Source organism: Sceloporus occidentalis, unplaced genomic scaffold (assembly GCF_023333645.1).
Source record: "Sceloporus occidentalis isolate IW3139 unplaced genomic scaffold, rSceOcc1.0.p SCAF_82, whole genome shotgun sequence".
Taxonomy (NCBI): Eukaryota; Metazoa; Chordata; class Lepidosauria; order Squamata; family Phrynosomatidae; genus Sceloporus; species Sceloporus occidentalis.
The window spans coordinates 476431-548519 of NW_028317062.1; the positions used below are offsets into that span (position 1 = coordinate 476431).

The 72089-nt window shown below is 38.8% G+C and overlaps 1 protein-coding gene across 1 annotated transcript; it reads left to right on the top strand.

Moving 5' to 3' along the window:
- Positions 1 to 29194: 29194 nt before the first annotated feature.
- Positions 29195 to 38812, top strand: LOC149285211 (transcription activator GLI1.L-like). Its single transcript, XM_089495553.1, has 11 exons — positions 29195 to 29300; positions 29744 to 29842; positions 31070 to 31265; positions 32203 to 32356; positions 32829 to 32936; positions 33545 to 33685; positions 33802 to 33951; positions 34269 to 34433; positions 35076 to 35339; positions 35689 to 35971; positions 36405 to 38812. Exons 1-11 carry the CDS (start codon positions 29195 to 29197, stop codon positions 38810 to 38812), a joined length of 4074 nt encoding a protein of 1357 aa, XP_089351679.1.
- Positions 38813 to 72089: the final 33277 nt, after the last annotated feature.

The window sequence follows — 72089 nt, forward strand, 5'->3', positions numbered from 1 at the left end:
AGCATGTAGGCTTTAGGTAGGAACATGGAAGACAAATCATTATAAGAAAATTATCTTTTTTAGGATTAACACAATGCTTCTTAACACAATGTGAAGACTTCCAAAGAAAATAATACATCCTCAACACTAGTGAACCTTTCCCTGTGGTGATTCTTTTTTTTTCTTGTACAAAATCATGTAAATCATGTTTATCCTCATGTAGTTCTTAAATCTATACGGTTTATCTAACCATTCTGTTTTGTTTTTGTGAGCAGGAAACGCAGCCATTTTCTAGAAAATGTAAAAGAGCGAAAACACATGGGTTGCGTCATACACAATAAAAAAAAGTCTAAAATGTCTGCTGAAACATAAACATAATTGTTAAAGGTTATAGCAACAAAATATGTTTATTTTAAAATCAGGCAGGCGGGATGGGGGGGGAACGTGGTGGTGTTGTTTAGGGGTATGGCAGAGGATAGAATGTGAATGTTACATTGCAAGCCTCCACAGCGCAGAAACACTTAACATTTTGCTTTCTTTCAGTCTAAACACTGCCGTCCACATATGTCCTCTTGGGGCCTTTATGCTAACAGAGTAGTTTAACTCTTTGACTAGTGGGGATTGTTAAAATTACTATCTGATCATTGCTATTGGGTGGCGGTAGAACTATAGTGTCTCAGTATATGAGGACCAATAGTAGTAGAGATAAAGGTCTTAATCGTTGGACTACATAGTATAATGAGTCATGGGGGGTCACTGGACACTGCATTATTTTATATTTAATGAGTGTGTCTTTTTTTGTTACATTTTCCCTTGTTGCCTTTTAAATGCTTTATGACGAGTAGATCCCAGCACATTAAAAACCTAGTCGCAATGGTGTATTCTGGCCTGGCCTAGGCTTAGGGCAGGAGGTCCAGGGAGCTGCATTGCCTTTCTGCCGCATAACAGGGAACATGATCGCCATTTTTTTAAATATATCTTTTATATATCCCAGTGCACACCAGTACAGACGTCGGTGCTCCCTAGGGATAAGCCTAAGGTGCCGAAAGCAAGTATGGCACTATTTAGTAGTATTGTATGTTGCAATGTACCCAATAAATGTACATCATCATGTGTATTCATGTAAAGTACCATTATGTGCTTTTTACTGTTCAGTACATTCTGTTTTGTATAAATGACAGTCATGTTATTTGTTGTTATTATTAAAATTTTATTATTAAGTACTAACATATTCCACAATTTTCTCCGTATTTAAAACACACACACACACACACACACACACACACACACACACACGCAGATAAAACAGAGATTGATGACCCTGTCTGTGACCTTGTGACCTGGCCTTATGACACATAGATACAAAGTTCCTGGCAAGATTGATGGTCTTATGTGTTTCCTGCTCTTATATTATTATTTAACGGAAGTGTGCAGGTGATTGAGACGAAAGAAGGGGTGAAAGATACAGAGAAGAAATCAAAGTAGTTGAAGAAGGTAGTCTGGGTGAAGTAGTGGTCACATGTGAAAAAGAGTAGTGAAGTAACGCAAAGAGATGGGCAAATGTAGCAGTGGTAGCTGCCCCTAGTTATAGAGGTAAGTGGTTCCAGTATTTTAAATTTACTTTGAAATATGTTAGTGATTTATCAATATGCACAACTGTGTAATTCTTTTGATCATTCAGAAACAAAATCATTAATAGAATGTAAATATATGCCCGATATTTACAGTTCTTTTGGTTCTAGAGGACATTGGCTCTTGTCATTCCTCTCTTATTGTCCAATGCATATTGGCTCTTCAAAAGTATATGTCCGACCTGGGAAATGTTTACAAGAGTGAGAAAACACACAGAAACCCAGCCACCACCTGTGTTGATAGGTCTCACTGAAATAATCCACACATGCGTGAACAGGTGGTTCTTTAATGGATTACAAGGAACATAGACTGGGTGCACCTCACACCTCTCTGCCCTTTCATTTCATGGTGTTGGGACTTCAGAGTAAATAGTAGAAAGCTCCCAAGAGCTGGACAGCCATAGCTCCTACATTTTTAGACCTTTTCTAATATTTCATATTGTTTTTAATGGGCCTTAGATTACTTTGTGGCTTCCGCAAATTGCATACATGGTTTTAGATTTGGCTTCTTACTTTGTCCAGCTATGCCTGTGTGATAAGGGCATAGCAGTATACCTATTTTACATCTGATGTGTATATATCACAGACACCTCAAAGTGAGTAAACACTTATATTGGAAGGAAACGAGGAACAGCAAAGCAAACTCAGTAACAATGGAACCATAGTTGGTTTTCCATAGTTGGTTGTATTTAAAGTCAGTAGCACAAGTAGCCTGGGTTATCCCTGTGCGTGATTATTTTCAAAGTATCCCACTATCGCTTGATTCCACTTCACCACAACCATTTACATAAAAGTCAAAGAAAAGGGGAAAAAGGAGGAAATTCAAAACCTCAGGACGGAGCATAGGCACTGATCACCTTCTTTCTGCACTCTTGTGTGGCCCTGCAGACTCCATACACATTCACAGAAAATGCTGACATTATTTTCAATGGCTCGAAACACCATGTAAGAGTTGTTTTATTTTTTAGAATATTTAGCGACTAAAAAATAATGCATATTTTAAGTACTTGAAAAGTACTTGAAAAGTACTTCACTATGCATTCTTCGTTGATGGGATTCGACTGTCCCTTTAAAACTTTCACATATATATGAAAATGTTTTGGGTTTTTTTAATTCACAGAAAATGCTGACATTATTTTCAATGGCTCGAAACACCATGTAAGAGTTGTTTTATTTTTTAGAATTTTTGGCGACTAAAAAATAATGCATATTTTAAGTACTTGAAAAGTACTTCACTATGCATTCTTCGTTGATGGGATTCGACTGTCCCTTTAAAACTTTCACATATATATGAAAATGTTTTGGGGTTTCTTAACCATGATTAAAATCTCACTTTAGTGGTACACAAAACACGGGCTACAGAATATACACAAGGAGAGAAAGAGTCCACCAAATTAATCTCAGCTTACTGTATTGTAGTGAAGTTAAATCCCATACTTTATCATTGATTTTTTTGTTCTTTACTAAAAGACTACCTTCTGTCCCTTTTTATGAGCAATAGCAGGAAAGAAATGGATTGGGGCGTGGCCTTGTGAGATTAACCATTTCTCCCAGCCATTCAGAATGCTCTAAATCAGAGATCAAAGCGCTAATACTGGGAGCTCTTCCTTGTTACAAACAATCCCTCAGTAGCTGCTTCCTTTCACTGGCTGACCTAGGCTTAGCTGTATTACATTTACTCCCATCATGCGTTGAGCAACCTACGTACGGCCTTTCTTTTTCTTTTAAATCTGTTCTTATGCCTTTAATGAAAAAGGAAGGCTTATTATTCACCAATTCAAGAAAAAAAGAGAAATACTTGAAAGTGTTGATGGGGGTGTCATTTTGTTTTCTCCCTCTTTCGAAGTAGGGCTGTTTTTTTCCTTAATTATGTTTTCTTTATCTGAAAAACAGATTGAAACCACGGCACAAAATATTTTTTCTGGGGCAGAAAGGTTCCAAGGATTTTAGGGAATCAGGATCAAGGGGATATTTTTTGGATGAGGAATTAGCTGTTACAGATCTGTTGGGATCCTTCACAGAGGAATGAACAAGGAATAGACATTTAATGGTATAAATAATCTAGTCAACTGGACATTGGTTGTGTCACGCCATTTCTAAATAGCTTGAAGGACATATTCAATGACTCTATGAGTCACACTTCTACTGTTCTTAATGACTGTGTGGAATACCAAACCTGAAAAAAAATATTTTTTAATCCAATGAGAACCTCGAGGAACATTCACTTTTCTTCCCCATGTTGATTATCTAAACAGGTTGAAATCATCTAAACTGTCTTTTTTCTGCTAACAAAAAATTCACCAACTATTTTTTTTCGAGTGGTAAAAATTCCTTCTTGCCAAACGTATTTAATAAAAAACAGCATTTCACACAATTCTATTACATTTTATAATTGTTCATCACAAATTTTTTAATTCAATTTTAACTAAAAAATAAATTAAAACGTTTGTGAAGAACAATTCTAAAATGTGACAGAATTATTTTAGTTTATTAGTAAACTTCGTCTTCACAGGTTTATTATAAAGGAGACCTTCACTGCCACCATGGTAGCTGTATAATGTGGTGTTTTCCATGTGCACCAGTCATAAAACCTTCAATCCATGGTATTATTAAATTTAGAAAACGGCATGTAATAAATTGGGGTTTGTTTAATGCAGTCTTATTATTATTAATAGGTCTGTCACCTGGGCTTTCCTTCAAACATCAGATGACACTTTCTGTTTTCACAGTTATTGTATTATATTGCACTGTAATATGAGAAGGTTCAATAATAATGGTATTTTCACACTGTTTATATAATGTGATTATAAAGCACAAGCAGACATTTACATTCAGAGCTATAAAAGCACCACTGGCTAGCTCCATGACACCTATGCCTAAGTCATTCATTTTCCATATTCCAGTTTTACCTGAAACCCTTTATCTTATATATTGGAAGTCTGTCTTTTGCCCATTGCGCTTTTTTTACTAGGAAGATAATCCACTTACTTACAGATGAAGTGTTTTGGGGGTTTCTATGTTATGTTTCTGTTTTATATATAATAAAAGTAAATTATGACAAATGTCCTAGTGCCTTATAAGCACTATTCACCAGGAAATGGTGGAAAGTGGTGAAGCGTATGATAGAAGTGGTAAAAATGGTATAATATGTAGCTTACCATTCCTTCTCCGCTCTGCATCACAGTTCAACACCTACATTACTGAGAATATTTTGTACCCCCAAGACCTGGGGCTTTTTTGAAGCTTTACATTGTTTCCTTAACCATGATTCTCCTATTTAATTTTTCATGCGCCCATACAAGTTATACATTGTTTTTTCAAGGGCAGATGTACTTTTTTTTATACCCTTTATAGCTATATAGTCCAACATTTAGTATGAATAATACATTAAAATAATAAAAATATTTTCTTATGATAATTGTCCCCAAACCAGTTCAGTTAACCAAATATCACAAAGTATATGTAACCTTGTATTTGAAAAAATGCAACATGCATAGTGTTTTTTTAATGTTTTTTGGAAGTTATGGGGCACAAATGGAACATGCCATTACATTACTTTTTCCAAGCTTGAAATTTTAAAAGGAGCTGTAATTTTTGTTGCTTTTCCACTAAACGTTCCACGTTTTTTGAGATTGTTTGCACATATTACATGCAACTCTAGAGAAACCCACACAAATGTATCCAGCTGCATCTTCAGATTACAGAAATACCCCACATGCATAGGTTTTTTGTATATTTGTTTAAATCTACAGGAAAGATACATTTTCACAAGCATGCTCACCTTTTGATTTTTATCCTGCTTTTGTGGCCCATCACCCGCATCAATCCATTAAAAAAATTAAAAAAATAACATGTTTATGAAATTTGTAGGGTATTTATTTATTTTATTCAGTTTATTTGCAGGTGTGGGGGTGGCCGGCTATGCCATCATGTCTGATCCCTTGCATGACAACAGGCATCATAGTTTCTAACGTGTGCTAGCCAGCTGATCTAACTATAGATCAGCTGGCAACCTGTTGGCACACTTTTTTTTAACCTATTTTATTTCATATTCATGAAGGAAGTTTCGTGTGATCATGTTATGACAAGAGACTTCCGACATGGGTAAGGTGAATGACAGTTGCAGAGTATTCAATGTTATTTTTTTTTAGCTTTTCCGAGGCTGCTGATCAATTTCTGACCATCAGCAGCACTCGCAACAGATAAATGGAGTATTGCGTTCATTGTGAATGCTAGACATCTGTTCATAAAGGAAGTCTTGCGTTTCTGTGCTATCCAACCCACAGGCCAGGGCTCTTTCTTCCTGCATAACCTTGTGAAAACAGATGGACGGTTTGAGTGGAACCATTACCAAGTGTGTGTGTGCGTGTGCGTGTGCGATACCACTGCTGACTCACCCACCAGCCGTGAAGTGCTGATGCTGCATTTGAAATAGCCACCCTGACATTTACACAGGTTACTCATTTTAGCCTTGCTTACATCACATTTAAAATATGACCATGTGAATTACGTTCCATATTTGTCTTGGAAAAATCAAATCTTTAAATTTTAGCAGAGAAAGCTCCCTTTTTAAAACCTAGAATAATCTTTGGCATATTCTAACAAATATCTTGCAACTGTGTAGTGTAACACCCACTAGTATGTAATGTGGGAAACCCAGACTCAAAGCTTGTTGTCTGCTCTGTATAACCTTACATAAGCTTTCCTAATATTTGGAGTATATATACTCAAAAGTATGTGGGAATTAGTTTGTTAAGAGGAAAGGGAGTATTTTCATTAGGCTGCTAATGTGAGTTTTGGTTGTATTTTTTTTTCTACTATTCTACCGCATTCATAGTTACACATACCATTAGGGCAGAAGAACCATAGGAGTTAAGAATTATGGGTACCTCATAAAGAGAAAATGAAAAAACAGCTTCCATTCGTCTGCCACCTGAAATAACATAGCTAACCACCCTGAATGTATGGCACAGGAACAGGCAGAGCTGCTGGCTGGCCCACCTCTGCAAACAAATGAAACCACCCTTCATCTGCTTCCCGTAGAACTTATTTCAAATGCATATCACATGCGAGAGAACCTTCAAGTACAGTAGTTACTGATTTCAGTTCCCAAAGCCACAAATTTCCACCCAAGCTGTGTATGAAGGCTGATGTGTTTATGTGTGTCACTGGAGTCCAAAGTATTTCTTTTGGAGTGAGGCTTCTTTTTGGAATACCAGAGCTTGACAAAAATGTGACTAACTAAAATGCAAATAGCAAAAATGTAATAAAATTTAAGTTTTGTTGTTGGCTAAAAAGGTATGCATGAGGTTGGGTTCGTGATTTAGTGTTTTATATTTTACTTCTGTTCTGTTTGGGTACAAGGGGCCTTTCTGTGGGTTGGTTGTGACCGACTTGCCTACCTAGATATGGAAGTGTTTAGAACAAAGTGGGTGGTGAGTGATTAATTAGAATCTGAATTTAAGAATGGCTGGGCCATTTTATGGCAAAAATATCCCTGGAGAACACTGTTTTTTTTCTCAGGTTTACAATTACTTGCACATTCTATGTGTAGCCCATCCAGTGATGCCATGTTTTTTAAGATTTTGTACATACTATAGTTTTGTTCCTGTTGGCAGGCATCTGATATGAAATGAATAAGTATTCACTTAAACATAATTTTTGTTCTTGTTTCTTGAATTTTAAATTTTTTTCTTTTTTAAGAGACGTATTTGGATTTATCATTGTCTCCAAGTAATCGTGTTCTCATTGAGAAATTTGTATAGACTCCATATTACCCCTGTATGAATGAAGCTTGTATGAAGTGGCACTACATCTACAAGGAGCGTAAGGGTGACAAAGAGCAAATAACAATCACTGAAAACCCTTTGAAAATATACAATGTCAACCTTTCAAGGTCTTGCATAGGCGGTCTCTTTCTTAAGGTCGAATGGCAAAGAGGAACACGCATCTTGAGATGCTCTTTACAGACAAATAACAGGAATAAGTATCTAGAAAGCTTAAGTGGGTATACAGCTTTAGTTAACATTCCTACTCCAACTAGTTTCATTTTAGACCTCTCTATCTATTTTCCCAGTAAGAATGTGGAGTTGGATCTAGGCATATCAATAGTAAAAATTCTTTGTAGGAACCCAGAATTAAGTTTTACCCGAACGAAAAGAAGGGAGCTGGGAAACATGCAGAAGGAACCATGATCTTATGTTAGATACAATAAAAAGCAAACAAAAGTTGTTGTTTTTTAAGCTAATTTATTTATAATAAAATCAGGGCACAGAAAAGAAATAGATGGACACAAACCTATAGCAGGCAAGCATCACAAAGTCTTAGCAATAACAAAGAACTAACTAATGACCTTCTTGTGAAGAGAGCAAAAGTAGAAGACACAAGTGTCTCAAGATCCTCCTCTTTTAAGTTTTTTGGGCCTTACGAGGGTCCGTATGCACTTCCATCTGTTGTGGGCATGTTCAGCTTGGCTCGTGCGCAGCTTGAGGCTCCAAGTCTGGGGTCAGACTCGCTTGTGCTGTGCAACAGACTGCTCACTTGCTACTAAAGCAGATCCCGGGCCTTCAAAAACAAACTTTAGTGATCCCTAGGACTTTGTATACAGTTACTAAAAGAGACCACATGCAGTGAATGCATTATTGACTTCAAAACTCCAGATTCCATGTTATTCTAAACAGACATCAAAGTGTAGAGAAGCTATCTGAACCTGAAAAAAATAATGTCCCACAAAGTAACAGAGATTGTAAATGTATTCGCTTTCATATATATATATATATATGTATATATATATATATATATATATATATATACATATATATATATATATCACCCTAGGACTGTGCATGGTAGTTTAGTTTTCCTTTATTTTTCAACCGTGTCCTTTATATCCATGGTCTCATATGTTGGCCCTACAGTTAAAGTTTCCCTGTATTAAAGCTTCCATTCCAGCTTCTTAATGGTGTTCTAAATGTTGTTTGGATAAGCACTAGACAGATTGAGAAATCTACGGCAAAACCAAGGTGTTAGTCTTTTTCGAAAATTAAAATTACAGAGTGGCCAAATGGAGATGCCATATTGACTATATTTGCCCATGACACGTACACATTTCACTTGCATCTCACTCTGGTTGGTTTATGTAAAGTTCTGCCTAGCAGGATATTACAGTGTTATTATTATTATTTTTATTAATTGATGGATATGGTCTCTTTATATTCTGCAGTGCTGTACAATGGATTTAGAGAAATGAATGGTAATGGAGGGCTGCTTGAAATAATGGTGAGGTTTATATGTATCATGGAAAAAATGGCTGATTTGGCAGCCTTATTTCTGCCACTTTGTCTAGGTCTTGTAACTAAATTATTGGAATTGTTTGGCATGGGTATCCAAAACACATGTCCACAAAACATTAGATAAGAATTTCTGCTTGTGTTACAGCATTCCAAATTAGAACACTTTATTCAGCCAATAGGGAACAAGAAACATACGCATTTAAATGCCGTTAGGATTTACTCTGTCACAATTTCTTGTAATATACATAAACATTACCAAACCTGGTTTAACCCCTTCGAGACAAAGGCTGATTTTACTTTTTGTACCCTTTGTGACAATGGCCTTTTTAACATTTCTGCGCTGCTTGTGTTTAGCTGTAATTTTCTTCTTTCCCGTTTACTGAACCCACACACATTAGATATTGTTTTTTTCAGGACAAGAAGGGCTTTCTTTAGATGACATTGTTTTGATTGTATCATATTATTTACTATTAAAAAAATTATAAAATATGGTGAAAAATTTAGAAAAAAATGACTGTTTCTAACTTTTAGTTGAAAAATCTTTTACTCATCTATAAAAGGTAATGAAAAAACCTGCTAAATAGATTCTACTATTTGTCCTGAGTTTAGAAATACCCAATGTTTTTATGTTTTTTTGCTTTTTTCTACCCATTATGGGGCAATAAGTACAGGTAGCGTTTTGCTATTTCAAAGCCATTTTTTCCAAATCTGGTAATTCTTCCCCCCATGTGCCATTTCGGGTATCTTTGAACCCGGCCAATGCAATTTACCCCATCAAGTCATATATTTTTGAAAACTAGACAGCCCAGGGTATTCCAAATGCTAGTATTTTAACTCTTTCCATGCACCATATCTACCACCAGTCTTTGTCAAACTTTATGGTAGTCATTTTTTTGCATTTGTTTTGTCATACACATTTTACTTCAGGTATGAATTAAAATGTTCTAGTTTATGTCACTATCACAAAACACCCCAATATGTGTTCAGCAACATCTCCTGAGTACAGCGATACCTCACATGAATGATTTTGCCTGGCTGTTTTGGGGCAAAAGGGCCACATTTGGGGCATGCGCTTTTTTCAATGTTGAACTTTGGCATTTGGGATCCACTGCCCATGCCCTATTTGGTACATCTTTGAGCCAGGCCATTTCAGTGTGCCCAACAAAACCATATATTTTTCAAAACTAGACACCACAGGGTATTTTAAATGCTGGTATTTTAACTCTTTGCATGCACATATTTTACCACCAGCATTTTTTCAAAGTTTGCAGTAATATTTTTGTGTGTGTATTTTTCCCACACACACCTACTTTATGTATGAATTTACAGCTCCTGGTATATGCCGCTGTCACACGACACCCCATAATGTGTTCAGCAACATCTCCTGAGTGCAGTGATACCCCACATGCATGGGTGTGTCATTTTTTGGGGGAACTAAAAGGCCACATTTGGTACGTGTGCATTTTTCTAATTGGAAATTAGATGTGTGGCCATCCTTCCCCCCGTGTTAATTGGGACGTTGTTGAACCTGGCCCATTCAATTTACCCCATCAAATCATACATTTTTTAAAAGTAGACACCCCACGGGCATTTAATATGCCAGTATTTTAACTCTTTCCATGCGAGAATTGTTTTAAGCTAATATGCTAATTTTAGGACTTGCTCACAAAAATATATTTTTTATATATATATATATTTTTTTTTTATTTTTTTTTTTAAAAAATTAACATTTTTTTTCAACTTGGAGGTTCCCCTGATAGTGACATCAGTGGGAAATGATTTTTACATTTTACTGTTTTTTTACTATTTTTTTCTAATTATTATTAATTTTATTTTATTTTTTAATTTATTTTTACTAATCACACTGTGATTAGAAAGCTGGGCTCCATTGACTTGCATGGTGAATGCAGTACCTGTATTCAACCTGCAAGTGGAGCCAAAGTTCTCTAGATGGTCTGGACTATCTAGCGAACTTTTAAAATTTGTGGTTCCTGTTACAGGACGGCGGCCATCTTCCTTGATGGCGAAGATTGCCGGCAGCTGCGGCTGTGACCGCTCTCCGGAGCGGTCACAGCCCATCAAAAGGTTAGTGTTTGGTGTCGCTGGATGCCTCCTGATCGAGGCATTCCAGCGACACCATTTAAGTTTAGGAGGCGATCGTCGATCGCCTCCTAAACGCTTTTAAAACGGGCGTCCGCCGCCATACAAAGTATGGCGGATGGTGACGCCCCGTGGAGGGGCCAGAGATGGCCCCTTCGTGCCGATCGCGGCGTTGCTGAATGCCTCGAGGTCGAGGCATTCAGCAACGCTTTTTGGGTGCAGAAAGCGATAGTAGATCGCTTTCTGCACCCGTTTAAAGACGTGCCGGTCCTGGCACGTCAATTGTCGTAAAGCAGATGCTTTTCCGTGCCGTGCCAGGACCGGCAATTGTCATTAAGGGGTTAAGAAGAGCTATTTTGACTAGGAGAGCTATAAAAAGAGACACATTCCACTGTCGGCTGACTGGCATGGGCGGATGCAAAAGGTGGTGGATTGGTCACAAACGCCACACACCCATCACGAATGACATTTCTTAATAGCTTCATGTAATACTACATTTAGAGGAAAACCATCACGGAAAATACACTTCTAGTAAGGCGAGGAAAAGATACTGTACATATTTCAATTAGAGCTGTATTCTGATTGGCCTCTTTATGTTTTTAGCGAATGAAACGACACAAATTGAAATCATGGTTATTAAAGAGAAAATACAAAGAGCAGAATAACCCAAGGCAGATCCATGTCAGATATAAATTGCAGGTTTCCTGGATCAATAAAAAAGACATGTTTTATAATGTTTACATATGTCAACGGACTGTTTTTATAGGCTAAATAAAGAATTAAGCATTACAGTCTCTTTAAGCCCACCTACGATTTTCAAATTTTAGCTTTGTTACCAGACATTCTGGTATTTATATTAAATATTTAACATTATCAGCACGTAGATAGCTAAGTCTTAACTTTCAGCTGCTGTGGGCTACAACTCCCATTCTGCTCAGCAACATGTTGAAATGATAGCAGACCACCCTTGGGTGTTCACACATTGGATCATCATTATCCAATGTGCTGTAATTCAATATCTACAGAGGATAAAGGCAATTATTGCCATATGCTCTGTTTTATAAGCCATGTCAATGTTCATCTTCACAAATCAACTACAAATTCAGCCATAAAAGTGTCAGTAAATCTGAAAATGGTGGCTAAATAATCAGTTTGGGTCAGACACTGTGACCTGATTACTGAACCCTTACAAGAATGTGGCCTGGTATGGTCAAATGGCACAAGTGTTGACTGAGGACTAGAGCTGCACTCAATTACTTATTAGGCCGTTTAATTTGATTATTCCAGAGGTTATGTTAAGTATGGCAGCAGTGATTTCTTTTGTTTGGTTCTTTAGGAAACTCTAAATACTCATGTATCAATATAGGTTGGGAAGCACAAAACTTAAGATCAAAAAGTTGTTCTTTTTATGTGTAAAAAATGCATTAAATAATGGAGCCATTATTTTAATGCAGTGCTGAATTATTATTCGTAAATAATAAAAAGGGGAATGTGTAATATAAAAAAATCAAATCAGGCCAATTCACTAAGGCTCAAATAGCCAGTCACGTTATAGAAGTAACTTAAACCTGAAACAACTCAACAGTGCTAAATTAAGCCAACTCTAACAGCAACTTGTCTATACACACACATTTGAGGTGCTGTAGAATGCTATCAAAATGGACCATCAAGCTCATCTGATATTGATTTTAATGGAGTTTCTGCGTAAACCTGCAGAGTTACATAGTTACATAGGCTGAAAAAAGACATGCGTCCATCAAGTTCAGCCTTTCCTATATCTGTTAATTTGTTGCTGTTGATCCAAAAGAAGGCAAAAAAAAACCCCGGTTTCGCTCTTTCCAATTTTGCACTAACCAGGGAAAAAAATTCCTTCTTGACCCCAAAATGGCAGTCAGATTTCTCCTTGGATCAATAAGCTGTTTCCCCATAATTAAAGATTATATCCCCGAATATTATGTTTATCCAGGTATCCATCCAGTTGCAGTTTAAACGTCTGTACAGACTCAGATAAGGCAGAGAATTCCACATCCTTATTGTCCTTACTGTAAAAACTGTTTATTTTTTGACTTTGATCTCTTTTCCAACTTAACTGCAAATCTTCTCGAATCATTCTGTGAATAGGTGAGTTGCAATGGTTTTCATTGCCATTGGTAGCTGAGCTAACTTCAGTCTTGTCTCTTTGTACTGTGGTCAGCCTGACAGTAACTTTAATGAATGGTGACTTGCTCATTTTCAGCCAGCCCTGTTCAGTTCAGCAAGTGAACTTGATTGTCAACTCAGCACATTTGAAATAGACCCCACACATTAGGAGATATCTTATGGAGCCTTAAGCTACTGCATAAAACCCTAGTCCTTACAAGTGACTCTCTGGTACCAGATCCCTCTGTCTTTCCTCACCTGATCTTCCTCTATTCTACGAGTCCATAACATTTGGTAACATTCATGTCACTTATGGAAAACACACACTACTGGGCTGGGTTTTTTCACAGCCAGTAAGACACTAGTGTTAGTCCTGTATGTTTTGTTACAAATGACTATAAAAAATGTATTTAAAAAAATATTTTGTGGATAAAAAGAGTACATCTCTAGCACCCTGAACTTTCCCATGTAACCTAAAGAGCTCACATTTGAATGTGAGTCGCTTCTTGCTGTAAAAGAACACCCCCCCCCCCCAAAATCCTTATTATAATTCAGTCAATGCCTGGGCCTGTGCTAAAAAGACAGTCACCACAGTTTAGCTTTAAATCACACAGCTAATAAAACCGACCCTTAGCCTCATCCAATTACGAGAGAGAGAAGAGCTTGACCATTGTCTTTTAGAAGACTGTTTGGCATACTTATATGTCTGTGTAGAATGCTGGCAAGTGGGACAAAAAGGGGAGTATTGAAGACAAGCCCAGGAAAGATAGGGAGGAGAAAGTTGGAAGAAAAGGGTAAACAATTTACTCAATTACAAGACAAACCTTCTAAGTGGCCCTGCAAACTTCTTGGAGGATCTTGGAGTGCTTCGGGTTTAACTGTATGATTTTAAGGCTTTGCCCTCTGCTGTCCTGACTTCTTAAGCATCCTTTCAAAGACACCCACTCTGCTGATGAAAAGATTTGCTGAGAGACACAGGGTATTCTTAAGCAATGCAGCGCTCTGCAAACTTCCCAAAGGAATCCAATCCCCTTGAAATCCACATGTCAACATCCTGTGGAAGAAATTGTAAACTATCATAATATATGAGCTTATGTTTTAAATAAAATATAATATATGAGATACAATTTAGCAGAAGATATGTCCATACAAAACGTTCACCTTGGTCTAAACCTGGTGTCATAAAAGTTTATTCTGGAAGTCAATGAAGTCATTATTAAATGTTTGCCCCTTTTGATGGTATTTCTTATGGTAAATGCATAGGGCTCAAATGCATGCTGTATAGAAATCAAGCTGTGAAGACGCACATCTCCTCTTCTACACAGGGGAGCTGATCTATACTAGAGTTAAGAGTCTTATCACGATGGAAAACTGTTGCTACATTCTAGCAGAAGTGTAATTTAGCATCTCCTCTTTGACCTGTATAACTTGACATCACACTCATTGGATTTTCACTCCTGCTCCATGAGGTCATTATATGTAACAGGACATTAAGTTTCTTGTGGACAAGTTGTCCACTTTACTCCCCACACATCACCACTTTGTAGCGCCGCCTATATTGCATATATAAGTGTGCTTGACATCCACTGCTTTGTTATATAGTTTTTGAAATGCAGCAATATTCACCTTTAAAAAGACTATGCATATTGCACATCTAACTTAAAAAAAAGATCAGTATTATAAAGTATCCAGACTGCCACGAAGGCTTAGCCTATGTGTTTAGTCATAATGATCACAACATTTAAGGTATTGGAGTATGTACCTTGCGTGTGAGATTTTGAGGATTGCAGAGAAACCGGAGGAGTTTTAGTGGGAGAGATGAGATTTTTGCAAAAAAGTATTTGTAGCATTAAATGAGGTGGTTAGTTTTATAGATGGTGGTAGCAGGAGGATATAAAATGGTTATTTCATGTGAGCCCATGCATTGCTCTCATCGCTGATAAGATTGAATGATTTTTTTTTCCTGTAAAGAACTAACAGGTGCTATAAAATTAAAGCATTAATGTGTGTCCTTTTTCTTTGCAGTTATCCCTCAACTTTATGTATCATTAACAATTATTAAGAGCAATTTATTTATAGCGCATCAGCACATTCCACTGTGAATTGCATTGTGCAGATAACAATTTAAGCAGAAACTTTTATATTTTGTAGTTGAAAATGGCAAATCAAAAGCCTACTATTTGTTAAACATCAGTGAAGACGCTCTTCTTCTACATCATAAAGAATACACCTTGTTAATTCTCCTTACTTAGGGATTAGTTTCTCACTTTCACTTGAGTTCTAACCTTCCATTCATTGTGAAGATTGAGGATTGTAATCTGTACATGACTCTCCCCATGAGGTAAGCAGCTGAACGAAAAGTGCATTCAAGGGATATACAGGTTTTCAAATGTATTGAACGTAACAGAGGGTTCAAGGATTAACACGCTCCTACTCCAATCTGACCAGGATCTCATATAATATATGTCAATTTCAGATTTAATAATATATTTATATTATAATATACAGTGCACACAGTCATTACCAGACATGAGCAGTTTCAGATAATTAACCTCTCTATTATCAGATATGAGCAGTTTCAGAGAAATAACCCCTCTATTACCAGGCAATACACAAACAGTCAAACAAACAGACAAACACAGTCACATATACACGCAATCACAGAATTCTCATTCCGGCACAATGCTTTGTCCTGGATTAAGGCTGCCTGGGACTCCGGACTTGTGGTCACGCCAGTTTCTGGACCATTTGTATATGTGTATATATATATATATATGTAACCAAAGAAAAATGGGCACTCACGGGTCTTTGTAGCAAAGTGCATTAAACACTAGTTTATTTCAATCAGCACGGCCAACGTTTCGGACCACCTCCAGTCCTTTCTCAAACGTTACATGCGTCTGGCTATTTTTGGAGCACCCGGGCAAATAAAAGCCTGTGTATATTAACAATATTTCTGAGTGTGCAGCCGCTCCCTTTGGTTTGTATATATATATATATATATATATATATAGCTGATGTTCGTACACATTTTTTATGAGTGTTCAAGTGGTGTTTAGTTGGGCCCAGGCTTTGGGGAATTCATTATGTTGCAAAAAGCTGAAATAAAGGCTAAGCCAGTTTTCAGTGCTGTCAATGTATGAACTACAGTAAACTGGGTGATTGAGCTATTGTTTGAAAGAATAATTATTTTATAACAGAGTACCTCTTGCTACCAGATGTTTTGCTGGACCTGTGCCTAAAACAAAGACTTCTTGCAATATTCATTTGGGTTGTCTCCAGGTGGAGAAGTTACTAAAACTCCCATGCACCTTTTTTGTGTACCATTGATGTACGTCAATAATCTGCAATGTTAGGTAACAAGAGGACATTTTTATCCCTTATTCTTACTTAAACTTTTGGAACTTTGTAGTAAAAAGAAGGTAGTCCATCGTTAAGAATGGCTCTTTGCGCTACGCAACCTTGTCGATAAATTAGTCACAGTTGACAACAAGCTTTTTCTGTATGAAAAGGTATGGAATCTGGGATATGTAATGCAGGAATGGCAGTCATTGCCAACAGTATTTATAGCAGAACTGAGAAACAAAGAGTCCTGCAAGACTGGAGAATAAAGCAGTATATATTGCATGATACCAAGTAGTATTTCTTGTATACTTTCAAAGATACAAATGTAGCCCACCTAGACATGTGAAATAATAGCACATGGTGCCTTCTACTGTTTTTTTTTCTTTCTCATACCTATACATCTGTATACCTGTCAAAGTATAAAAAAGTGACAATCAATATATTTTTTTTTTTGCGAAATGTCCCATGGTCACTTCCAATTTAGTGGTTTATTAGTACTTCTCAATATTTACATTATCATCAATATGAACCCTTCAGTCTAAAAGTTATTCTGCATGTTATGTTTAAAGCTCTTTCTTCAAATTCTGATTCTAATTATTCATTTTTATTTTCCTTCTTGCCTTAAAGCGTCCCCACTTTTCCACCCTTTCTTCTCTGCAGTCTTATCCGTAATTTACAGAATCATAGTAGTACGGGACAGGCCCTGAAAAGGAGACATCATGCAGAAAATGCCTTGAAAATGCTTTTATTTTGGTTCGCTCTCTCTGTTTCTGTCTGCTTCTCTCTCCTTGCAAAGTTTGGCCTTTTTTTCCCTTTCCCCTTCTCCCTCTCCCACTACGTTTTATATTTCTTTTACGCTTTCTTTTTCCAGGCTTGCGGCAGGGGTGGGGGAGGGAGGGCAGCCAGTGAATCATTGAGGTCTTGCAATGCCACACACAGACTCACTCCCATCCCCCACTTCACAGGTTTTTCCAATTTGACTTTACATGCAGCTGCAGCCCGCTCTGGGCTTGGAGATTAATTGGAGACAAATGTAATCAGATGGAAGTCGCCTTCCCTAAAATTAATGTACAGGGTTATTTGTTTTGTTTTAGCAGAGAAGCACAGTTTTGGGTTCTTTTTATTTCTTCTAATAATTCTTTTACTCAGATTCACTAAAATACATTTGGGTCATGCCTGGAATAACGTGTTACATGTGCGATAATGTCTCTGAAAATGGTATAGCTGTAGATGTGGCACACAGAAATGATAATTCTGAATCAACAGGCATAAGCATAATGCTAAGTAACTATTTCAAGCATGAGAAGGCTAAATTAATTCTTGTGGAAGGTGTTGCTATTCTGCACATTCAGATAAAGGAAGGACCCAACTTTTGGGAAAACTTCTAGCTTTATCCAGATCCCGGTTATATAGTTACAACGTTTGGAAAAAGGCATGGTACACCATATAAAACCTTTCCATTTATGGTCCAGATGTTTAGGTAAATTTGTGGATCTGCAGAGCTCATTTTTTTATGTTTTTCCTGTTATTTTATATTAATTTTAATCTTAAACTGCTAGATCTTTGTGTACTTTGTGCAGTGTGGCATTTTGGTTACCTGCACTATGGAATATCATTGTGCCTCAAGGCATTTTGTTGGCTTTTTATAACTTGAACCTGTCTCTCACAAATTATGCACCTCATATATGCACCATTTTTAATAAAAAAAAAACTAACTGAAACAACAGTTTCTTATGTAATTCATCTTGTGGTTGAAATAGGGACCTCACATATTAATTTTAACAAACATTTTGAGTATTACACAAAATTTATGCCCCAAATTCCATAATTGTTTCACCTACTAAACACTCATTAATCCCCCTTACAGTTTGCATTTTCTTAAGCAGTTATTAAGTACGTTTAACCAAGTTTTCAGGTTTTTTTTACGGAGCAGCTTCTCTACTGTCCTGATTTTGTGTGCCAAGGGAATCAAGGGCCGATTGGGGGGGAATCCTTTGGTCTCCCCTGATTGACCCAGGAAGCTTTAAAATCAATGGTGGTCAATTCCTGTCCCTGACAACCCCCGGTCCCGAGCTCTGGCCCAACATGTGCTTATTTGGACACCTAAAATGTTGAGGGGGGGGTTTTGCAGTTAGGAAGGGGGTGTCAGTTGAATGTCGGGATACAGCATTGACAGTAAAGTGCAATCACCTGTCCTAAACCATGAAAGTGTGTTCCATTTGAAACATGAAATCCCTTTGTACAATACTGTGTTCTTCAGCACTAAGCCACAAGACTTATATAGTGGCAACAATTTACACAGCACATCAAATAATACATATAATCAAGGGGTATGTCAAAATTAAAATTGACAGACTGAGACAAACCGATACATTTTTGCAGACTTACACGCTAGAGAATATTAAATTTAATTTTAAGTGCGTTATTCAGCTACATAAATAGCTATCAATTGGTCACAGTTAAAATCAGTCACAAATGTACATTAAAAAACTCAACAAAACAAAACTTGTAACTTGTTGGAGGAGGGTAGAGATTTGTTACTGTACAATATCTGTTCCTTAACCCGGCTCTTTGCATTGCATCATTTATATGACATCTTCTCCAACAACTACAGAAGAACATCAGCTTTTCAGCCATCTGTCAAACAGCTGGACCAGAAATGTTTGACTGCATTTGAGTTGAACGGCTTTATTTAGAGGCATTTATATGCAGTGACAGGGAGGCTTAGCCACAATACGCGTGAGGAGAATTCATTGATTGATAGCATTATTGATACATTTCTTGGCATGTTTCGTAGAATGAAAATTCAAGAAAGTAAAACTATAAACATTGACACCAGGCAAGTGATGTATAAACTTCTGTGTTGCAAATACCTCCCAGGTATGACTAGGAGGGACAGTCTTTCTTTGGAAACCATATGTCTCTATCCCTCTTTCCTTTCCTGATGTCCCTTTTTTCTAAGGTGCTCAGAATGTTTTTTGGGTATGATTGTATGACGGTGTTATACAGCCGTAAAATTCATAATAACGGGTGGTTACCTGCAGATAATGTGTTTATAGATTACGCTGTATAAGTAAAATTACATCTGTTCTAACTTTAAATGTCGCAGTTTCACAAATTTCCATAAAAAAAATCCCAAATAAACCCCATCCCTGTGATTAAAGGCTCACGGCCAGGAACAGCGGCGATGCCCGCCGACAATTGGAACAGTGTCGCTACAGACGCCCTTTGTCCCACCATGTCGCTCTTTTGAGGGTACATTAAGCACGTGGTGGGAAACACTCGATGGTGGTTACAGAGAGGGAGCTCGTTCGGGAACCCTGGTTTTATTACCAATCTTTAGGACCGGGCTTTACCCAGCCGCGGCTATAGAACTCTGGCACGGCTACCGCACGGACTGTTCCCAGGGATGTTTCCGACGCTGTCACTCAGGGTCCCGACGTCGGATTATGTCGCTGTTTGGATCATAACATCTTCAGATCCTGGTACCCCGGGATTAACTCCGCTCCCTCGGGATCACCCCGAAATAGTGACTCTTTGTCGGGTAGGCATTGCTGGCCATAAAGCTGTATGGTATATCTGCTCTGTAAGAGTTTATCCCATTATATATGGACATTACTGATCTTACCAGAAAGAACAGCGCTCCAAAACATAATGACATCTTGGCTTATTATAATATTATAATCACTACGAACACTACAGGGGAACGTTAGGGCAGAGATTTATCAACGTGCCATGATGGTGTTTTTTAATTACACAGTAGACTTGTGAGTAACCACTGTGCAGGACATGCTTTTAGAATATATTTATTTGAACTATAATAGTATGGGTACAGTAACATAGAAACACAAAGTCTGATGACAGAAGAGAATGATTCGGACATCTAATATGCCCATTGTCTTCTGCTGTAAGAAACTCAAACCTTCTTTGCTCCTTGGTCTTGTTTTACATTCAGAATAACCTAATGCCTCATCATGCATAGTTACATGCGTGATCCCCTAGTTTTAGATTATCACCTTTCTCCTGATTTAGAGTTGTACTACTATAATTCGGTACACCCAGAGTACTCGTGAAGTATTATCCCTCTGATTTATGAACAACTTGAATACTGTTCTGAGGTTAACTCCACAAGACAATGCAATGCTCTTTGGAGCAGATTACAGCGTATAAACCCAATTGCAAGCGCAATCACAGTCTTGCTCTCTGAGTTACAAGGCAAAAGTATACTATCGCTGTTACAAATCTCTTTGGGGAATCTTGTACAGTTTTCTTAAGTACTTTTAGAGTAATTACTAGCCTTCAGTCACTGGCTTGGCCTCTCCCCAAAGCAAACCAACATTGTGCGATGTCATAACAGCCCTGCCACATGAAGCTGGGCCATAGCTGCCTTTATAATATCTGCTTCCAAACCATAATATGCTGTAGAACACCCACCTTGTAAGTAATAAAGTTAGTATAACCCATCCCTTTAGCTTTACCGCTGTCTTCCTACTATGTGTTCCCAGGAATGCTTCACTCTTCTATGTCTTTTACCCATCCTGCATTTTATTTCTATTTGCTTCTCTTTTTCTTTATAGCGAAGTTCTTGCGCCTCTTGCTTCCCTTCCTTTTCCTACCTTTCTCGTCCCACGCCCCCTACTGTGTCTCCCACCGTCTCCTTGCTGGGTGGCTGAGCAGGAATGCAGACGTAGGGTGTCAAGCTCCTCTCTCACTGCTCGGAGGCCTCTTCCTTTCCAGCCTCAATCCATTAAGCGGTTTTTAGGAATGTCATCTCAGCAAATTTGTTACTGTAACATTTCATGCTCCTACTCAATTCTTTTTGTGATGTTACTTAAGCATGTATTTTTTGAAATTATCTTGGTTTTAGCTAGTCTAATTATCTTTTGTGAATACCCAGTTCTGCTTGCATAGATACACAAACAATATATATACTACCCTCACAGTACCAAGGGATTATAATATTTACAATAGAGAAGCAGTTTCAGAAAAGCTGTACATAGCAGTAATATGTTACCTAACCTCTATGTTGAGACCTTTTCAGTGCCAAAAGGTTTTTTTTTATCCTTTCAGAGACTGGACTCAAATCTATATGTGTAAAAAATTGTTTATACATTTATATGTATATAGTGAATCCATTCCATATTCTTTGTTCTGCTTGACAGCATATTCTGGCATGCTGCAGCTAAAACAAATTCTACCATGGAAAAAGAAGTATAAAACAAGCAAGAATGTGCCGGTTGTCATGAAAATAAGGTTAAGTTATTAAAACTATGAAACTAAAGAGAACTAAAATATTTCACAAACATGAGAGATACGGTAAATCATGAGCAGGAGAATATGTACATATAGCTCTCTTTTTTCTTTCCTCTATTTAAAGTAATACATTTAAACAGATATTTTAACTTTTTTATATTTATTTTGCACTTGGCTACATATTAACAGAAATAAAACAATTACAATATATCTATTATGCGTTTTTCAAAATCAGTAACAAGACATCTTATTAACTTTTTTTCTGTGTAATTGTTTGCTTATTTATGCTCATTAGTGGAACATCTGATTTAATAAAGCAAAAAGTTACAGGTTGCACATTTTTGGGTCATCACATTTGTGTAGGCTTCGGTTCCCTACTTGATTCATGCTAAGGAGCACAGCTTCAGCTGGGTTGTAGAGAAAGACAATGAAGTCCTCACATTTGCCAGGGATTCCATAGAAGGAATCTAGTTGTCTCCCTGCCGTGACCGGATTTTCATCATTTTCTGACTTATGCCCTGGATTTTCAGTAATATCATATAAGGCTAGTATAAGGGAGCATTTGAATTAACCAGTGTTATATGCATGCACAGGCTGGTGCTAGGATTTTTTTTATAAGACCTTAAGGAGAAAGAAAATCTGCTGAAGTTTACCAAGTCTAATTTAAGTTTTGTATGTGATCGTGGCAGTGCTAACATACTGACAGGTCAATGCAGAAGGAGAAAAGCTGTTTTTGCCAGCTTAAGACTTAATATCCCCTCTACACCCTGACCAAGGCTGTCAGAACAATCAGCCACCACCAAGCTGGGATAGTAACTTAACAAAAGTTAAGTTTAAATAATAATGGGTGGTAATAATCATTCTGCTCCTGTGAACACCAGGATGGCTGCTCTCAGTGGTATATATATATATATATATATATATATACAGGTGAACGCCGTGAATTTAACCTGGAGACTCCGGGTAACCCCTGCAACCCTGGTCTCCCAGTCACTTTCTTTCTATGAGGAGGAGAGTATCCCACTACCTGCTCACTTCCTGACTGTCTACTTACCATTCTCTTGCAAGCTTACAGTCTCCATGGTTAGCTCTGCCCATACTGGCCGGAATTTGCACTTTTTCCAAAGTTAGCAACCATAAATTGAGCCTTGAATAAGAACTTTACCAAACTAGCTGTACAATTGCTTTTCCTAAATTTAGCAGGATAATTTCATATACAGATATCAGCCCACAAAAAGACAAGAGTCTAAAACTCCCATCAACCAAGGAAGAAACCTTTAAGGCCCTGAAAGTTTATATGACTTTATACATTGTTTTACATGCGTGTGTGCATAAGTTCAACCTATAGTGAGCAACTACTTCTCTTGAGGCCAAGATAGTAGTTGCCTGAGAGGTACTGACCGCATGACTGAATCCATCTACGTTATGAGACAAATATTCTGACGTGGCTGCTGCCTAACTTAATGGCTGGAATGGGATGTGGACTTTACAGACGACAAGCTCCTATACCAGCGCCAGTTTCTGGGATTTTGCTCATTTGTTTATAAATTCAGAATCCTTGATTCTAAACAGCTTTGGCTTGTAAGAGAGTTCTTCTCTGGCCTCTGTCACACATGCAGATTTATAACTTTTGTACTCTAAGCATATTAGACAGTGGTACCGTGACTTCTGTTGTAATTCATAGATGTAAGTAAACCTTGGGTCTAGGTTTAGAATTAACATGAGCAGTTACACGTATATTTTGTGCTGCATGGATAACTTACATCTAAAATTCCATCCCGAAAGGATAATGATGCCTGGGCTTACCCTCACAGACATTCCCTAATAAAAAACTTGGATTAACAGATTAATAAACTGAATTTAAGGTATAAAGATAAATTAATCAATCTGTGTTCTCAATGCAAGAAAATTTGATCCAGTGAGTGAGAAAAAGGAATGAATCCCTACTATGAATCCCCAGCTGTGTTAGAATGTACCTCAAAGTGTTAACCAATGTCTAGTTCATCCATCGTTCTATAAAAAAAAAAAATATTCTTTTGGAGCTGGGAGGAGTAATCCCTTCTCAGAGTCGTGTATCACTTAGAGAGGACCTTGGAATGAACAAGGTAGCCAGAAACAATAACTGGATGGTCCAGCTACTTTCTCTCCCAGATTAAATAAACCGCTGCAGTTGTTGCCTTAAAATGGCTTGAAATCTGTATTGTCCCATACGAATTAATTTTACATTATTTCTGGGATGAGGAACAGCCTTTACGTATAGAGGATATTGACACCCTTATACTTCTGTCACCACTCTATACAACATCCAGGATTTTGATCACCCTTAGGTGCCTCAGACCATGAATGTATGTATATTTTTATTTATTGATTTACTTGGTGCTTTACAGTTTACAGTATAATAAAGGGTCAATAAAAATAAGTTCTGCCATAATAACTAACATTTGTAATGAGTTGCCACCAGAGCCGGCCTTAGGTGTTCTGGCGCCCTGTGCGGACTACTCCTCTGGCGCCCCCCCCATCCCAAAAAAAGAAAGGAATAAAAACTTGTAACAAAACTTGTAACAAAACCCCAATCACTATATACTACGCCAAACATTGATGTGGTCTAGGCCTACCACTTCATTGTCTGGCTTAGTAGTAGGGATGCACCGAAACGAATTCTGGACTGAAACCGAAAGTGCAGCATTTACCTGGCCAAAACCGAATATGACCCCCCCACACCATAAAAAAATCTAACACTTTTATTTAAAGTAAATAACACACCAAAATAGGACAAAACAATTAAATAACAATATTATATATAACAGCAATCACATTCCTATCATGCCCAGGCATACCCAGATTCCAGGATTTACCCGCAGACTTGGCATGATAGGAGTATGATTGCCCTATCTACCCCTTCTCACTCTCTTGTGCCCTATCTACCCCTTCTCACTCCCTTCTCCCTATCTACCCCCTTTCCCCTGTCTCACTCCCTTCTCCCTATCTACCCCCTCCTAACTATCTACCCTTTCCCTCTTTGAAGTTCACTTACCTTTCAGGAGTCCTGCGGTGGGGGTGCAAGGCCTCTGCCTCCCAGCTCTGTATGGAACAGTATAGAATGATGGGAGTTATGATGTACTTTTAGAGCATAATTAGATCATGAAAAAAACATTGGAAATGGTACAGCATAACACCCATCACTCTCACACACTTACCAATCCACACATATACCAATCCACATGCATACCAATCCACACGTATACACTAATCCACACATATATACCAATCCACACATATATACCAATCCACACTTACCAATCCACACATATATACCAATCCACACATATACACTAATCCACACATATATACCAATCCACATTTACCAATCCACACATATATACCAATCCACACATATACACTAATCCACACATATATACCAATCCACATTTACCAATCCACATTTACCAATCCACACACATACCAATCCACACATATATACCAATCCACACACATACCAATCCACACACATACCAATCCACACATTTACCAATCCACACGTATACCAATCCACACATATACCAATCCACACATATACACTAATCCACACATATATACCAATCCACACATATATACCAATCCACACGTATACCAATCCACACGTATAGCAATCTACACGTATACCAATCCGCACATATATACCAATCCACACATATACACTAATCCACACATATATACCCATCCACACATATATACCAATCCACACTTACCAATCCACGCATATATACCAATCCACACACATACCAATCCACACACATACACTAATCCACACATACACTAATCCACACATATACCAATCCACTCTCACTGAATGCTTTCCTACCTTTCCTTCTCTTCGCTCCTCTTCTTCAGTTCTTCTGTCTTCTTCCGGGTCAGAGGGCACGGACAGCGGTGGGCGCGGCTTCAGTGTTGTGCGCCGGGATCTGACAACAAACCCCGGCGCACAGCAGCTGTTGCCGCGCGGATCACAAGGGAGCGGTATCGGAGATCTTTAACAGACCTCCGGCTCCCTTGAGTGACCCGACACCACCGTTGCGTACCTAGCGGGGGGGGGGGGGGGCGGTCCGCACCGGGTGCCGCTCATCAGGGGGGCACCCGGCACCCCTCCAGAGACGGACAGTAATGTCCGCCGCTGGAGGAGCAGGCTCGCAAGGGAGCGGTATCGGAGGTCTTTAACAGACCTCCGGCTCCCTTGAGTGATTTTAATCCGGTTCAAGTCGCACACCCCAAAGGCCGGCCCTGGTTGCCACTCATATCTATCTACAGCATTAGAGGCATTAGAGACATTTTAACATGTCATGGATACTGAATCCATCTGGCAGCAGAACACCTTCTTCAATCCTTAGGCCTTGTATTTAAGAAGAAGCTTGACTTTGATTGTTATAGCTTACTGATAAACCACTCAACTGCTAAAAGTCACTTTAGGGAAAAATATATATATTTTTTTTTCATATAGGGAACCAAGAAGAGGACAAAAGGAACAGGATGACCCAATATATTAAAAAATGATAATATGGATGGCCTGTATCTTACTGTTTCCTTTTTACAGCAAATTAGCCACTTTATTCTTAGAGATATAGGATCACAAAGGGCCCTAGGTATTTCCCATCTGTCCAAATATCTGCATGCTAACACTTTGTGTATGTGAAGTCCTTGGGTAGGAAGAATTTCCCTTCCACATTTTTGGCAATAACATCAAAGTCACACTGGCTCAGACATTTGACTTTCTTTAAAAAAAAAAGAGTCCTGTTTTAGCAGGAGAATGACACATGTTTCCAGGCACAGATTGAGATGTGTTATATGGAACCAAGGAACATCCTGGACTTGTACCTGTATGTGAACACAATGTGCTATTGGAATTCAGGAGTGATGGTTGTTGCTAAATGATCTCTGGATGCCTATGAAGATATCCCATTAAACATCCGCCGTTTCCAGCTAAAATAGTCATTTACAACATTAACAAAAACAAGGACATTAACAACTGAGCCCAAACGTTTGAATCATAGAATGTGTGTGTGTGTGTGTATATATATATAATATATAACAAAAATGATGGTATGTGGATGAGTCTTCTGAATCTGTTGGAGCCACTGTCCCAGCTTTGGAGTCACAGCCCTGAGTGCTCCTATGACCACTGGGACCACTTTGGCCTTCACTCTCCATATATTTTGTATATATATATATATATATATATATATATATTGGGATATATACATGTTTTATAACACAGAGATACACTTTATTATCATTATTAATCTTATTAAGCTCCAACATATTCTGTAGTACCATGGTAACAAAGGTATACTTACACCTACAGATACAACTGGAGTTAAGAACCATCTCTGTGAGCTTACAACCTAGCTTTATGCCACTTTCATGTCTACAACTAAGACATAAAGACAGTTTTATCTAGGAGCACATACCATCACCTACTTTGTCTTTATCGTCATATCAGAATTTATTTTGTTGCTCCATGAGCCCATTTGCTTCTTAGTCGATCCTGCTCACATTGTAAAACATACCACCTCGTTTGGTGGGTGCATTTCAATAATTATTATTATGATTTAATGTTTTATATAATGCCATCATATTCCATAGTGCTGTACGATGGGTAGACAGGTCATAAAAAGTAGTATATAACATAACAATTTGACTTACAGAAGCAACAGATGAGGAGGGCCCTGCTTAAACAAGTTTACAATCTAATAATTCATGAAAGTAATAATAATATCATCCATTTATAGCTATAAAACAATAAAAATGGACATGTACTTTCTTTGGCGTATGCAGTAACTTTGTCAGGTGAGCTGTGAGGTCAGAGTATGTTAAAACAGACAGTATGAGTGGAGAAGAAAAAAAAATATGCTGTGAGTTTCTCCTACTCCAGTTAGTCAGGAAGTGAGAAACCCCTTGAGGGAGCTGCTGAGGCTGCTTGTCCATTGTTATGCTGACTGGATGCCTGGCTTCTCTCAGTGTTCCCTTATACCACCCAAGTTGAGGGAGGAGCCAAGGATCAACGTCAGCTGACCTGTTCCTCATTAGGAGGCATCTCAGCTGTTGAACAACTCAGCCCTGCAACATAAATGTCTCCCTATGACCTCTTTTGACCTAGCCAGTTAGTTCCAGTAAATACTGTAGCCTTCCTCAGAATTACATTTCTGCTGGATGGGGATCCGCCATGGTCTGATAAGAAAGGATCTCTTGGACATTCGGAATGATGTCCTTTTAATATACTCTCGCTTACACCTCAACAGACCAAGACAACCAAATTATGAGCTAAAAGCTAATCATCCGTAGCATTACTGTCTTGTTATCTTCACTGAGGATAATGTTACCTTTCTTTTTAACCAAACAAACCCATTCAGGATACTTTTAAAGTCTTCCAAAAACCTAACAAAATGTAGAGAAAGTACATTCCACATTTATCAAGCAGCCTGTTTTATTTCAGAGTATTATTCAGCTGACGTATTTTAAGCCAACCGTGCTACTAACATTTGGTTATCAGTCTCTGGAATGCCATATAAAGAAGGATTCTTACTTAATAATAAATATGATGGGTCTTAACCCATTGAGTGCCTGATGCTCAGGCTAAACCCAACAGTCTCAAATCCATTTTCTGTGTTTGATTTTGTTTTATACCCTTATTGCACAGTAAATGTGAATTAATCAGCATAGGAAAATAAGTGGGGTGTATTAGTTTCCTTTTTTCAGTTTTTATTATTATGATTTATTTATACATCAAGAAACAGTAAAACAGTACAATGTGTTAACTGTATCTCGAAATTTGGATTGATTTCCACAATTTTTTCAAAATTGCTCACATTTGCCCATTGAATGATTGACACAGATTTTCTGATTCAATATCAGAATACATATAAAGTTCAGCCATCTATTTACTATATTCTTTGTTAGTCTCGTGCTGAATGGGTTAAGCTCTCTTGCCACATATGTATATTGTAAATTAAATACGTGTTTCATTTTTACTGTATCTGTGTGTGGTCAGATTGTTCTGACATACTGTAACATCACCCTCTGCTGTTATATCTGTATATTACAGTTATATGTACAGCATGCTAGAATTGGGTTCCAGTGCAGTCTCAATGCTTTTGGTAGAAGCAGATGGGAAGTAAGATTTGTAAAACATGAAACTGTCATTTAAAAAGGATCCGGATACTTAGTTAATAACTAAACATGTTTTTATGTGCCAAATATTTTTCTCAGATGTCCCAGTATCTTCACCGTATTTATATGATAGATAGAGAAATAGATAGATAGATAGATAGATAGTGGAGCTTCTTTTCGAATAATATCTTTATTAATGATGTCATACTTTCTAAAATAAGATGTTTTGTCATTTGTTTTTTATCTTATAGAGGAAGGAATCTGATGTACCACTGAGTGCAAACCTCCCACCTAATGGCATCCCGCCAGTGCCCACCTGCTCTGTTCAACTCCATGAATCCTCCGGTGAACAGTTATGTAGAACATTGTTACCTGAGGCCTTCCAATGTGATAACAGAAGGTCAGTGTCTGGTTATCCTCAGCATAAATGTTGTATAGATCTTTGAGTGAAAGATCAGATGAAGGTTATTGTATTCCCACTGTTGAAATAAGTGGGAATATCTAGCCATACAAGAGCAATGAGTCGCTATGTAGATACCGGAATGACCATCTTTGCTTTCTTTAAATATGGCATTTGGATTTGATTTGTATAAAGGTTTTGTTATTTAAAATATAGTGGATCTTAGATATCAATGAATGGATAATGAAAATCTAAGAATAATAAGATAAATGATTAATCTAATTAATCAACTGCTATTAGGAAAGTATATATTTCTGTATACATACATTGATATCTATGTTGAGGGCTTTTTGATGCAGCGAGTGCAACGTTTCTAGTGCACTTTAAAGGCTCAGTATATATATCATGTTTTATATATATTTATGCCTTAATGTATTGTTTAGGGATGAATGAAGTACCCTACTGCCACCAAAACAACCTCATGGCCAGTCATCATAGCTTTGGAATGGTACAAACCAATGAGCACATGACCGGAGGAGACGGTGAGTCCTGTAGGCTGCATTAGAGAGGGACAGGGAAGTAAAGGTTCTTACTTCAAAAGTTCCTTTTTTCTTATTGCTGTAGAAACCCTCTGGCAGGTGTGATTTTTAAGAGATGAGGAGATACGTATCTAAACAATGTGTATATTTACACCGATCAGCCATAACATTATTACCACTGACAGAAGTTATCATGGCACCTGTCAATGGAAGGGAAATATTAGGCAGCAAGCAAAGATTTCGCCCTCAAGGTTGATGTGTTAGAAGCAGGAAAAAATGGGCAAGAATAAGGATCTGAGCGACTTTGACAAGGGCCAAACTGTGTTGGCTAGACGAATGGGCCAGAGCTTCTCCAAAACTGTAGCTCTGTGCCTTTCAAAAGTGGTCCAAGAAAGGAAAAGCTGTGAACCAGCAAAAGTGTAATGGGCAGCCAAGGCTCATTGACCAACAGAGAAGCTACTGTAGCTCAAATTGCTGAAAAAATGAATGCTGGTTCTGATAGAAAGGTGTCAGAACACATAGTGCTTCGCAGTTTGTTGTGTATGGGGCTGCGTAGCCGCCGACCAGCTAGGGTTCCCATGCTGACCACTGTCAACTGCCGTACCTACAATGGGTACGCGAGAATAAGAACTGGATCACGGAGCAATGGAAGAAGGTGGCCTGGTGAATCATGTTTTCTTTTACATCATGTGGAAGGCCAGGTGCGTGAAGATAACTTACCTTGAGAACGTATGGCACCAGGATACATCCATGAGACTCCACCTCACAACTTGCAGGACTTAAAGGATATGCTGCAGATGGCTTGGTGCCAGATACCACAGCACACCTTTAGAGGTCTAGTGGAGTCCATGCCTCGATGGGCCAGGGCTGTTCTGGCAGCAAAAGGGAGACCTACACGATATTAGGCAGGAGGTCATAATGTTATGGCTGTTCCGTGTATTCCAGGTAGGTAAAGAAAATTTAGATAATTTAAGTGTCTTTCATTGTAGATCCAATGCTGTATTGGATTTTTTTGTACTATCCAGCTGAAATATAATGTAACACAAGTACGATCATATGGCACAAAAATCTGATTTTTATTCTGTGAGTTACATTGTGTAGTAGTTTAAACTTGTAATGACAATGAGCTGCTTCTATGTTTTTTAATACCTGGAAAAATTAATTTGATTTCATATTGTCTTCCTATCTGCTATTTCTTCTTCTTACGCTAATATATTATTTTGCTGCCAGGGTCTCGCTTTTCCACCCCTCGAAGTTCTGTAAAACTGAGTAAAAAGAGGGCAATGTCCATCTCACCACTTTCAGATGCCAGCATAGATTTGCAAACCATGATCCGGACATCCCCCAATTCCTTGGTGGCTTTTATCAACTCCCGCTGTTCTTCAGCCACTGGTTCTTATGGTCATTTGTCTATAGGGACCATCAGGTAAGTCCATTTTCTATACAAGTCTACTCTGAGTAAGAAATGATGGTATGATTTCCTTCTTGGGATCAGTTAAACATCAGTAAGACAATATAACTTTTATGTGATACTCAGTTCAGCATTTCCGTATCCAGCTTGTTTTATGGTGTTTCTAAAAATGAAATATTTGATCATTAGAACACCAGACTTTTGTTTTTAATCACACTGCAACTCTGATCCGCTATTGTGTTTCAGAATAGATTACATGTATAACGTAGACAAGATTGTCTTAAATCAATCATTATCACAAAACCGGGCTTGGTTTGATTGTCTTTTTACTTTTCAACAATAAAGATATACTTTTCTTTAGACGTAATAGACTAGAGTTCTAAAGGTAACAATTAATTAATTAAAAACGTACTCCAGGTGCAGGACAAGAAGTCCAGTTACAGGCATGTAGGACTAATGCTTTCAGAGGTTGCTGAGAATCCTCATTGTATAATTAATTTTCCCTTTAATTCTACATGGCCAGTTAGCTGTGATATAAATGAATATTCCTACAATGTACCGTAATATGTTTAATTCATAGTTGGAGAGTTGCTTCTTTTAGCTGTTAAAGTTAGTAACCAAAAATGCCCCTTTTCCCTGTGCATATATATTCATGAGTGATCAGAATGGAGCTCAGATTTAGTTTTTAAATATGGTATTAACCCTCCAAATCACTGGCTGAATATACCAGTTCTTTAAAAAAAAAAAAGGAGGACAAAGGAGATTTTTGCAATGACAGTTGAAGAGAATTGCACGCACTGCCCAACTTCGGTGTGCATAGTGCATGAGTGAAATCACACAGCAATGTTATAGTAGCAGCCCTAGTCAGGGTAACTAGGCACCTGTAGCAAATCACCCCTGAGGTTAGCTAAATGCTTCACTTCAGTCAATAGGTATTTTCTTCTCTTTCCAGTCCTTCTTTTGGGTACCAAAATTGCCTTAACCACCAGAGGCCACAAGGTTCATCTTATGCAAGTAACCCTTTAATGTCTTATAATTCTCACGAGCCAATGTCCTGCAGAGGGGTGGGTGTGCTTCCCTCCCGAAACTCTATCAAGCATTGCCAGGTAAGTCTTAGATATGGACTTAAGTAATTCAAAGTGAGTATGAAAATATACACTAAGAATGTATCAATATCAATGTCTAGAACTATCTATAGAATAGTAAAAATTCTCCGAAGCATTCATTTACGTCTTGATTTCCCAGTTGTCAGACACTCAGACGCTCCCAACAATGTAGTACGTGCCACCGTCACACATAATTATTAATGCCATAATTGCTTTCCATTGCATGCACAAATTAGATTTCAAGCTTGCGAGTTAACATTTTTGTTGATCAGTAAATATTTTGTTAACATCCGTGATAATTTATTTAATTCACTTTATTTAATGGCATAGTTGCATTTTTCTGTGTTCTCATTGCAAGATGTATGTTATCAAGTTACAAAAGACAAATGACTCTTGATTAAGATAAATAATTCTAAATCCTGCGATGTAAAACTGGAGAATTTTCCTAAATCTGTCCTGTCCTTTTGCACAGCTGAAGTCCGAGCCTCTGTCAAGCACTAGCCTTGATCCCTTAAGCAGCAAACGACTTGAAGATGGATCTGAAGGTGACATATCTAGCCCGGCATCTGCTGGGACACAGGTAAACTGTATTGATGTTAAGGACAAATAAACATTGTAGTCTCCAGGAAGCATTGGTCCCATCAGCCTATGATGTTCTGGAGGTAAAGCTGACTTAGTCATTTGGGCCCTAGAAATGGCATTGACTAAATAATGTGGGCCATAGAAATGACTTGAGTTAGTTATGCAAAGCCTAGCAAAGCAGTTCATTACTAATGGGGCACCAGATAATTCGACAGATTCCGCAGCGCTGTACAAGGTAAAAATTTTACAGATAAGGACAAGTACAAAATGACAAGCAATTGACATACAGATACAAGAGGAATGGAGGGCCCTGTTCCCACAGGAACTTACATTCTAATACAGAGAGGAGGCATCTGGTGCCCTGCTCAAGGTCTAACAAGCCACCAAGGTGGAGAATGGGAGTAATAAGGCACAAAGCAGGAGTGCAAACAAAAGATACCAAAGCAAAACACAGACCCAACAGTGACTAGTTACTCTACATGAACTCTTTGCAATGCAATGCATAGGACACCATTGTGTCGCAAGAATGTTTAAAAGCAGTTTAGTGACAATTTTCTTTGAGTCTAGTAACACTCATCCATGTCGGCTCTTTTAATGTTTTTTTAGGATCCATTATTGGGTTTACTGGATGGACGCGATGACTTAGAAAAAGAAGATGGAAAACATGAACCCGAAACTGTGTATGAAACTAATTGTCATTGGGAAAGCTGCACAAAAGAGTTTGATACTCAAGAACACCTTGTTCATGTAAGACAAATTTTATTTTTGTTCGTTGTCTATGCGAAATTTATATTATATGCACCTGGTTGTATTTAAAAATGAGAAACATTCACTCATGCAGCATTTTGGTGTCTTCTCTCCAGCATATAAACAATGAACATATCCATGGGGAAAAAAAGGAGTTTGTATGTCACTGGAAGGACTGCTCACGAGAGCTGAGACCCTTCAAAGCTCAGTACATGCTTGTGGTTCATATGAGGAGACACACAGGGGAGAAACCCCATAAGTGCACAGTGAGTTTGGATAAACATTGTTTGGTATCAGTATCATTTTATATAGTTATTTACCAACTGCGTCTAGGGATAATTGTATTTCAATGAAATTTCAATGGAATTTTATATCAGATCACAGAGTATCTAGATAGATTGGTAATATCCTTATGCACCTCAATTATATTGATTATGCCACAGGAAATCTTACACCAGTAGGTGAAACTCATATTGAATTAAAAACCTGTCACCTTCCCAGGCTGTAATAAAACATATTATATTGTATATATTTGATTAATATTTTGAAACAAAACATTTGTGTTTGTTTTCTTTTGACGCAGTTTGAGGGATGTAACAAAGCCTACTCTCGGCTAGAGAACCTGAAGACACATTTAAGGTCCCACACAGGAGAGAAACCATATGTCTGCGAGCATGAAGGCTGCAACAAGGCTTTTTCCAATGCCTCAGATAGAGCCAAGCACCAGAACCGTACTCACTCTAATGAGGTATGACATCGCTGGGTGACAACAAGGTGGGCCGACAGCTGACCATTTTTGAGCATCTGAAACTCAATAGATATTAGGATTTGTAATACCTAAATATTCATGCAGAGTACATATATAAGAAAAGGCAGTATTCTGTCCCATTTTACACCACTGTGTACTTCAGAAATCCTCAATTGTGACTGCATATATCAGCCATTTGGTCTATGCGGTATGAACGGTTTTCCCTGGTTTTTGTAGGACATCAGGCTTTATTTGGCCCTTGGCCTTCTTTTATTTTTATTTCAGATGCAGAAGCATGATGCTTATTCACTACAGATGACATTTGTCCACCACTCATGCGTACATAGTTGTATAATAAAAGGTGTATGTCATTATGGAAATCCCTGTGCTTAGTTTCATTGTGCTTTAGAGATCATGCATGGCTGACACTTGTTCACACAAGAAAATGACATAATAGTTTCTAAGGAATCTAACCCCCTACACACATACAGCATGAATATTTAAAGGACTAGTCTTTTCAATTTTGTTATTAAGTCTTGGAAACTTTGCATATCTCTACTTGTCATTGCCAGATTTGGTTTGCATTTGGTTTAATAATATATATGACTGTTTGTTGTATTTTCTTTTAATTGTTTTTTTCAGAAACCTTATGTGTGTAAGATTCCTGGTTGCACTAAGCGGTACACAGATCCCAGCTCTCTCAGGAAGCATGTAAAAACAGTTCATGGTCCAGAAGCTCATATCACCAAGAAGCACCGTGGAGATGGTATGCCCAGAAGTCATGTCACACATGAGGGAGCCAGTACTCAAGGAATTAAAGGTGAAATTCAGCAAGACTTGGAAGCCATTTCTTCTCGAGAAGCACGGAAGGATGATGGGAGGCTTACTGTACCTGAATTAACCCTGGTAAAAGCACTTACATACTGGAAACTATTTTAATATTTAGAATAAGGCAAAAGGGCTTTGGAAGAGCTCATAGTTCCACAGTACAGTAATTTATTTGTTTCTACTGCAAGAAACATGAAGTTCAGTAGTGTCAAAAAGTCCTGGTAAAGATTAGTTTAGGTGTTACCCACTGATAATAAAATGTCCCTATAATTGTGTTTTCACAGTTACAAAATAATACTAAATTAAAATGATAAATATAAAATATGCATGATGATATGTTAGTATCTTTTTACATAGACCATTTGTTATCTACTTTGTTTTCATATCATATTAAGCATCATGATTTTTTCACATTCCTTTTGTCCAGAAGTCCCAGCCAAGTCCTGGTGGACAGTCTTCTTGTAGCAGTGAAAGGTCTCCAATGGGCAGTACCAACAACAATGACAGTGGAGTGGAAATGAATGCCACCACAGGAGGAAGCTTTGAGGATCTCACCAACCTGGAGGACATACCTTCAGTAGAGTCTATTGGTACTGCAGGGGCTTCTACTTTAAAGAAACTTGAAAATCTCAGGATTGACAAACTGAACCAGCTTCGCAAAGCTCCTTCTTCTGGAAGGACAGTCAAACTACCTTCCATTCATGGCACAGGTTTGTATTTGTACAACATCTTAGCTAATATTTGGGATTGCAAGGTAGTGAATATGGCAGTTTTAAGTGGACAAAACAATCAATGTAAGGGCAATGACAGCAACAACCCATGACAGAAATGAAGATTATGGTATGTTAAGTTATACAACACTATATAATATATTTTTAAATGAGTTTATTTCTTAATATATCAAAACACGTTTTAAATATATATACAAAAATCTCATAAAGGTGTTTAAAATATGCTTTACAAATGTAGTTGAGGTTGGCTGCATATTATGAAGAAGCATTGAAAGGGAATTAAAGCCTGATCAATGTAATAATGTGATACAATGGGATTTATGGGTTGTACAAAACAGCTAAACAATAATGTTTTGTATTTTTTATTTGGCCTATACAAGCTTACCAAACATAATCTTGCATTTATTTTTAGGTCATCAAAGTGATTTGGCAAGTGTCTGTGGTACACTCGGAGGGAGTCATTCTCACCAAGCTATGGATCTGTCGGCCAGTGATCATATCAACCAGTTGAATGACAGGAGAAACAGCACTACCAGCACAATGAGCTCAGCCTATACAGTGAGCCGAAGATCTTCAGTTGTATCACCCTATCTTTCCAATCAGAGGCCTGGTGATGGTGGGAGTATGGTGGACACATATGACCAAAGTCCTTCAGAAATGTCAAGGCATTCTGGAGAAGTTGTTCGTGCTACTGGGCTGCCAGGCCTTACTCCAGCACAACAGTATAGGTTAAAGGCAAGATACGCTGCAGCAACTGGTGGACCACCACCTACACCACTTCCTAACATGGAAAGAATGACTGCAAACAATAGGATGGCATTTATTGGCAGTGATTACCGTGGGCTTTCGGCATCTTCTGTGTTAGCAAATAACACTCAAAGAAGGCATAGTAACAATGAATATCACAGCTACGGCACAGGCATAATTCACCCAGCTCAGGCACCAGGTGCCGGCATAAGACGAGCTAGTGATCCTGCAAGAACTGGCGGAGACTCTCAGGCAGTACCTAAAGTGCAGCGTTATAAAAGTATGACAAATATGAATGTATCCATGTTAGGTAGACAGGCAGGTGGGCTGCAGCAAGGGTATGGCGGGTCTGATGCCAATTTACAAAGGCATATTTTTTACCCCCGCCCCCCAAGCATCAGTGAGAATGTATACATGGAGACAACTGGCCAAGATGGAGTCCTTCAAAATAAAGAGCACAATATGATGGTTGGTAATGAGTATATGAACTATCAAGGACAGGGATCTCAACTGGGTACGCCCAATGACCAGCTGAATTTCAACCACCCATTTCAAGGTGTAGATGTACAAAATCATAATGTCTACACTGGTTCTCAAAGAACAATGAGCAACATCCACTTAAATGCAAATAATAATTCAGGCCATAGCAATGTTTTGGGCCATGCAGATTATAACCAGTGTCAAATGTCAGCCCCCAACCAGCCTTTTCAGAACGCCAGGCAAATGGCCAACAATGCAAACTTACCTGTTCAGTGGAATGAAGTAAGTTCAGGGACAGTGGACATGCAGAGAATGCAACCAAATGTGCCACCTGGACAGTGTCACAACCAGTACCCTAACCCAACAGTGACAGGGCCAGCCAAACAAGTTTCTTCTGCAAGCAGTAATTCATGTCAACAAGGCATGTATGCAAATAGTCAAAGGTATAACAATTTGGGTCAGGTGCAGATAAAACCTGAACAACAATTCCACCAGTCTATGCCCTCCATGATGTCTTGTCAAAACATGAAAAATCCCACAATGCCCCAGCATACTTTCAGCCAGTCAAACACAATGGCCATGTCCCCTGGAGAGGTCAACTGTGATTACCAGGGACAACAAGACAACCAGCAGAATTCTTCCTTCCACAATGGGCTCAACCCCAGCATGTTGAGCCCCCAGGGTCGTCGGTCTCAGACACCCATGATGCAAGTGAAGGAGATGATGGTTAGAAACTATGTGCAGTCTCAACAAGCGCTGATGTGGGAGCAGCACCCAAAAAACGTGCCTATGATGAGCAACACTGGAGAAGATGTGGATACCGGGCAGAGTAGTCACCGGAATACTCCTCATTCCCAAGCATACATGAGCCCAAAGTACATGAATTATCAGAACAAGCCGGCACAGAGCAGCCTAATGAGCCCAAGCTCCCAAGATGTACAATCAAGTCATAGTAAAGTTATGAGAAGCCCGGGCAGTCATTGTTATAACTTAGATGTGGTACCCCATCCACCCTGTGGCCCCAAACCTTTAAACAGGCAGCACAGTATATCCAGCCAGTCAACCTACATGGGAAGTCCACCTCAACTCAGCCCATCTTACCATTCATCTGAATCCAGCCCAAGGAGATTGGTCTGTTTGCCTCCAGTCCAATCTCAACAAGAAACCATTGATAACCCTGGCGTGATGTATTTCTCAGGGCAAGTCGAGATGCATCATGGCAAAGCAGGAATTCACAAACTTGCTCCTCAACTAAGTCATAACCAGTCAAGTTGCGATGGACATCAGCATAGTCAATACAGTCCCAATGTAGGTTTCCTAAAGACAGATCCGTGTCAAACCTCCAATGCTTTAGACAGCCTTGATTTGGAAAATACACAGATTGATTTTGCTGCCATCATTGATGATGCCGATACTTCCCTGATGCCAAGTAACTTAAGTCACAGTGGTTTACCAAGCTCTTCTCAGGTTTCCTCTCATTTGAGCACACCTCACAATCCTGCAGGCTTGGTCCAAAACATGGCTGTAGGAGATTTGAATTCCATGTTGACGTCTTTGACTGATGAAAATAAGTTCCTCAATACAATCTCTTAAACAATAGAGAAATTATTAGGGACATGTATGACAACTGCCCAGGTCAAACTGATCTTACATGGTGCAGAGCTTGTTCACAGTTGTCCGTTTATAGTTAAACATGCTGACATTCAAGTTTTACAGGACCATTAAAAGCACATGTTCACTGTTAATATAGAACATTTATTTCTAGAATAATTATGTTTTCTTTTGTGTTATCATGTCATTTTCTGTTTTGATGATAATTACATTTTCTAGAATTACAGCCCTAAGAAATATTGACAGTTTGACTTCCGGTGACCCTTTTGTTACATAATTTAGGAAATAAAAATTGTAAGTTTATCCAGTCTTAAGATTGCACAAGTTAATGGTTATTGAAAGGTTTATATAAAAAAGGGTTTAACCATGTTATACAATATCCTAAAGGTATAACAGGAATTTAAGATTAACTTAGAGAGCACACTGCAAGAAAAGGCGAGCACTTTAAATCCCTAATCAACTCTAAAGCACCCAGGACAGATCCTAAATTTGGCACATCCCCCCACTTTAAAATACAAATCACCCACAAAAAATGTAATGTTTACAAGAATATTTACTTACAAATGTGTAAACTTTATCCGAGGATAACTTTATCCAAGGATTTTTTCTCCCTTTCTGTATCCCCAGGACTTGATTACTTTTCTCCTGGTAATCTAGTGGGGTGTTTTGATGAGGGGGCAACAAAATGACACTCTACAGAGTCCAGCTAGCTAGCAGTGCACTTGAAGGATAAGCTGAGCGCCGGCTCGTGATGTCATTAGTGCTCAGCGTTTTACCCAGAGTGCTCAGCGCTCCATAGCATCAGCACAGACTTGCCACACATATGGAGCTCAGCGATCCACAGTGGACACGCACAGACCTACAAGTCTGTGACGCAGTGGCATGACTGGAGGTCCCTGTCCTGAGGCTGAAGGCAGGGGCATAACTAGAAACCCCCTCAAGTACAAAAAAGTTAACGTTTTTTGAGCAGTTCATTGCTTCAATTGTAATGGTTATTCCTTTTTCCTAGCATCAGGAAGCTTGCTTCAAAAAGGATACCTAAGGATGCTAAGTAATTAAAGCATTCTTACACTGCCACATATTTGTGTAGCACCAGATGTCTCAGTGATTCACTAATTCACAGCCTGCTTAACCATATGGTTCACTATCATTGGCCGTCCAACATCTCTCTCTCTAGATGGTGGTGTCTGGACCACAAGACTGCCCATTGGACATTAAAGCACAAAATAATGAATTTGCAATGATGGTGATAGGTACATCTGCTTGATATCTGACACTGTATTTTTATACCGTGTTGCCCCAATTAAGTAACGTTTAAAACCAAAGAACACATCTTTAAAAAGTCACACTTTTTATCTATGTTATATTTAGTTTATATTGTGCTGTAGTTTTGAAAAAGAGTATAAATAAATATATATATATGTATACAATGTAGAAAATATGACTGGTTCCGGAGTCTGAATATCCTTTGTTTATTAACAATCCACATATGGAAAGTGTAAAAAAATGCCTATTTTTAAACAGCTCAAGGGAAGTTTGTAAATCATATGTTGTGTTTTGTACAGTGTGTATTTTTGTATCTGTAAATTCATTTTTGCTAGTATTTTTCATAATAAGACAATAAAAATAATGTGTCTCATGATTTGATGTTCACTTCAGCTTTATTTTGGAATTACACCAACTTTTGTTTTGAATAAATATGAAAGTCTCATTTGCCTTATAACATATTTATAAAACATTAAAAAACCTGATGATTTTAATGTTATTATATACAGTATATACATAGACTTGATCAAAGCACAGGGTAGAATTGCATAAATCCAGGGCCGCCATCAGAAATTTTGTGGCCCCTTACAGAACAAATCGTCTGGGACCTACACCCCAAATACCCCCTCCAAACCACCAGGATTTTCGTTCCTATACATCTTTTTTCATGTCACATATGGCACAGACAGGCTGTTTGGGGGCACTGACAAGCTGTTTGGGGGCAAAGATGGCACAGACAGGCTGGGCGCACAGGCAAGTTAGGGGACAAAGATGGCACTGACAACCTGTGGGCACAGATGGTACAGACAAGCTTTTTGCAGGCACATACTGTACAAGCTGTTTGGGGCAAAGATGGCACATACACGCCTAATGTTTCAGAACTAATATTTCTCAAAAACATTATTTTAGAGTCACATGATATGTAATATTTTAGAATATTTAAGCTGAAGCAAAGTGTGTGATATTGTTTGGATATTAATAGCAGGGGATGTTGCATTGAAAGGGTTAAACTTTTGTAATGATTAAAGAACTTTAAAGAATGCAGATTCTTTTTTTGAAAGGGTTAACTTTTCCATTGTTTTGTAAGAAGTAATGTTTGGGGCCACAGAAGATAAAGCAAATATGGCACAGGCAAGCTGGTTGGGGGCAAATGTGACACAGACAAGCTGCTTGGGGACAAAGATGACCCTGACAAGCAGACATAACACACACAGTCACACAAACAGACAAATACAGTCACATACACATAGTTACACACATATCACCAGGCCCGGACTGGCCATCGGGCACACCGGGCGTTTGCCCGGTGGGCCGGGCCACGGCAGGGCCGCATTGATTTAGGGGCTGATGGAGCTGCAGCTCCAGGCCCCTATCCTACCTACGGCCGCATTAACGCAGGGCATAAGGGGCACCTGCCCCTTAAGCCCGCCGCAACTGCGACCGGGTCCGCCACTCTAAGGGGCCGGGAAGTCCCCACCAAGGCCGGCCTTACGGGTCTGCGGCCGCACAGGGTTTAAATTAAAACATCGGGGGGTTTTTTAACTTTATTTAACATCCTCCATGTTAAATAAAGTTTTTTTTTAACTTTATTTAACATGGAGGATGTTAAATAAAGTTGAGAAAAAACCCCGATGTTTTAATTTAAACCCTGTGCGGCCGCAAACCCCTAAGGCCGGCCCTGGTGGGGGCTTCCCGGCCCCTTAGAGCAGGACCGGCCTTTGGGGTGTGCGACCGCACAGGGCGTCACACTCTAGGGGGCGGTCCGCACCGGGTGCCGCTCATCAGCGGGTGCCAACTTGCGGCACCCGGCACCCCTCCAGAGACGGACAGTAATGTCCGCCGCTGGAGGAGCAGGCTCGCAAGGGAGCGGTATCGGAGGTCTTTAACAGACCTCCGGTTCCCTTGAGTGATTTTAAGCCGGGTTCAACCCGGCTTAAAATCACTCAAGGGAGCCGGAGGTCTGCTAAAGACCTCCGATACCGCTCCCTTGTGATCCGCGCGGCAACAGCTGCTGTGCGCCGGGGTTTGTTGTTAGATCCCGGCGCACAACACTGAAGCCGCGCCCACCGCTGTCCGTGCCCTCTGAACCGGAAGAAGACAGAGAAGACAGAAGAACTGAAGAAGAGGAGCGAAGAGGAGGAAAAGGAGCTGTAAGGAGAAAAGAGTAAAGGTAGGAAAATATTCAGTGAGAGTGGATTAGTATATATGTGTGGATTGGTATATATGTGTGTGGATTGGTATGTGTGTGGATTAGTATATATGTGTGGATTGGTGTATGTGTGGATTGGTATATATGTGTGGATTAGTGTATATGTGTGGATTGGTGTATATGTGTGGATTGGTATATATGTGTGGATTGGTATATATGTGTGGATTGGTATATATGTGTGGATTAGTGTATATGTGTGGATTGGTGTATATGTGTGGATTGGTATATATGTGTGGATTGGTATATATGTGTGGATTGGTATATATGTGTGGATTAGTGTATATGTGTGGATTGGTGTATATGTGTGGATTGGTATATATGTGTGTGGATTGGTATATATGTGTGTGGATTGGTATATATGTGTGGATTGGTATATATGTGTGGATTGGTATATACGTGTGGATTGGTATATACGTGTGGATTGGTATATACGTGTGGATTGGTATATACGTGTGGATTGGTATATACGTGTGGATTGGTATATAGGTGTGGATTGGTATAGGTGTGGATTGGTATATATGTGTGGATTGGTATATATGTGTGGATTGGTATATATGTGTGGATTGGTAAGTGTGTGAGAGTGATGGGTGTTATGCTGTACCATTTCCAATGTCTTTTTCATGATCTAATTATGCTCTAAAAGTACATCATAACTCCCATCACTCTATACTGTTCCATACAGTGGCAGAGCTGGGAGGCAGAGGCCTTGCACCCTCACCGCAGGACTCCTGAAAGGTAAGTGAACTTCAAAGAGGGAGAGGGTAGATAGTTAGGAGGGGGTAGATAGGGAGAAGGGCGTGAGACGGGGAAAGGGGGTAGATAGGGGGAAAGGGGGTAGATAGGGGAGAAGGGAGTGAGAAGGGGTAGATGGGGCAGAAGGGAGTTAGAAGGGGTAGATAGGGCAATCATACTCCTATCATGCCAAGTCTGCGAGTACATCCTGGAATCTGGGTATGCCTGGGCATGATAGGAATGTGATTGCTGTTAACAATCATATATATATACATATAATATTGTTTTTTAATTGTTTTGTCCTATTTTGGTGTGTTACTTACTTTAAATAAAAGGGTTTTTTTATGGTGTGGGGAGGTCATATTCGGTTTCGGACAGGTAAATGCTGCATTTTCGGTTTCAGTCCAGAATTCGTTTCGGTGCATCCCTACTACTAAGCCAGACAATGAAGTGGTAGGCCTACACCACAACAATGTTTGGCGTAGTATATAGTGATTGGGGTTATGCTGCACTATTGTCAATGTCTGGCTCAATGTATAGTGATAGGGATTACGCTGTACCACTGTCAATGTGTGCCTCAGTATATAGTGATAGGTGTTATGCTGTACCACCGTCATTGTCTGCCTCAGTATATAGTGGTAGGTGTTATGCTGTACCACTGTCAATTTCTGCCTCAGTATATAGTGATAAGTATTATGCTGTACCACTGTCAATGTGTGCCTCAGTATATAGTGATAGGTGTTATGCTGTACCACCGTCATTGTCTGCCTCAGTATATAGTGGTAGGTGTTATGCTGTACCACCGTCAATTTCTGCCTCAGTATATAGTGATAAGTATTATGCTGTACCACCGTCAATGTCTGCCTCAGTATATAATAACAGTGAGAAGAGGCAGAGGTGGTAGATAGTGATACAGGGGGATAGATAGTGAGAAAGGGGAGTTTTGTTACAAGTTTTTATTCCTTTCTTTTTTTGGGATGGGGGGGCACCAGAGGAGTAGTCCGCACAGGGCGCCAGAACACCTAAGGCCGGCTCTGCCTTAGAGTGGCGGACCCGGTTGCAGTTGCGGCGGGCTTAAGGGGCTCTGCCTTAATGCGGCCATATAGGCCCAGTCAGTCCGGTCCTGACTGGGCCTATTTTAAGGTAGGAGCCTGGAGCTGCAGCTCCATCAGCCCCTAAGTCAATCCTGCCCTGCCACAGGCGCGGTCGCAGTTGCTGCTTGCTCTGGCAACAAGGTAAATAGGGTGAGGGAAGGGGCTGCAGTGAGAAGGGGCAGAGGGGGGTTAGGTAGTGAGAAAGGGGGAGAGGGGATAGATAGAGGGGGTACATATTGAGAAGTGGGGAAGGGGGTTACATAGTGAAAAGGGGGAACATAGTGAGAAGGGGCAGATAAGATGATGAGAGGGGGTAGTGTGAATGCGTATGAGAATGAATGAATAAATGTGTGGATGAATTGTGTGAATGCGTATGACAATTAATGAATTCATGTGTGGATGAATTGCTTGAATGATTTGTGAGACTGCATTAATGAATGTGTTAATGATTTGTGTGAATGATTAAATGCAAAGATGGTACATGAAGGGTGGGCTTTAACAATAAATAAATAAATATGGGCTGCTCAGGCTTAAATGCCCGGGCCTATTTTTTGTCCCAGTCCGGGCCTGCATATCACACACACACAGTGGGTTTACCTGGTGTTGGCTGCAGCTTGCACTGAACTCCGTGTGAAGGAGGAACACAGCCAAACAGTATTCTGAATGCTCAATCAGGAGAGTTGAGAAGTATTTCCTGATTCGCTGAGACCTCCTTAATGCAGAGCTCTCATTCCAGAGTATGGCCGCCAAGCTCTTTTTTTAAAAAAAAGAAGAGAGACTCTGCCTAAGGGGGCCTCCCAGGACAACCTGAAGGGTTGTACGTTTCTTATGGTGGCCCTGCATAAATCAGAGGATCCTACCTGTTCAATCAGGTGTGTTGCTAATTAAGTAACCTTCTCTGTGAGTTCTGCTTGGCTTTTGCAGTTGCATTTAGCTTGGACACACAAGCGAATCCTGAGCTGGGGCGAATCTCCTAAGTGACATCTCTAAGTGAGGAGTTACAAGCAAAGAAGGAGAGTATATTCATTACTATTGCAAGGGGGAGCACTGTGTTTGTTTGTGTTGTGTTCAGTGTAAAGTTTTGTTGAAAAAAGCAAAAAACAAAAGGGTAAGGGCTACTTCAGGTGTGTTGCTAATTAAGTAACCTTCTCTGTGAGTTCTGCTTGGCTTTTGCAGTTGCATTTAGCTTGGACACACAAGCGAATCCTGAGCTGGGGCGAATCTCCTAAGTGACATCTCTAAGTGAGGAGTTACAAGCAAAGAAGGAGTTAAAAAGCAAGAAGGAGGGTAAAGTATAAATCCTTGTGATTGCATATAATATATTTATATATATTTTGCGCCTTACTGTCTGTTTTTGCCAGTTATTGGAGCTATCCCCATTGCCAAGATGTCCTCCATGTTTGACAATGCGGTCAGGTGTACATCTTGCTCAATGTATGCAATCCTTGAGCAGCGCTTCGAGGGTGCATATTGCTGTGCGAGATGTGTGCGGGTTGCTCATTTGGAAGCACAAATCCTGAGTCTAGAGGAGCAACTGGCAACACTGAGATCTATTGACAACTTGGAGAGGAGTCTGCTGCTCACTGAGCAAGCTCTCTCGCAGGTAGAGGTGGGGGAGGATAGTGGGATGGAGGTACAGGACAGTCAGGCAGCTAGCTGGGTTACAGTTAGAAGGCGGGGTAGGGGGAAAAGCGCCAGGGAGGCTAGTCCTGATCTAGCACACCCCAACAAGTTTGCCCGGTTGGCAGATGAGGGGGATGTTAGTTCAGAGTTAGCAATACTGCAGCAAGTCACTGCCTCTGACCACCAGAGGGGTGTCTGCTCCAGTAAGGAGGGAAGGAGGGGCGCAGGGCAGGCCAGACAGGTGCTGGTAGTGGGGGACTCAATTATTAGGGGGACAGACAGGGCGATCTGTCACAAAGACCGGGATCGCCGAACAGTGTGTTGTCTGCCTGGCGCTCGAGTTCGGCACATCGCGGATCGGGTTGACAGATTACTGGGAGGGGCTGGAGAAGACCCAGCAGTCATGGTGCACATTGGCACCAATGACAAAGTGAGAGGGAGGCGGAGTGTCCTTAAAAATGATTTCAGGGACTTAGGTAGCAAGCTTAAGGCAAGGACCTCCAAGGTAGTATTTTCTGAAATATTACCTGTACCACGTGCCACACCAGAGAGGCAGCGGGAGATTAGGGAGCTAAACAAGTGGCTCAGAAGCTGGTGTAGGAAGGAGGGGTTTGGGTTCATGGAGAACTGGGCCGACTTCTCTGTCGGATACAGGCTCTACGGTAGGGACGGGCTGCACCTCAATGGGGAGGGTGCAGCTGTGCTTGGGGAGAAGATGGTCAGAAGGGTGGAGGAGTGTTTAAACTAGGGAAAGGGGGGGAGGGAAACTACAATATAGAAGGGGAAGATAGTGTAGATAGAGAGCTGGGGCTTACAAATGTACCTGGGGGTGGAGCAGAGGGAGGGGTTAGAATAGTTAATAGGGATAGGCTTCATAGGGAAAAAAAACATACACCTCTAAATTGTATGCTTACTAATGCCAGAAGTCTGACCAATAAAACTGACGAACTGGAGTTAATAATGTCTGAAGAAAATTATGACATAGTGGGTATAACAGAGACATGGTTGGATGATAGCTATGACTGGGCGGTTAACATACAGGGGTATAGTCTATTCAGGAAGGATCGGAAAAAACGAAAAGGGGGAGGAGTTTGCCTTTATGTAAAGTCCAGCCTAAAGGCCACACTGCGGGAGAATATATGTGAGGGAAATGATAATGTGGAGTCATTATGGGTAGAAATATATGGAAAGAAAAATAATAAAATACTGATCGGGGTTTGCTATAAGCCACCAAATATAATGGAAGCAGCAGAAGATCAATTATTAAAGCAAATAAACAAGGCAGCTAATCACAATGAGGTGGTTATTATGGGGGACTTTAACTATCCCGACATAAACTGGGAAACCGAGACCTGTGAATCTCATAAAGGAAACCGGTTTCTGACTATAAGTAAGGATAATTATCTGTCCCAAATGGTACAGGACCCGACCAGAGGGGGCGCCCTACTGGACTTAATATTAACCAACAGACCTGACAGAGTAACTAATGTGCAGGTCAGGGGACATCTAGGAAATAGTGATCACAATATGATGCATTATAACTTGTCCTTCAATAAGGGAACTCTTAGAGGAGCCACAAGAACTATGCACTTTAGGAGGGCAAAGTTTGATCAACTAAGAGAAGCCCTTAACACTGTAAATTGGGAAAATGTCCTCAAAAACAAGAGTACAGACGCTCAATGGGAGATTTTTAAGAATATCTTAAATTCTCACTGTGAAAGGTACATACCGTATGGGAATAAAAGAGTCAGGAACAAGAGAAAACCAATGTGGATAAATAAAAATGTAAAGGGGGCAATAAATGGCAAAAAAAAGGCATTTAAGCTACTAAAACAGGAAGGCAGTGAGGAAGCACTAAAAAGCTATCGGGAAAAAAATAAAATATGTAAAAATCAGATAAAAGCAGCAAAATTGGAGACAGAAAAACTAATTGCCAAAGAGAGTAAAACAAACCCCAAAATGTTCTTTAACTATATAAATAGTAAAAAGGTTAACAATGAAAGCGTTGGCCCCTTAAAAAGTAATGAGGGAGAAGTTATAGACGGGGATCAGGAAAAAGCTAATCTATTAAATATATTCTTCTCTGCTGTATTCACAGAGGAAAATGAAATGCCAGGTAATATACAGCAGGATGAGATAAATGCCCCAGTACATGTCGCCTGTCTAACCCAGGAAGAAGTGCAGTGCCGCCTAAAAAAAATCAAAATAGACAAATCACCAGGTCCAGATGGCATTCACCCCCGCGTTCTAAGGGAGTTAAGTAATGTAATAGACAGACCCCTATTTCTAATATTCAAGGACTCTATAGTGACAGGGTCTGTTCCCCAGGACTGGCGCATAGCAAATGTTGTGCCAATATTCAAAAAGGGGACAAAAAGTGACCCGGGGAATTATAGGCCTGTTAGTTTAACTTCTGTTGTGTGTAAACTGTTTGAGGGTTTCCTAAGAGATGCTATTTTGGAGTATCTCAATGAAAATAAGTGTATGACTCCATATCAGCATGGGTTTACAAGGGATCGGTCCTGTCAAACTAACCTGATCAGCTTTTATGAGGAGGTGAGCTCAAGACTGGATCGGGGTGAATCGCTGGATGTCGTATATCTTGATTTTTCCAAAGCATTTGATACGGTGCCACATAAAAGGCTCGTACATAAAATGAGAATGCTTGGGCTGGGGGAGAATGTGTGTATGTGGGTAAGTAACTGGCTCAGTGATAGGAAACAGAGGGTGGTTATTAATGGTACATACTCTGAGTGGGTGACTGTTGCTAGTGGGGTACCACAGGGGTCAGTTTTGGGTCCTATTCTTTTTAATATATTTATTAATGACCTTGTAGAGGGATTGCATAGTAAAGTATCAATCTTTGCAGACGATACTAAGCTCTGTAACGTGGTTAACACAATAGAGGACAGCGCACGATTACAAATGGATCTGCATAGGTTGGAGGCTTGGGCTGGGATGTGGCAGATGAGGTTCAACACAGATAAATGTAAGGTTATGCACATGGGGAAGAAAAATCCAGGCTGGGAATATGTATTAAATGGGAAAACACTGGGGACGACTGACATGGAAAAGGACTTAGGAGTTTTAGTTAACAGTAAATTTACCTGTAGCGACCAGTGTCAGGCAGCTGCTGCTAAGGCAAATAAAATCATGGGGTGCATCAAAAGGGGCATAGATGCCCACGACAAGGAAATAATTCTACCCCTGTACAAGTCACTAGTCAGACCACACATGGAATACTGTGTACAGTACTGGGCACCAGTGTACAAGAAAGATATAGTGGAGCTGGAGAGGGTTCAAAGACGGGCAACCAGAGTAATAAGGGGAATGGGAGGACTACAGTACCCAGAAAGATTATCAGAATTGGGGTTATTTAGTTTGGAAAAAAGACGGCTTAGGGGGGACTTAATAACTATGTATAAATATATAAGGGGACAGTACAGAGATCACTCCCAGGACCTATTTATACCCAGGACTGTATCTATAACAAGGGGACATCCTCTACGGCTGGAGGAAAGAAGGTTTCTACACCAGCACAGACGGGGGTTCTTTACAGTAAGAGCGGTGAGATTATGGAACTCTCTGCCAGAGGAAGTGGTGATGGTAAACTCAATAAAAGAGTTCAAAAGGAGCCTGGACGTGTTTCTTGAAAGCAATAATATTACAAGTTATGGATATTAGATTAATAGGGACAGAACGTTGATCCAGGGATTTATTCTGATTGCCATATTTGGAGTCGGGAAGGAATTTTCCCCCTGGTATGGGGCAATTGGCATCTGCTTCATAAGGGTTTTTTGCCTTCCTCTGGATCAACACAGTAGGGACACAATATGTATATAGGTTGAACTTGATGGACTTTGGTCTTTTTTCAACCTTATGAACTATGTTACTATGTTACTAATCTTGTTAGAACATCTTTGACTAGTACAGCTGGCCATTGATTCAGTACAATATATGATGAGCAAAAAAGTTAAAAAAAACAACCTCCACTGTACAGTGAGCAAAATGATCACATTTTATTTCTAAAGGCACCAACAACAGCACATTTTACAGTACATACATCAAAAGATATGATAAAACTAGAATGTAATCACTAGGATAAACAGATAAATTACTTGAAGAGGGCCCTGCTTGCAAGCTTACATAATAAAATACACTAATGTCACTAGGAGCGTGTCCAAAACCAATGCTTCCCTAAATTCAAAATCATGCAGTTTCCAATGCACTTTAACAATTCTAATGACAGACATGCAAATAAGGACAAGTATGTCACGTTTTAGTTCCTAACAAAACAATACATTTGCATACGCCTACTACTTCATACATAGCTTCAAGCACTGCCCAGAATAGAAGTGCATGTGGCAGATATTTTTTTTGTTTTTATTTCCATTTCAAAAGAATCCATTTACATAAATCACACAATGTACTGACACCGGGCAATTCATGCAGAATACAAACACTACATCATACAATATGGACATGACAAAATTACAATTACCGTGCCAAAGCACACAGAACATAGTTTTTTGATACATCAAGGAAACACCTGGGTAAATTGGAGTATTGGAGTGGTCTAGTGACAGAGTAGATCTTGGGTTGAGGGTGAAGTTCAGTGAATAGAGGTCCTCGTGGACCATAGGAGAATCATCCCAGTGCTACAGTTCCCTTCTCAATCCCTGGTGATTCCTGGCAAAACATGTCTAGGGTCTTAACCTTGATAGTAAATCCTATAGGTGCCCAGTAGGTACACATACACACCTATGTTGGGGAAACAGTTATACATGACCGCCTCCTTCTTCCTAATGGAGAGCAGTCACATCCATTGCCAAAACCCGCCAGAACTGTTGTTGTCCTTCAGCCATGTGTTTTGTGGTGGAATGAGAGACATGCTTGTGTCAATGCTACCCTCTACTTCCTAATTTGACAGATGTAAGAGCAAAACAAGACTGCCATCCAGGGTTACTGTCCACTACCCAGCTTCTGGAGGGATCATGGGGCCTCATCCCTAACTTGAATAATACATTCTGGTGCATTGTTTTCATGCTAGGGACTTGTAACATGGGAGCAAGGGGGAATGTACTTTTGTTTTAACATGGGGTGGGGGGCAGGTGGGATATGTTCTTCCAACAGTTGGGTACATAAAAAACTAAGACAAACGAAAAAAGGAATGCTGTGGTATTGTTAATTTATATAACACATATGGAAGTTTCATATAGACGGACTCTTGCCTTTAGGTAGAGGCAACTTGTAACCTTCATATAAGGTGGTGCTCCCTTGTGGTGCAGTGTTGTTACTGCATTTAATCCCCAGATATGAAGAGGCTTTGGCACTCATCCAGTTAAGAAAGGATTCACATCCAGTTAAAAGATGAAGATTAAATCAATAATATTTTAATTCTTCAAATAAAGTATAAAATATCCACTTAGAAGATTCAGTCCATAAAGGTCCATTTTAAAACCAACAGAACACGGTTCAGGACATGCATGCGCACTACACATTTCACTGTAGATAGCTTCTTCAAGGTACATTCATCTTGAAGAAGCCTTGTTTGTGTGCCATCTTCAGTTTTAGTTTAAGATAAAATTCTATAAAAACAACAACTACAATAAACAATAAATAGACAGTTAAGTCAGTTTATTATTCTATGCTATCCAGCAGAAAAGTCAGTGGTGACGATAAAGCTAGGCTATTTGCCCCAGCTTCTTCAATTTTCAAAATTTACACTGGCTAATAGTTCAGACATTTTACCATTTGGGATTTAGCTTTTGCAATCACATCATTATACGTTTTTGGGATGAACATTAGGTGGCAGGATTGGAATATAAGTATGCTGTAGATGCAACCTATGACATTTGGCGTCCACAGGAATTTTTTCCTTCCCCTCTCCCACCCCAATACCTCCTTACCTCATCCCCGTTGCCTACCTTTGTTGGCTCAGGAGAGGGGTTTCCTGGTGGGCAGCAAATGTTAGTTAGTTACCCATTAATAGGAAAAATGATATTGCTTATTATGTCCTGTCTACCCATTGTACAGCGCTACGGAATTTGATGGCGCTATATAAAACAATAAATAATAATAATAATATTGCAATCATAGTTATAGCTAACAAACCATCACGTACCTGCGCAACATTAGTTTGCTGGGTAGTAAAGATTAGCCACAACTACCCCAGCCTAGATTGCAAGTTTACAGGAGCCAGACCCTCTTCTTTTGCACCAGCTTGTGAATGTGTGTGATTTGAAATTATTTTGCTGACTCGGCTACAGAATCTGCTATCGCTATATAAATAAAGTAGTAGTGGCGACTCAACTAAATGGATAGCTAAGTATCATGGGATGTGCATTTCACAGCAGCTGCAGTTCTAACCCATAATGATATAAAAAATAACGTTTGACACTCCAGTTGTACTCACTTTCCCATGATGCTTAAAATACCAGATTGGGTGAGAGTCATGGGAGCTGGAGTGTTAACTAATCCTAGCTGCAATACATGTTTGAAGTAAAACTACCTTGTGTCTGCAGCCTGCAAACTGTGTCTCAGGTAGGGACTACTACTACTACTATGAAGAAGCAGCTACCAGAGTGATGTGGAGGGACCAGCGTTTTTCCCGACCAGGTGTTTTTTCTGCCTCTATGTCTCTAGTTAACCCACTCTAGACAGCCTACTTTTTCTGCCTCTCCTGCTGCTGCTCCAGTGGGCCTTTTGAATTTGTGGGGCGGGTGAGCAAGTGCCCACTCTTGCCCCCTCAGACGCCCATGACTTTGCTCGGATGACAACAAATAATGGGGACCATGGTGTTTGTGAGAAAACTTATCCAATTAGAGAATGACTGTATGTACAGGAAAAGCCTGCAAGCAGATCTATATCCTGAATATCCTTCAGCAGAAATTACAGAGTGGTTTATTAAAAGATTTTTTCTGTTTTGAAGAGAAATGGTTTCTTGGGTCTTAGGTAAATTATATATAATGCTAAAAATTCTAGGACTGCCCTGCTTCTTCAAGGTGCTTGTAAACAAATAAAGAAATCCATTATCTTCTCTTGTTAATCATCTATGAAGTATTAGTTATTCTGAGGTTATTTGTATTTTGAGTTATGCTATATTTAAACAAAGAGTAGTTTCAAAATTACTTGGATTTGTTTCAGACATCTTTTTTTTGGACATTAAGCAATTTGGCCACTGGGTGGAGATAGAATACTGTGCGATCTCATTCTTAGCATTTACCTACATTTTCCTAGTTATTTTTTCAAATTTATTCGATTTACTGAAGTTGAGGTAGACCATAAATATATATAATATATATATATATATAGCTCTAACCTTGATTTTGTAAAAGTATTGTTCTGAGGTTTCTCCAATCTTTTGCTCTATACCCACCCTAATGATGTATCTAAAATATGACTAGGTTATTGAATTATGAGGTACTGCTAACTCTAGATATGCTGGGAAAAGGTACAGAATTATGCTACATATATAGATTCATACATATTCCATGAAAGTGGCCTCTCTGGAAGCTCAGATTGGAGCTCTGGTGAGAGGATCTTGAGAGGAGTCTCTGACTCACTGAGCAGAGATTAGGGACACCTACTGTAGCAATGAGGGAGGAGATCAGTCAGAAGGGAACCAGACACATAGTTAGGAGGAGACTTGCACATTCATTTTCACATAAATAAATTTTCCTGTGGAATTTTACCATTTCATCCATTTGTCCAAATAACGAATGCAACATTGAACGAAAACAAAATTGTTGGATGAATTTCTTCCGAACAGAAGACGGAGATGGACGAATTTCGTCATATACGAGGAAAATTTCCCCCCCGAAAACTAACACAGACTTTCTGCCAGGGCCCAAGTCTTGTTAGGAGATGATTAGACGTGATTACAGCGAGGGAGGGAAGAGGAAAGGGGCAGCCAGTCCTACATTTTTCCATCCCAACATGTTTGCTTATTTAAGTGAAGATGTTGAGGAGACTCAGATGTGGGATTGCTGGAGAAAACTATTCTCCCTAACAGCTCATCTAGTGTAGAGGGCAGTAGCATTCCTAAGGGGGGGGGGAGTCCGCCCTGGGTGCCACTCGTCAAGGGGTATATAGCTCAGTATATAGTGATAGGTGTCATGCTGTACCATATCAGTAACTATTGGTAAATGTTATTTAATTAAACTTAAATGTATTTTATTTATGAGTTAATCATTTTTTTTTTCAGATTTCTAGTTTTTTTTCCAGTTGACATATAGTTTACAAATTTGTGAAATAAATATTCTTGCCAGCATTATTTTTTTGTGTGTGGGGAGGTGCCACATACAGGACCCAGGTGTCAAATACTCCCGATAGCAACACCCGAATACATAGAAAAGACAGAGAAGGCACAAAAGGGGTGGCCCTGTATTGGGAAGATAGCATAAAATCTAATTTAACACAAGTTAGTGATGCAAACATAGTGTCAGTTAGAATTTGTTAATCATACAGTAACTCATGTAAGTGCGATTTATGGACTCCCTGGACAAGCAGAAGTGTCAGATAATCTGCTAATTGAGGCAACAGCTAAAATCTAATTGAAGGGTGAAGCTATAATCATAGGTGAATTTCATCTTCCTGATGCGAACTGGAAAACCAAAGTAGCTGGTTGTGCCAAGATTACAGATATTCCCTACTCCCTACTAGGATTATCTTTAAAACAAGTAGCTGAGGAGCCAACTTGTAAGGAGGCCATATTAGATTTAGAATTAACACGATAAAGCAGAGTATATTTAAAAGAAGAAAAACTATCACAATAAAAGGGCATAGTCTTAAATTGGAGGGGAAAATGTTTAATAGTAATATTAGGAAATATTAATTTACTGAGTGGGTAGTGGATGCATGCAATAGCCTTCTAGCAGACGTGTAAGAGGTTAATACAGTGATGGAGGCATTGGAGTAACTACAGGGATCGTAGCCCTTGTTCCTGCCTCCTCATACCGGTTCAAAATAGTTTCGAAAGGGCCCTTCCTACCTGAATCTCACCAGTCCAGGTTGGAAGGGTCCTTTCTAAACTATTTTGAACCGGCACGGGGAGACAGGAACATATGGGGGTCATGTTATGTCACGTGACCCCACGGTAAAATCGAGACCCCCATCCGTCAGCCAACAGCCCCCACAGAGGAGAGGGAGACCCCCTCCGTCAGGCAGCAGCCGCCACGGAGGAGAGGAAGACCCCCATCCGCCTCCACCCGCCTCTGGTGGTGAATCCTAGAACTGCAGGTGCCTATACTTTTTTTATCCCCATATTTTTTTATCCATTTTTTCACTTGTGTTTCTCATGTTAGTATAAAAATTATGGTCTCAGTGGAAGAGGTAATAGTGGATGAGGACTTTCTACTTCAATGGAACTCTAGTCAGACTCCATCTGGGCCTTTTTTTATATTGTAAATGTTTTCTGAACTGAGCTTTTTAAAAACATACTGAGTGTATCCAGAATTGGTTAATTTGAGTATTTTGATAAAAGTCCTTTATAATGAGACTTCACAAGATCCTGAAAATTCCTCTTTAGTCTGTGTACATATAATTTTGTACATTTAAAGTCATCACATTTAAAAGACTGGAAAATAATCTAGTCACAAAACTATTTTAAAAAATAGCCACAATCTGCATTATATTATCAATGGCCTTTAAAAAAGGTTAATTGTTGGTAGTGTTTGTTCCTTCTTGCAAATATCTTTATTATAAAGTTGGTAGCTATCGCTAGCCTTGCTTATCTTCTGACCCCTGTCAGAACCCGGGCCAACAGGTTGGGTAGTAGCCCAATCGCATCGGAGGCTCTGTCTGTAATTGGAAGCCCACTGGCAGGGTAGACGGCTGGGAAGCCCACTGGCCGGGGATGACGGCTGGGAAGCCCACTAGCAGGGCAGACGGCTTGGAAGCCCACTGGCAGGGCACACAGCCTGGAAGCCCACTGGCAGGGCACACAGCCTGGAAGCCCACTGGCAGGGCACATAGCTTGGAAGCCCTCAGGCAGGGCACACGGCTTGGAAGATAGGTAAGTTTGGCACACGCCAGGGTCTGGCACACAAATCAGGATCGAGAACATAGCCAAGGTCATGCACAGGAAATCAGAACAGGAAACAAGATCTTTAGCTGCAAGCAGACTAACAGGGACCCAAGCCACACAAATGCAAAGGCCCATACTGAATGGCAGAGCAGGTATCTAAAGGCAGGTAACAAGGCTCAGCTGTCCCAAGCAATTGGTTATGGATGCTCCAGAGGTGAAAGGGTGGCCACTAGTGGCTGCAGGTAGACATGACTGGAAATAATTGTTGCATAGTGGACCCTGACAACCCCCTCCCATACCTCATTGGAGTAGGTGGGCTTTTAAATCTTGATTTTGAAACATTCAAAATTGAATCCACAGGTGTCAAAGCAAAGCTGCCTTTTCTGTCTGCTTTTGCAAAAAAAAGTAATGTTTATAGATGAAATTAGTTCTATGTAATGTAATGTCATTTTATTGTACTGTAAAGAAATGTTAATTTATTGAAATGGTGATAGATAAATGGAACAGCCTCTCATCAGAAGTGGTAGAGGCTAATAGAGTAAGGGAATTTAAACATGCATGGTAGGCATGAGGCTATACTGAATCCAGGACAAGACCAAAGAATGATTAAGGTCTGAGTCTTTACTACAGGAAATATTGGCAGACTAGATGGGTCAGAGCATCTTCAAAACTGCAGCTCTTGTGGGGTGTTCCTGGTCTGCAGTGATCAGTACCAAAAGTGGCCCAAGGAAGGAAAAGCGGGGAACCGTGACAGGGCCATGAGCGGCCAAGGCTCATTGATGCACGTGGTGGCGAAGGCTGGCACTTGTGGTAACATCCAAGAGACAAGCTACTGTAGCTCAAATTACTGAAAAAGTTAATGCTGGATCTGATTGAAAGATGTCAGAAAACACACAGTGCATCGCAGTTTGTTGTGTATGGGGCTGCATAGCTGCAGACCAGTCTGGGTGCCCATGCTGACCCCTGTCCATTGCCAAAAGCACCTACAATGGGCAAATGGGCATAAGAACTGGACCACGGAGCAATGGAAGGAGGTGGCCTGGTCTGATGACTCACATTTTCTTTTACATGATGTGGATGGCTGGGTTTATGGCACCAGGAGGCAAAAATGGTTCAGGGATGCTGATTGAGGAACACAACAATGTGTTCAAGGTGTTGCTAACATCTTGGTATCAGATACCACAACACACCTTCAGAGGTCTAGTGGAGTCCATGCCTCGATGTGTCAGGGCTGTTTTGGCAGCAAGAGGGGGGCCTATACAATATTTGCAGGTGGTCACATTGTTATGGCTGATTGATATATATATATATATATATATATATATATATATATACCAACATCACAACACAAGTACAAAGTACTTCCACTCTACATACCAACCTAAATTTCAAATGGCCAATGAGGTGTGGTTAGGAAGCAGGACCTCTGTAACTGAGTAGTCCATAGTAATCAGGAAAATAATACTCATCCTAGGCAAAAAATGGAACACCTACAAAAAAGGTACATTGGAGGAGAGAAATGTCTGGCTTATTATATAGTGATAATGGTTATGCTGCACTACCGTCAATGTCTGGCTCAGTGTATATTGATAGTTACACTGTACCACTATTAGTGTCTGGCTCTGTATATAGTGATAGGAGTTATGCTGTACCATATCTGTTCAGTAAATGTTATTCATTTAAACTTAAACTTATAGAGACTTGTTGTGATCACTTGCCTTTGTTGAAAGGCTTTGCCACATTTCCATCTTTTGAGACCTGGTTTGAAAGTGGTGCTTAGAAGTTATCTATTCATTGAACTGAAGAAAAAAAAAGCTAATTGTTTTGAGACTTACAATAACCTTCTTTATATAGTAATTGTGGTTGGTGATCTATTCCTTTGTGAAATATTTAGGTTTATTATTTCTGCTTATCCAAGGGGCACAAAAGTGATTAATGCTCCAACTGTTACATGAAACATAATAGGTAGCAAGTTTAAAATAGTAATGTCTGTAACAGAAACACAGCTGGGTGTTTGTGATACGGGAGAGGTGTTATCTTCTTAGAATAAGCTTAGCATTTATTTGCACAGAAATATTTTTTAAAGCTATAAGCGGCCATGGAGGTCTGTCATGGGCCACATGAGTCATACATGTGTGATTACCGGTATCATTTATGTCCTGCATACTGGTTAATGTCTTTGGTGGGTTGTCTCTATGGCTCAATTTGTAGTGCTTTGTGTAACGATGAATAAGACATTTTCAAACATAAAGCTATAATACATAACTATCTCACTACCATTTTGTAATATTTTAACCCTTTCAGGCCCAAGCATTTTCATAAGCAAAGGACCAAAGTATTTTTTTGTAATTTTTACGGTGTGTTTTTATAAACCATGATTCCATTTTCCATATTTGATGAGCCTGCACAAATTATACATCATTTTGTTCAGGAGAACTAAGGCCTAAAAATCGAAATACATAAAACATAATAATTTTTAGATAAACTTGATAAACTAGATTTAAAAAAAACATACAAAAGAAAAAAATTAAATGTTTGCAACCTTGCTTACATTTTCTTCTATACTGTAAGTGCCACAGCTGAACAATGACCAAATGTATGTTCAGCAACATCTCCTGATTACAGTCATACCCCACATACATACATATATTTTATGTTCTAGAGGCCCACATCCATGCTTTACAAATTACCATATATTACATATTTATTAATACTATTGGTTTGGGGGTAGTAATCTTTTTATATAGTTTTTACTTATAGTGGAAGGACTAAAGGGGTATGTTTTTTATTTTGTTGATCTTATTATTTTAATTTTTTTTGCACTGTTCCCAATGTAGTATGGCAGGATCCTTTGGGGATCTCTCATACGTTTTTTATGTCAGTGATGTCATGGTTACATTATTGGGTTCCCAATCAATTATATATATATTTTTTAATCCTTTAATTTATATATTTTTTCATTTTTGGGGTATTTTGGTCAATTGAACTAGTTTAGAGACAATTATTATAGTCAAATACTTTTAAAAGAATTTTTATTTTCAAATCATTTCAATATTTTAATGTATTATTCATACTAAATGTTGGACTATACATCTAAAAATGGTATCAAAAGTAAGCTCTATTTCTGTTTGAAAAAAACAATATATAATCTGTGTTGGTGCATAAAATATTACACTTACCTGATTCCAAGCTAGGCTCAAGGCAACAAAAGGTCTGCCTTTAATGTGACACAATATATAAATTCTGACGTTAGAATCTATTGATTTATTTATGTAGTGCGTCTATTTGGACTCATCATAAAAAGCATGCCTAGTTAGCAATCTCATACAATAGCTAGCAGAATACACTTTTTAACATTCATTCTTGCAATGTACACAGTGAACAATGTTATGTGAACAAGGTTTAATTAAATATCCACTTCTATTAGTTTATTTTAAGCAAGACCACTCATCATACTTGCTGGGGGATGCTTTTTAAGTGCAGCAATGCAAGGGGTTAATACGTGCTGGAAAGTACTTTTTAAGTCTACATGTGTGGCTGTGACATCATTCTTAGAGGGAGTTGTGTGGTGCTCATCAGCATGCGTGTGTCAGAGACAGAAAGCCTGACTGCTTCACAAACTATTAGAAGTCAGTGTTAGCAGCAGATCAACAGGAGCCTTGAACTTCACTATGTCTGACGACCTCAAGGAGAAGCGCAGAAAGCAGGCACAGCCCAAACGGAGTCATGGTGAGCCCTAACACCTCATGTATTATTCATAAAGACAAAAAGGGGACACACGGCTGCTGAAAGTGAATTCTGAAAGTGAATAGTGATCGTGAGCCTTAATTCAGTTTCTTATTCTTCTTTAACAATCTGAGTGCTGGAGTGACAAGAAACCCACGACAGCTCTTATGACTTATGACATTTTAGTGTTGACGGCGACAACGCCAAAGCATAGTGCAGAGCACTGTACTGGGGCAATAACAATTGTGTGAGGTTATCCTAGGTAGTGATTTAAAGTTTTTTAATGTTCTTTGGTTAACCGTCACAGGACCTCATATTTGAGCTACATATTTTTAAAAATGTATACATTGTGTACATTGCATTGGCATTTCCTAATATACATTTTATTTTGTTCCGCAAAGTCTATAGAACATGACAGTGCCTTAGTTTGGTATGTCATAGGACTGGCAAAAAACATCATACCCATAAGATTATTATTTCTTTCTTTTTTTTTTTTAAGTCAGAACAGTTTGATTATAATATACAGTGTTTTATCTGGACAAAAACCAAACTGAAGGTAAAATTAGACGTGTATGTTTTGAAACAGATGAGTTAAAAGAAAGTACATACGTAAGAAATTTATAGATTAATAATGTATTTCCAGTGCTTATTTGAATCTGTAGTTTTTGGTATAGGCCTGTCCTAGGAAGACCTTATTTAAGTCATACAAAGCTGATAATGCAATTACAGATTTGCCTTCATTAAAACAATAATGAAAATATTTGAAATTCATATGTTTACTTATGAAATTTCTTAAAATTAATTCTGTGCATTTTCATTTTACGCATGTGATAGATATTAAGTATTAATTTCTTTTCTTTCATTTGGGGACCACAGGGGTAAAATCTCATAAAAATATTGTTAATGTTTTGGGGGGGATTTTTTCCCCACTTTTTTACTAAATAACTATACATGAGAATATATGCCAATAAACAAGTGGCATTCTCTTTAAATGTTACCGTAAAGTTCAGTTCCAGAGTAAGTGTTTATTTGTATTCCCAAATAATAATGTCCTGCAGGTGCAGCATTGAGTTCAACAAGTTAAAAAGTAGCAATTTCTAAATGATACACAAATTGTATCGCCCTGATTACTGAATGCATGCAAACGAAATCAAGTTATACTCTTACAAAGAGTGACTTATTGCAAGTATAGTAAGCAAACATGCAAATATGAATAATGTTACTTAATAAAACCTACAATCAAAAACTACATTTCACATTTTCAGACAAATATCTAAAAAAGGCAAATACGTTCATGAAATTATGTTATTCAGGTGAAAAAAAGCACTTTCGATATTTTATATATGTATCAAACGGTTTTAGATCACCAGGTATGTAATTGTATTTCTAAATTAAGATTTTACAATAAACTAAAAATGCAAAATTACATATTTCTATAGAGAGAAGGTGTGGGAAAATTTTAAATATATTTATTTAGTTTCATCTTTCCATGAGTATTGGAAAAAATTATATCTGCTTTACTAATCTCCTCAAATCAACTGTTAAACAGTTAAGAATTCTTACCGAGACCTTGACTTTCTAAAATGTACAGAGTACGGCCATTCTCTGAACGTTTAACCCTTTAGGCCTGGACAGGAAAAGGCTTAATAAATGTTCAGTAAGAATTGCTGTCAGGCAATAAGATAATTCATGTACATTGTACACTAGAAATAGAAGCCACGGAAACATTTTGAGAGAATCTATTTGTTAATAATTCATTAGATTAGCATATAGAGTATTTTATTTTACCAAGAGGGTGGTTGGTAAATGGAATAGCCTCCCACCAGAATTCATTGAGGCTAATACAGTGAGGGAATATAAACATGCATGGGACTGTCTTGAATCTAAGACAAAACCAAGGCCTGATTAAGTTTTCAGCCTTATATCAGGAAAAATGGACAGACAAGATGGGCCAAATGGTTCTTATCTGTCCTCAAATTCTATATGTCTATGTAAACTACTGGGTGGTCACCTTATCTCCATCCATTCTATACCACAATCTCAAACCCACCTACTTACGGTATTATCATCAGAACATTGCAGGTTGGTGCAGGTACACTGTTTGTGGAAAGACGTATTTAGAGAAGGTGTATGAGACTCTCAGAGAAGATCCAAACTGATTTAATATGAAAATAACATTTAACATACATGCCTGATTGCAGTCTGCATGAGTCCGTGTTTATTAGGAGAAAATATGTAAATTTCACTATAAACCCAGCTGTCTGCACCTGGAAAGGGATACTGAATTTCCATACAAGTTGTGCTGGACAAACTTAATGGAGACCCCAAGGTCAGATATGGCCCATAAAGTCCCAGTTACCCACCCATTAGGTGCTATTCTGTAGATTCCGCAAATTTTATTATAGATTTTGGGTGGGATTTGAGTGATTTGCAGCCCCTGAAATTAAATAACTGAAGAGCATTGACCTAGGGCTTTTTATCATGCTTTCGTAGAATTATGGTTAGGACCATCACTGGATGCAGCAGGCACCCGAGCATTTGTTGTGGGATTTTCCTGGAGAGACTTTTGGTGTGCTGTATTATTCTATTAGACTAACATGTTTATTAAAATTATAAAAGCATATAATATATTTATTATTTAAAGGTTTGTATGTTAGTATTGAGGTTTGACGCTTTTTGTTGCAGTTTTTCTCGTTCGGTACTGGATGACATAATTAAAGCTCATAGTGTTCATTGACCATGCAGTATTGTGAGCTTTTTCTCCACCTGTTGGCTTGTTTGTAGGTTATATGGAAAGGAGAGGGTTGTCAGCTTTCAGCCAAATGGGGCCAATACTAGCTAAACTTACTTGCAGTGATACGAAAGGCTGAACATGTTAACAAAACCATTGCTCATCATCCAAACCTGTCTGACAAACACTAACCATACAAGCCTGCTAAAAACATAAAATATGGCATAATGCTGTTTCAAATCATTCATCCTTTCATACCTAAAAATTAACTGATTATGGCCTGAATCATCAAACCAAATAAGCACCTGTGTTTTGCGGGTTAAATAATTAAAAACTACAAATGTTAATGTGTACATTAAATTGATTCTACATATTCCGCTGCACTGTTTAACACATTTGCTATATTTGGATATATTGCAATACAGTCATTTTACTTTAATTATATCTAACAAAGAGACGTATGAGGTCTTTAAAGCTAAAGTTAACCAACATGCAGTGTAGGAATTGAGAGGGTCATTATGAAATATCCCATATATAGTGATTTTAACATACAATTGTAGTGAGATATGTATATGTGCTAAAATAACCAGCTGTCTCTCCCTAAATCATTATCATGCTATGTGACTGTTGTATTGCTTTATTATTTAGCGACCCAGGCACTTGTATCATTTAGCAATGTATTAGATCTCAGGGTATAAGATGAAGCAACTAAGGGCTTGGTTAACTTACTGAGCTGTATCAAAAATTCCACTGTGTGGTCAGTGTAATGTCAGCATCTTTATAACACCCACCTTAAAGATCCCCTTGCTTTCAGTAAAGCTACACTCCCACTCAGTGCAAAAGGTTCCCTTAGTTCTATGACTAATCAGGTCCACTGCACATATTATTACATTTCTAGTGATGATCTGCTTATAAGGGACTTTATCATATTGCATAATATTTAATCCTAAGTAAAACCAGCTTCTTCTAAAATTCGAACTGTGCCATAAGAGGGTTAACCAACCCAAAAGGCCGCTACCTGGGAATGCCTTGCCGTGGGCCATAGCATGAACCAGAGCTTCATTCCTTCACTGTCGGCCAGGTATACTGTGTAATAATTGTAAGGAGTGCACCTGATTTGGTATGTTGTCTAAGACAACATGGGGTCTTATTCTGGTGCCGTAGACTGTACATTTAAAAAAATACAATTGCTATGTCCTATCGCTCCAAATGAATTGGCTGAGCATTATAGGAGTTACATCATGTATGCCGACTGACATAATATAACCTATACTTGTATAGGTATAATATTTTGCATTTAAAGCATGACTTATTTTTGTGTATATCCCTGTTTTACATCCCACACTCTTTTAAACAAAATATGAAAACAGATGTATGAATATGGCAAAGAGACGGGCAACAGATGGAAGTAGCATAACTACAGCTCCCATGATAGTTAGCTGGACACCGGGTTTTACTGCTTGTAGTTCAACAGCTGGTGAGCTACCTCTTGGCTAACCCTGAATTAGTATTCATATCCTGGTAACCCATGAAATATAGAGACAAGAATGCAATACATTCTATTACAACATACTGCAGACTCTCCTGGAACACAAATTGTGTAACTAAATATCTCATTTATGCAGACACTTAAAAATGTATCACATATCTGTAATCGTTCTGATACAGCTACAATACTAATACTATAAGCATCCCTCATTACAGGACAAACCTTAAGTGGTCTCTAGAGAAATGACTGGACATCTACTTGGTTAAAGAAATGTTCATAAGACTAGCAAACCTGCAATAAAAAAGACGTTTATCTTGATTATCCTACACAAATATGCACAATTATCTTAAGTACCGGGAAATGAGGTCACAAAGTTGCATCAGATCTTGGGATTTTCTTAAATGTGTCTCTGCTGTGAATACATTCCCAACTTGGGCCGGTCCCTGCACTTTCCAGAGCGCGGTGTTCATAGCCAGAGGGAACGCATTTCCCCTGATCCAAGAAGGAGTCAAGGAGTCAAAGAGTGGGCACAAGAGAGCATATGTGATCAAAGAAAAGTGTATAAAAATATACAAATCAAGGTTAATTGCATACCCTGCAAGATTGCATAATATGTCAAAAAGCAAAACACGGTAGGTGTCCACAAAAAGTTAGAACCGCCAACAAATCCCAAATAGTAGAGTATTCTTACTAAGAAACTCATTAGAATGGTGGTAATCCATGGGTCATATAGATATTCCATACTATAAGCACAGTTTGAGTACTTGTTCCAAAGTATGTAAGTGTTTTATACATTGCTATCATATTCCACAGTGCTGGACAATGGGCAAACAGGACAAAACAAGCAGTGCATCACATGGCAATTTGGACTCACAGAACGAAAAGGCTAGAAGTACCCAGAAGTACCCAGCTCAAATGTACAAGGTCATGGGGCCTACTACAGTAAATGTACATTTTAATAAATGATATACCTCGCCATACGTATAGAATGACTCAGGGAGGATGACGGCTGGATCAGTTTGCAAGTCCGGGCCTATTTTGAATAACAGTAAGAGCGTATGGTGGTAGACACCTGACAGCAGGAATGATGTTGGGAAAGGAGAGGCAGTCATAGGTTAGAGGAGGGAGGTTAGTTGAAAGGATTTCCTAAAAAAAAAAAGTGGGGTTTAACAGATTTTTTGGATAGGGCAAAGTGCCCTTTGGTGTAACTATGTAGTGACCATTTCTTTAAGCATAAAGCTATGTTGAATTAAACAGCAGAGGGTTACTCAAAGTAAAAGAGACCCTTGATGTATCATGCAGTTCCATATGAGATGGGTGGATGGGATCACAAGCCATTGCGATTGTGCGTGAAGAATCGCTTCATTTAAGAAGCCCAGTGCTAGAGCTGTAATCAGGGATCTTTACGCCAAGTGTAAGGTTAGTGGGGGCCAGACATGTGTCTGTGTAACTGTTTGTGTGCAACCGCGTAAGTGTGTGCGTTATTAATGGTGGGAGGGATTCCAGAGGCACTTTGCTTCACATGCCCCAGGACCAGAAGGTGCCAGTGCCAAACCTCCCCTGGAAATGGCACCCCAGGCTGATGTTACATCATTTTCCGGACGCACAAGAAGGCACAGGGGCATTGCAGCCAGGCCGCTTGAATGTGCCCCTCTCCTTGTCGCACCCGTTTGACCCATGGAAGTTGCAACCATGACCAGTGCTGGGCCATGGTCCACATATCCTATTGCTGCTTTTTTCCCTGGATGAGGATCTAGACTGCTATATTCGAGTTCATATAATTCAGATCAGTACTGTTTCAACACTTACATGTTTTATAAATTACAACTTTAATATATAATTTAATATTTAATATGTATGTAATCAGCATCATTACAAAAACAGATACGTTTTCTTAACCAACCACAGTATTGCAACATATTTATTTAAGGATCCTCAGTAAGTTTCTCATTCGAAAAATTTTCTCATGTTCTCATGTTTATGTAACATAGACCCTGGAAAACGAATCACGTTATATTTTCATTTCCAAACATGTATCTAAGATGTTTCGGTGTAGGTCATTTGTTGTTTTTTTTACTTTCTGATATTTAAGGGAGGCCTTCTTGTAGATATGAATGTAGGAATAATTATTGTTGTTATTAGTAATTATTAAAATAAATGAAATACATAAATTCTATATAAACAGTATTCTGCACTGTTGTGTATTGCGGTGCCGACACATAGGAAATTTAATCTAGGTTAATTTATCTGTGTTAAAGTGTATTAGGACTCTTCTGCAAACGTGCTGAGTTTTGGTTTTGGATTAATTAAGTTTAGACACGTCTACAAAGTTCTAGATGTGGTTTTTGATTTTTAGAATATCAGACTAAAATCAATTATCAATTTAACATGTGCTAACTTTCTGTAGACCTCATTGACTCATACAGATGTTTCTATTAACATTCAATGTAGCATTTTTAGAGGTCGTTGCCTACATTCTACCCCTGAGAATATGATTTTAGTCAGATTGTTAAATCTCAAACCATGCATTTTTCACCTGCGTAAAAACTAATTAAAGTTTAGGTTGGCCGTTCAATTGGAGTCCCTTGTTTTTTATCCATCAGTTTGTTTGTCTGGGCTGGCAATGTGATTCGTTTTACCAAGAAATGATGGAGGATAAAGGAAATACTGGAATAAATTATGATTACACATCTGATAAAACCCTTTTAATTATATATTTTTTATTATGAACTCTTATTTAAAATGCATTTTACTCAAATTCACCCTCTCGGTCAAATCTTGGAGGGATTTTATTGCACGTTTCGGCATCTCACGATGTAAAACCATATTCTCAAATATAATGAGACTGTATTTTTAACCATACATTATACAGGCCCATTTCTATAAATGTATACGGGGAATCCCTGGTTAAGATGAGTCACTAAATCTTGTCTTTAATTCCTGGCAACTAGGGGTTCCAGATGGCTGGTTAGGCAAGCTAAACCTCATCAGGAATAATTTGTACTTACTTTCTAAGGTTTATTTTTATTTTTCTCTTATTTAAAAATAATAATTTAATGACCATATTGATTTACATTATATTTACTTACAAGCAATTTTGTTTGCACTTTATAGACTTCAGGTTTTTTTAGGTTTCTTTTTGCACTTATTCTCCATAAGATTGTGTTGTGGACCAGCTCAGGAAATACCTGTCAAGTGTTTCAAAAGAAATCGGTTTTGGGCCTGGTATTTTAGACATTTCTGTCTTATTTGCCACTGACTGGAACTGAATGATCACATCTTTAGGAGAGTTCAGTGGGGCATTTGGGGTTTGGCCACTGGAAAATATTGCCAAGATGTATAGACTTACTTGGTCTATTAGGAAAGAGCTGGGCCAACAGCCTTCTAATGAAATGAAGTAGGTCTTGTGTATTAATGTTGGTGTAATGGTCCGGTGTCCCAATACTTTTATCCATATAGTGTATATGAGGGAACCAGGCAATGATTTGGAAATATTGATATATTTATAGTTATAGTTTAGTTTATATGGTAAGGGAAAATTTGGGTATGTCTATTCAATACACTTTCATTTATGAACCTACTTAGTTTAAGTGTATAGAAGTAGTGGGTTGGTATATTTCAAAGATTTTATTAATGTAATACAAAAGCATGGGTTTTAAAGGTCTGTTAAACAATTGAAAATGGAGCAATTATTGGACAACATACTAAATATTTTAGCGTTTACCAAATGACCTTGCTGATTTCTGTAATTTAGTAAATAGGTCCAGAATTGCTGTTTGGAAATGTGTTGTAAACGACATTGTGTAAATGTCTTTAATCATATGAGTGGGTTAAAGTGGATGCTATGTATACTTGGGAATTTGCCAAGGCTGCCCCTAGAGCTCTTCCTCTGCTGCTCCAATAGGAGGGTGGGAGGTAATATGGCTGAGCTAGATGTGGCTATATTTCAATAAACTTAAAGGGATGGGACCTGGTTAGGAATAAACTATGATCTGGAGCATTCAGGTGAAATCCCCCCTACCATGTAGGCTAAAAAAATTAGGCAAAAATCAGTACATATAAAAAAATAGCTCACCATTCGTAATTGTGCTCCTATTTTTAAAGTTTCATGAATACAGTATATCTTAAGGTGTGTCCAGAACAAAACAGCATACTTTTGTGAGTTTTGTAAACTTCCACATTGACCTTGGACATTGGTGTGTGTGGTTTTTTTAATGAGGTACCTGCATGAGACAGGTACATAGGATCATATCTCTACCTGTGGAACATTGCAAATCTCTTACACATACTGACTCCCAGAACAGTTTAATATGTAAGCATAAAAGTATGTAGAAGAAATACTCTGGAGCTGCAAAAGTCATGCCCTTAAAACATTTCTCCGTATTTCTTTAAAGCAGCTGCTCATACATAGATATTAGGGCAATTGTACAAAAATATAGATGCTATTATTTGTATTTGTATGTTTTATAATATTTGTTAATTACATAAACCCATTAACAGACTGGGGTGCTATTTGGATACAATTTTGTTTTGTTTCTGATGTGTACCCCCTTACCTCTGTTGACCTACAACTTACCAGCCTTTACCACTAATCACTACCACACCAGCAGGAGGTAAGCACCAACATTGCTCATGGTGGACATCTATGATCTGTGGTGGACAATTTAATGATGTTCTATGCAACTTCACAAACCTTGCCACGGACACTGGGTCCCTGAACGGACACCTTGACTATTCCTGCACACCAGTTGGGATAAGTATCCATAGGTTGGAGACAGGTGACTGGACCTAAAACAGCATCTCCTAGCTGTTGCCTGAAACAAAAGTCTTCCCAGTATGATTGTCTCATATGCATGGCTGAGACTGTTTGAAATGTAATTCCCTAAGCAACACATAGATTTTTCCTCTTCGCTAATCTTTATAGTTCAGATAAATAACAAGATGCATTTGAGACTCTATCTGAGAATGTACAGGTACACCTTAGAACCATCTCCTCCCCAGCACATTCACTGATAAATACCTGATCGCACAAATTCACATACCTGTTCCTCCTACACTGGGCTCACCTCTATAATCTGTTTCCAACTGTTCTTATTCCAGATGACTGCCTACAAAATGATGTGAAATAAATTTCATAAATCATCATTTGGAGTATTATAATAAATATTGCAATGAAGGAGTTACTTTGTGATGTTGGCATATGACTAACTAAAGATAAAGCTTTACTATTGCTTAACTCCAGATAGATTTGCAGAATTGGACATATATATTGTGAACATAGTAAGTGGTTCTCACAACATGTTCTTATGCATTTCATCTCTTTACACACATAATATTCGAGAGATACTCAGAGACTGGAAATCTAGGTTGTAAGTGTAATATATTATATATATTTAGTGTACTAAAACCAGTATTTATTTATGCTGTATAAAGTAAGAAAGGCAAGCTTGTATAGCAAAGTGTGAACATTCAAACTTATTTATTAATGTATAAGTGAAAATGTACCCTCCTTTTCAATGACATGCACTATAAAGGCTATGTTCCACTTAGGCAAACCATTAATCACATACTATAATATGTTAAGTAACTATACCTTAGATGTGTAATTGTATTAATTCCTCTGAGGTTCCATCTGGACATACTCCACAAAAGCAGCACATATGCATTTTAGATTTAAAGGCAATAACCTATCAGTGTCTGCTTTTGTGTCACATGACAATCCGGCGTTCCCTGTAAAATTATGACATGATATGATATTACTTGTGGGATAGGTTTGGACATCCAACAGTACTAAGGCTGATGTTGCCAATCCTAAATCTAGTTACAATTGTTGAATTCGGCAGTGTAGGTGGGAGAGCACCCTATAAATCGTAATGCTTAAATACAATCCAAGATTATTAACATATGTGTGTCTCTTTTTTACATCTACATTTCTCTGCCACTGTCAAAACCATCTTCCTCTAAAACCCAAGGCTTCCTGTGTCATCAAACCCATACATATAAGGTAACACTGACCCTTTAAAGACAAGAAAGTCAGACGTGTTATATTTATGGAAATGTAGGTGTGGGGTGTTATGTTTCCTTTGCACCTTACAGCATTCTTCTTCAGAGAACACAGAGCATATCCATTCTTAAAAGAAAATCTGAAGGAGTGTTAACCTCTAGGGTTATGCTGGTAGAAATAGTTTCTCTCCAAATATTGAGAAAAACAAATCAGAGAAAGACTTGGAAACCAAATTCTGAAATCTTTACAAGCTTCCCATAAAGTTGTTATCAATAAAAGTAATATACCGTAAAATACTAAGCCCTTGGCTGGGTTTCTCCCTCATCCCCTTTTGACTGATGATTAAGATATTTAGCCAGTAAGAGATGTGTTATGGATGCTGTTGGTTTTATAATGAAATAAAGCAACTGATAGGTGCAGAAACATTTTGTAAGATAGTTCAGTTATAGAAAGCACCCGCTGTAAGAGAGGTCATTTCTATATCAGACTAGACAGCATACCTAAGTACGCTTTGTGAAGCCTTGTGAAGCTGTGCCGTAATCATTTTAAAGCCAAGCCAATTGCACTTTTTGTTAAACTTGCACATTTAACATGAGTACTTCATGGTCGTATAAGCTTTCAAGACTTCAGTGTTACCTTCTTTAGAAGTACTTCTCCCTTCCTTGTTTTTTCCATTTTCTTCCCATAATATTTACTGTTTTAATGCCCGTAAGCACCAGTATAAACCTTACTGACTGCTTAGTTTTCGAACACAATCATGCATGACTTTTCACAGTGTTTTGGAGCAATTCTTCATATAGCCACCAAGGTGTCTAGAGTACGAGTGATTTTAGATAGTATTTCCGTTACGACTGGCAGGGGAGAGATGGAAGCTTTTGCCCCAGGGCAGGTATACCTCAACCCCCCCAAAAGATAGCCATGTGCAGCATGACCCATGAAACCTGTAAAAAAGTAGTGTTATTTAAACTATTGCACAGAAAATACTATATGAAAAAGTGACTAAAGACATAATAATGGTCAGACAAGAAAAGCACCAGGACCTCAATGTCCTTAAAAGTACAATAATTATTGGATAACGGTGTAATTACAACTTTTAACAGCCAAAATCCACAATAAGAGATTCATCAAAGCAGCCAATAAAAGTACTTTGAAAATAAGAGGAGTATATGGCGTCGGGTCACATTGCAGTCCGGCAGTCCTTTTTTGTCAGAGCGCTCAGACTGTTAGGATGCACTTACACACATGCTCTCCATCACTTGCATTAAGTTCTCTGACTGTTTTCTACAGTTTTCTATACATACATTCTGTAAATGAGTTTTGGACAGAGTTGGATATTTCACATTCAACAAGTTCTCTGCCAAAACGGTTTTGGGATGCTTTGGACATGCCCCTGGGCTGAATGCCATCAGCTTTCCCCTGGTTGCAGATGAAGAAGGCCAACGTATTAAAGTCATAGGTTCTGAATTTAGAGGAGCTTGGCTTGAGTTGAGTTCCATGACTAGCAGTGACATCAAGGTGGCCAAGCCAAATGCAAAGGGTATGTTGTGTGGATTTTAGTTACAAGAAAGAGGAATTTATCCAAAAGAATCAATATTCACCAGATTACTTTGCAACATATTTGGTCAATCATACAATTGAGCAAGTAATGTGCGAGTAATTCAAGGGATTTAAAAAGCATCTATTATTAAGTTAACCACAGTATCCATGAGAAGCAACGCAGTATATGTAATACAAAGGGGGTGATATCATACATACTGTAACATTTTCTGTCAAAGGAATCTCCACCCATATGAATGGTCTTCATATAGTCTAGTGACATGAACACAACGTACCAAGTAAATTCACCCATTATTTAAACTTCCTCATGCAACATGCAAGCACAAAAGGTCCTTTTTGAATCATGCCCACTGGCTGGCCATGCTTAAACAGGAAAGCTCTTTAAAGGCATGTTATTAATAGTCGTGTCCATGAATTATTCTGTTTGCATCTCAGATGTGGCTGGGGGGTCTGGGAATAACTATGCAATGAGAGCATTTCATAGCGGAGTCCAGAAGACTAAGGCCTTTGTCACTTTTAAGAAGATAACACATTGGACTCCACAGCTGCAGTTCCCCCGGGGCGTGGACATAGAAGAAGCCCTGGTTTTGAGACACGTGAATCTACAATTGCTAGATATTTCGTTTGAACTGGATATCAAGTGAGATGTCATGAAACCAATGAAAAAAAATGGTTAAGCTGTATAAAAGTGGTAACATTTTAGCAGTAACCAGAGCAACTACACCTAAAGTGTTTAAGAGGATGTGTCAGACACAGCAGTTGCTTTACCCCCTTTTTTTAAAAAAACAAAAACATATATAT

What these genes read in the sequence shown, in the direction of transcription:
- LOC149285211 (XM_089495553.1), top strand. Translation starts at nt 29,195, where the DNA reads ATGGCATCCCGCCAGTGCCCACCTGCTCTGTTCAACTCCATGAATCCT. An exon ending in TTGTCTATAGGGACCATCAG is followed by an intron (nt 31,266 to 32,202) that starts GTAAGTCCATTT and finishes TTCTCTTTCCAG; the next exon opens with TCCTTCTTTTGGGTACCAAA. An exon ending in ACTCTATCAAGCATTGCCAG is followed by an intron (nt 32,357 to 32,828) that starts GTAAGTCTTAGA and finishes CCTTTTGCACAG; the next exon opens with CTGAAGTCCGAGCCTCTGTC.